The 53308-nt window shown below is 37.2% G+C and overlaps 3 protein-coding genes across 3 annotated transcripts; 1 reads left to right on the forward strand and 2 right to left on the reverse strand.

Annotated features, from left to right (window-relative positions):
* Nucleotides 1-2749: 2749 nt before the first annotated feature.
* On the reverse strand, nucleotides 2750-19069 carry LOC129371891 (versican core protein-like). Its single transcript, XM_055048739.1, has 8 exons — nucleotides 18871-19069; nucleotides 17681-17744; nucleotides 14712-15095; nucleotides 13496-13670; nucleotides 13253-13380; nucleotides 11936-12229; nucleotides 7650-8741; nucleotides 2750-3543 (listed from the first exon to the last, which is right to left on the reverse strand). The coding sequence occupies exons 2-8, from the start codon at nucleotides 17742-17744 to the stop codon at nucleotides 2750-2752; spliced, it is 2931 nt and encodes a 976-aa protein (XP_054904714.1). The 5' UTR covers nucleotides 18871-19069.
* A 7239-nt stretch (nucleotides 19070-26308) lies between these two features.
* On the reverse strand, nucleotides 26309-48284 carry LOC129371912 (DNA repair protein XRCC4-like). The gene is made up of 8 exons (XM_055048771.1): nucleotides 48236-48284; nucleotides 42328-42480; nucleotides 41381-41577; nucleotides 33731-33897; nucleotides 32668-32832; nucleotides 32376-32443; nucleotides 29413-29533; nucleotides 26309-28460 (listed from the first exon to the last, which is right to left on the reverse strand). The coding sequence occupies exons 2-7, from the start codon at nucleotides 42458-42460 to the stop codon at nucleotides 29445-29447; spliced, it is 819 nt and encodes a 272-aa protein (XP_054904746.1). The 5' UTR covers nucleotides 42461-42480; nucleotides 48236-48284; the 3' UTR covers nucleotides 26309-28460; nucleotides 29413-29444.
* A 42-nt stretch (nucleotides 48285-48326) lies between these two features.
* tmem167a (transmembrane protein 167A) lies at nucleotides 48327-52478 on the forward strand. Its single transcript, XM_055049042.1, has 4 exons — nucleotides 48327-48413; nucleotides 49509-49618; nucleotides 50889-50923; nucleotides 51669-52478. The coding sequence occupies exons 1-4, from the start codon at nucleotides 48411-48413 to the stop codon at nucleotides 51737-51739; spliced, it is 219 nt and encodes a 72-aa protein (XP_054905017.1). The 5' UTR covers nucleotides 48327-48410; the 3' UTR covers nucleotides 51740-52478.
* Nucleotides 52479-53308: the final 830 nt, after the last annotated feature.

Below are 53308 nucleotides of genomic sequence, written 5' to 3' on the forward strand. Positions count from 1 at the left end.
CTGCAAATTCACTGTAGCTAAAGTCTGATATGTTTCAGATGACATTAACGATGGTTCCTGTGTTGCCGCTGAAGAAACATCTGTTTTTGAAATATCACTTGTTTCCGCTTTTCTTGTTGACGAGACGGACAGAATACTGAAAGCAGAAGAGCCAGCCGTAGTTTTAGTGATGGGTGTGTCAGTAGACTTTGTGATGTTTTCACCAGAAGTACCTTGTTCTGGTCTCACTGAGGAAGCCTCTGATTCAGGAGATATTGTTGCTGTGTCAATAGTGTATAAACTTGAAGATGTATCAATAACTGTTATAGACGATGTCAACAAATCTGTACTCATAGTTCCTGAACCGTCAATATCTTCTGGAGTAACACCAAGGCTTATCTCTGGATTTTCAGAAAGGGATGAAACTGAGGGGAGAGTTCTTTGTTCTGTTGAAAAGCTACCAACTTGTTCTGCTGTTGTGGTCTCTGGACTGATTAACGAGGAACCTTTTGGAGTGTGTTTGCTGACATTTCTCCAGGGTATCCACTAGTATATGGATTTGTGCTCCCTCTATCTGTAATGGCGGAACTTGACATTTCAAATGCAGTTGCAGGTTTTGTTTGAGAATGGGATGTGGTAAAAGTTTGTTCTGTTTCAGGAGATGCCAATGTTGGTTTTGCTGTGCTAAGGAGTGAGACGGCTGGCGTAACTGCAGTTTTGGACACATCACTTGTTTCAGATGTGTATGTCTCTGAGACTGAGGTGACTTTGTGCCAATGTTGGATAATTTCCTGTTGTCTCATTGACAATATCAGATGAAGATAATTCGATAACAGCGGAGGCTGCTGTGGATATGTCAATGGTTTGACCTCTATCTACTGGAGAAGCAATAGAAGGACTTTCTGTACTGCCTGTTACAGTGGAAAGTGAAGGTCTCGTTGTCTGACCTGTTTGAACACTGTCGTCATGCTTAGTAGAAGATCTGTTGTCTTCTCAGTGCTGAACAATGAGGAGCCAGTAGAAGATGCACTTTGTGTGTGAGACATTTCACTTGTTGGTTCACTTGTCCCATCTCCTCTTGTAACTGGAGATTTTGAACTTTCCTCTGGACCTGATGACGTTTCCTGCAAATTCACTGTAGCTAAAGTCTGGTATGTTTCAGATGACATTAACGATGGTTCCTGTGTGCTCTGGAGTGTTGAAGCTGAAGAAACATCTGTTTTGAATATCACTTGTTTCCGCTTTTCTTGTTTGACGAGACGGACAGAATACTGAAAGCAGAAGAGCCAGCCGTAGTTTTAGTGATGGGTGTGTCAGTAGACTTTGTGATGTTTTCACCAGAAGTACCTTGTTCTGGTCTCACTGAGGAAGCCTCTGATTCAGGAGATATTGTTGCTGTGTCAATACTGTAGAAACTTGAAGATGTATCAAAACTGTTATAGATGATGTCAAAAATCTGTACTCATAGTTCGTGAACCGTCAATATCTTCTGGAGTAGCACCAAGGCTTATCTCTGGATTTTCAGAAAGGGATGAAACTGAGGGGAGAGTTCTTTGTTCTGTTGAAAAGCTACCAACTTGTTCTGCTGTTGTGGTCTCTGGACTGATTAATGAGGAACCTTTTGGAGTGTGTTTGCTGGACATTTCTCCAGGGTATCCACTAGTATATGGATTTGTGCTCACTCTATCTGTAATGGCGGAACTTGACATTTCAAATGCAGTTGCAGGTTTTGTTTGAGAATGGGATGTGGTAAAAGTTTGTTCTGTTCAGGAGACGCCAATGTTGGTTTTGCTGTGCTAAGGAGTGAGACGTCTGGCGTAACTGCAGTTTTGGACAATCACTTGTTTCAGATGTGTATGTCTCTGAGACTGAAGGTGACTTTGTGCCAATTGTTGGATAATTTCCTGTTGTCTCATTGACAATATCAGATGAAGATAATTCGATAACAGTGGCAATGCTGTGGACATGTCAATGGTTTGGCCTCTATCTACTGGAGAAGCAACAGAAGAACTTTCTGTACTGCCTGTACAGTGGAAAGTGAAGGTCTCGTTGTCTGACCTGTTTGAACACTGTCGTCATGCTTAGGTAGAAGATCTGTTGTCTTCTCAGTGCTGAACAATGAGGAGCCAGTAGAAGATGCAATTTCTTTGTGAGACATTTCACTTGTTGGTTCACTTGTCCCATCTCCTCTTGTAACTGGAGATTTTGAACTTTCTCTGGACCTGATGACGTTTCCTGCAAATTCACTGTAGCTAAAGTCTGATATGTTTCAGATGACATTAACGATGGTTCCTGTGTGCTCTGGAGTGTTGAAGCTGAAGAAACATCTGTTTTGAAATATCACTTGTTTCCGCTTTTCTTGTTGACGAGACGGACAGAATACTGAAAGCAGAAGAGCCAGCCGTAGTTTTAGTGATGGGTGTGTCAGTAGACTTTGTGATGTTTCACCAGAAGTACCTTGTTCTGGTCTCACTGAGGAAGCCTCTGATTCAGGAGATATGTTGCTGTGTCAATACTGTAGAAACTTGAAGATGTATCAATAACTGTTATAGATGATGTCAACAAATCTGTACTCATAGTTCGTGAACCGTCAATATCTTCTGGAGTAGCACCAAGGCTTATCTCTGGATTTTCAGAAAGGGATGAAACTGAGGGGAGAGTTCTTTGTTCTGTTGAAAAGCTACCAACTTGTTCTGCTGTTGTGGTCTCTGGACTGATTAACGAGGAACCTTTTGGAGTGTGTTTGCTGGACATTTCTCCAGGGTTTCCACTAGTATGGATTTGTGCTCCCTCTATCTGTAATGGCGGAACTTGACATTTCAAATGTAGTTGCAGGTTTTGTTTGAGAATGGGATGTGGTAAAAGTTTGTTCTGTTTCAGGAGACGCCAATGTTGGTTTTGCTGTGCTAAGGAGTGAGACGGCTGGCGTAACTGCAGTTTTGGACACATCACTTGTTTCAGATGTGTATGTTTCTGAGACTGAAGGTGACTTTGTGCCAATTGTTGGATAATTTTCTGTTGTCGTCATTGACTCAGCAGTGACATTAGAATGTGTTTGTGCAGCAGGTTCTGTATCTGTGACAATGAGCTTCGAAGCTGTGTCCGGATGAATACTTGATCCACTCACTTCAGGAAGGGACTCCAATGTTGAAAACTTTGTATTCATTTCTTCATACTGATCATACGTACTTATGGATGATGAGATAGATGGAGTAATCGGAGAAAGCGTTGATGGGCTCATGGGGTTTGGGTCAGAGACAGCAGATGTTGGGAATGCAGTTGCAATGGTCGCAAGTGACTTGACAGGAAAAGCATCAGAGCCTTCTCCAGAAGTTTCAGGATCTGTGCTTATTTGAGTTGTCATAGTTTCAGGAGATTGTGTTGTCTCATTGACCATATTAGATGAAGTTAATTCAATAACAGCGGAGACTGCTGTGGACACAGTTCGTTCCTGAGAATGGTCCGGATCTCCTGTCAAAATGACCGGCTCACCATCTGCTATGGACGGGATAGGATTGTTCAATACACGTGTCACAGTTGCAGATGGGGCAGTTTCTGTCTTTTCTGGAAAGGAAATGGACAATAAGGAAAGCTTTTCACTCAAACAATTATAACATTCAGTTCACCACAAAGCAGAGATTCATTCAATGATATGAAGAGACAAACACAGTGATTGTATTTCTTCCCATTATTTCTGCGTTGACTTTGAAATAAAATGTTACATTGATTAAAAAAAAAATCAATTTTAAAAAGCAAGTAGTTCTGAATCCAAAAGGAAATTAAATGATTTTAGGAAGACCGTCTTTTATATCCAACATTTTTGGGGGGTAAATTGTGGATGACATTTTGTTTACATTTAAATTGATGATATAGTTTATTTATTTATGTTGTGGGTTTATTTGCAAGGCTGTAAATAAATACATTCTCAAAAATGAAAAGTCTACTTTCTAAAAATGCAAAAGAGGCAGATTAAGATGCATCTGCCATAATAACCTCATACAATTGTTTATAGTTTATAATTTAATGCTTAAATATAATTTTATGCTTAAACTTCTTAAAGTAAGCATCATTTGCAGTAGCATATCTAAAACTAGAACAGTTTGGGTACATTTATTTGGTGGGAAATACATATCTAAGAAGTGACATATTTACCCACATTCCTGCTGTCAAAGTTGCAATAGATAATTTTTTCAAAAATATGTTTATTATATATTTGCTAAAACTGTTGCTCTGACAGCATATCAGACAGATATGTGAAGAACTCGCTCTCCTCTTCCTCATCCTCAGCAGATGTGGTATTACTGCCTTCTGCAGAAATACATCACTCCCAGTCAGAAACAACAAATAACACCTGATGAATGCCTTTAAAGTTTCAGTTAGACTCATGTATGTGTTGCTTACACCCATCCCCTTAATCTCTTTGGTGTGACAGCGTCCCTCAGCCCGTTGTGAATGTGCATGCTCGAAAGTAAGGCCATAGTCTGATGATATCTGTGCTGGAGAAACAACCTGTAACGTTAGGTTCTTTCTCCGTCATTAGCCCAGTTGTAGCAAGCCATCAATCTCGAGCTTGATGCGTTGTGCTCTGGGGGGATGTGAGCAGTATCTGTACGAGTAATGATTGACACTGCTGAGACATTCCTCCTGCCTCTGATTTGTTGTTTCTGACCAACATATTTGTATTTCTGCAAAGACTAGTACCATAGGGAGGAAGCAGAAGAGTTCTATTTTCTCACTGGTTACCTTTCCATATTATACTGTCAGGACATAAATAAATATTTATGACTCAGTATAATATTAAGAGGAAGGGGAGTGGGTTGACCACTTGTCAGTTTAGACAAAGAATGAACAACTATCCATCAGAAGTTTTCAGCTGGATGTCTTCTTTCGGATTGTTCTTGAAAAACATGTGGCCACTAGACAACATGAGGTTTCCCAGCCCAAAATAAAAGGACTCAGTTCCCTTTGTACAACAGGGATCTCAAAGTGTGGTCGTGAAGGGCCAGTGACCTGCAACTTTTAGATCTCTGTATGCGCCAGCACACCCTACTCCATCATTAGCTTAATATCAGAGCTTTGTAGAGCATAACATCTAAGAGTTTCAGGACTCTCATTCTTGAGGGCTGCAGTTTGAGACCACGTCTTTACAGCAATAGTATCCTTCACCAACAGCACAGTACCTAACAAAGGTTTAATATGTCTTCAATACTAAATGACATCTTCTGGATGGGAAGACTACACATCCTCCAAAACACAAAGGACATAAACTAAAACATAAGTCATCAACACTATACAAGAAAATAAAAACTTTAATTTAAAGTTTTTAAATTAACTTTAAATTAAATTTCTTAAACAAAATCTATTGAATGAGCAACTTAAAGTGAACTGGAGCTGAGAATAAGCCTAGTAGTACAGTCCAACTTTCCATGAATTGCCTATCAGTTGCTATCAGATTTACAAACGCACAAATCCATTAATATACATGACTTTTACAACTTTTTCCTGCTTCACTCTCTTCACTTTCTTGTTGTCTATGCCTTCAGTCCCACTGACTCATCTCTGGTTTCCTCAAATGATAGTGTAGTTAGATTATCAGTCGTAAATGAGAACACCTGTATCCTTTCAGCCATGTTCAAAGACACCTGTTACAAATGCAGGTCATGCCTGGGAACATAGGCAATTTCCTGGCCTTACTGACCCACTCAAACACATACTTGTTCTTCACTTAAACAAGCAGATGCATGCATGCCACCAACTTACAAAAAAACAGTGTATTTAGTTGTCCTAAATCTCTGCGTCTCGCTTGTGTTTTTTCACTCAAAAACACAAGCGTAAAGTTCACCATAACACAATAATCTGGAACAATACAACAAATTTGCTAAGTGATGGTTTTACACCCATAAAAAAATTTGTGAACTGATTTTCTTTAAACCCAAATTAGATTTTATTTTGTTACAATACATTGAAACGTTTCAATGCCACCACAAATTATTCAGAAAGTTTTTCATACACACTGGGAGGGCAGAAAGAGACCCAGAAAGTCTCAGTCAATCACATGAGCAGTAAAAGTAGCTATAATCACTTCCTTTGGTCAGGCAGCCACCAGCTGTTCTGACAAAAAGGGCAGGGACTGTGAGTTAGTGATGACATCACCTTATGAGGTGGTGTCCAGTCTGAGATGAAGACAGGCGTCTGTGTTTACTGCGCTTACGGCAGTAGACTGCCAACACGCTTTAGTTATTGCCAGGTTGGCTGTCAGTCAGATGGTCACACTCAGTTAGGGGAATAATGTAAATGCATAGAAGTAGTTAAACAACACAAAATAACCAGCATGCTTTCACATGCATGAACCATGAGTCATAATGTGACTTTCACATTATGACTATACATAAAATGTATAGTAAGTTACATTATGATTTCCATGATGTAAAAGTCATACATAATAATTGTTACTATTATTATGATTTTTATAATGTTGAGGTCATACATGTTTTAGTTTGACTTTTGTCAGTGGCTTTTTGTTTCTTTTCTGCCTGTATGGTACCAATGAATGCCACAAGAGAAGATGTAGAAACCCATAGTGATAGGGAAAAAAAAAAACTACTGTATTTTCCGGACTATAAGTAGCAGTTTTTTTCATAGTTTGGCTGGGGGTGCAACTTATACTCCGGAGTGACTGTGTGGAAATTAACACATCATTATATTATATCACATATTACTTTCACACTAAACCGCAAGAGGGCGCTCTAGGCCTGTGTTATTCTACTTTCGGAGTTGTTTGTTTGCGACATGACTCGGATGGTTTTGTAAATTTTTTGGCATGTTATTTATGCTAGAGTTATCTGAATAACTCTTAATATGTTATGCTAACACACCAGCCACATTCTCAGTTTGTAATGGTAGCATACGGTACAATTATTCAGCCTGTTGTTGCTGAATAATTGAACTTAATGTGCAATAAAGGCCTTAAAGCCTTTATTGTCTTTCAAGATGACATGTTTGTTTTTGGTGTTGGATTTTATCAAATAAATTTCACTCAAAAATGTGACTTATACTCCAGAGAGACTTATAGTCCGGAAAATATGGTACAAAGTACTGAAAACTACTTTTTAGGGACCAGGTGCAGTGCATAGCAAGACAACCCTCAAAAGAACATGGCAGGGGGACTCTGCAGATAACTTCGAAGTCAGAAGATTTTATCAAATGACATCCGTGGGAAACAATTCCATCCACAAAGACTCCACACAACAATTCACAAGGTCCAAAAAATATATTGCTATAAAGCCAGTACCAGAACCCACAAGGAACCTTAGATACTATATGCTATTTGCTCGACTGGTCAGAACTAGTTCAGCAGCAAAAGAGGGTCATTGTCATTATGAATACTATCATGTGCCAAAACAACATAGGAAGCAAATCACTCATAGAAAATGCATTTCCATGAATACAAACTGCATTTGTACAAGCAAGTAACTGCAAATATTTATGTTATTTCTGTGGTGCTTATCTCAAATGATACAGTAAATTCCACTGGAGGAAATAAATAATTTATGCACGAGACCATATTCATACCAAAGACAACCTTGGCACACATTGTATTGCATCCCTTTGGTTACATCTCCCTTCTTATTTGTCCTATGTTTAAAAATGTAAGAAAATGCAAATCTTACCTGCAATATTCTGAAAGTGTGCCTCTGTGACCACTGAAGGTGTGACTTTGAGCGTGCTGGTTACAGCCGGTGTCGTAGAAGAGAATGTAAATCTCTCTGCCAAAGTTTCTGGAGTATGTTCTGTTCTCTGACTGCTGGACTCACCGAGGGTGTGTTCAGTTGTTGACAATGCCACTTCTTCAGTAAACACTTGATTCTTAACCAGGAACCTGGAAGCTACATTTGGAGCACCAGGTGTAGCAAGAGAATCTGCTTTCTGTGTTATTATTTGCGTTTCAGTGTCAGGGATGTCTGTTATTTCTGTGGTGCTTATCTCATCTTCTGGCACAACGGAGGTAGTGCCACTTGGAGTTGGGGTTGATGTTTCCACGGCAGTTTTATCTATGACTTGTGGTGAAGGCTGGAATGGTGGAGGAGCCTGGAGAAAATGATCAGTTGTAATCCCATCATCATAATCGAATGGTATGAATGATGTTGATTCAGAGGAAATAAATGCTCCTTTCCTGGTCATTTCAGTAGATTCTGTAGGAGCATCTGTGATTTCAGAGAAAATATCTGGGATCATTTTATGAGTCACAATAGTTTTCTCTGTCTTCCCCTCTGCAAACCTGCCTGCTGTACTTAAAGAGACATCTGGTAGAAGTACATCAGGCCTGATTGTGCTGATCTCAATCACAGAGTGGGAATCTGGATCTTCAAAGGATGCTGTAGAACCAATGGTCTCTTTCATCGTGTGAATTTCAGTGATCTTGTCACCATGGGAAGGAACAGGTTCAACAGTACCAAAGCTGTTAGAGTAATTTATGTCTGTGTCGCTTATACCATCTTCATCATCAGGATCCTCTGTAATTGTTGGTCCAACTGTTGTGATTAATTGAGCATCTTGGTCTGGGGGAGTGGGCTGAGGAGGAGACATACTGACAGAGAACATTGATGTAGCATATGTGGGAACATCATAGTTTGAAGACTTCTCTGCCTCTGCTGTTGTGTCAAATGATGTGGTGGAAACAGTGGTGGACCTGGTGGTGGTGGTAATAACTTCTTGTACAGACACATCCACAAGGAAAGTCTGGTTGATTGTGTCTCTCCCTCCTGTAGAGTAGACAAAAAAACAAAAAATTTAAAGAAATATTAATTACTTTTGGAAAACCAGTAAAAAAAAAAAAAGTGAAAAAACGTATTGAGAATTTGCATTGATGACTAGCAATTGTAAAAAAAAATTCAGACTTTGATGTCCTGCAAATGCAGCATTGATGTGATTTGAGTTTCTATTACTGAAATGTGCACAAAACAAGGCTATTTTCATTCAAAAAGTAAATACTTCACATTGAAAATGTATGAAACTGTATTTATTTTTTAGAGTGGTGTAGCAGGACTAAGTTCACAGTGTCGCTGCAATGCCATTTCAGTTGTTGGGAAACAAAAAGTAAATAGCAGCAACAGCTTTTAATGTTTTCTAGAAATTTCAGTGCAGACGACTTCCTCTGTTAACTCTTATTGCAGTTTCCTACCAGTCATAAGAAACCTTTTTTTTTCTAAGGCTACAGAGATAATAGCTTAAGAAATAAAGTTTTAACCTTTAATCAGCTTCCATGGTCTTAATTGACATGACAACAGGATATTCGTGCAAAGTTAGGTAATTCTTCAAATAGTCTTTTTCATATGTGCACTTTGAAAGTTTCTCCAAACATTTCCAGATTTGCCTAAAAGGGCCACAATGTGCCTAACAGAGGAATCACGCTGTGGACATAGTTGAAGGGATCACGGCTTGTGGTTTTGCTACCGTTTCTTCAAATTGCCATCCTCTGTTGGTTCTGTTACTATAATCTAGCTGTCTTATATGACTGCTTTCTTTTTCTTTGGCTGAGTGTCGAGCAGCAAATATCATTTCAGATAAGTTAATCATAAGCATTTTAACAAGTCATTTAGTTCATAAATTATTTTCAAAAAGGGTCCTCTTCCTTCCTGCTCCTCTGTACTTCCAGACTCTTGCATTTACTCATACTAATAAAAAACAATCTAAAGCCACCCTTAGTTGCACTGACTGACTGCATAAAAGGCAGCTGTTGACCATTACGCATTAGCCCTTTGCTCATGAAACTACAGCATATGTGACATAAGGAGTGAGACACATTTTCCGTTACAGGAAAATGAGGGTCTGCTCTCAGAAATATTGCATTATATCACAAATGCATTTCAACTGTTGCTGTTATAAAGACCCTTGTTTCTTTCAGGGGAATCCAAAGTCTACTTAGCAAACAATCATTACATTTTCTCACTGCATCCAGCTCCCCCTCCTATGTGTTTTTTTTGTAGTTTAAGTGACATTGGCTTCTACAGAGACTGTATTGCAGGCTGTAAAGACCGAGAGGACAGACAGAGATCCACCAAAAAGTGGCACTTAAAGCTCACTTGCACTAAAGTGAAAATACAACTTGGGTGAGAGAGCTGACGTGACACACAGAGCAGGAGGTGAGTGTGGCATGTTTGTGTGCCCTCTGAACTCCATGAAGACTTATCACTGCGAGAGTCAGCATGGCCCGAGAGTCAGCATGGCCCAAGAGGCAGTAAATGTCCAGGCAGTGGTCAGCTTATCTGTCCGGCCTTTCATTTGTGAAGATGGAAAGGCCATGTCAAAGGTCACCAAGGATGACTGAATTTAGAAGTCCAGCAGTAGTTTTTGTCCATTATCCAAATGTCAGCTCAGATAACTACAAGTGAGAATGACAGAACCAAAACTGACAATGGAAATCAGAGATGAAAGCTGCAAGGGGGGGTCGGTTAGTGTGTCTAAAAAGGCTGCAGCATTGGGCATGTTTACTGCCCTTTCTAAGCCACTTCTATCATCTATCATTGGGTGTTGTCCTAGAAATTTTGAAACTATCACAATTTTAGGGTTTTTATCATTCTGATATAATTTAACTTACCATAATTGGACAATATTAATGTGATTTTTAGTATAGATCCAATTCTGCATTTGCTTTTATTCTCAAGATCATCTCTGTGTAAACCAGTTTAACCTGAACATTTTCAAATTAAACAGTTGGGTTTCATTTGTTATGACTAAAATTACAGTTAAATTAATATTTCTTTAATTAAGATGTCATTTGCACAGGTGGACTTTTCAAAGGAAAAATAAACCTTAATTAGGAAAACTGGAAGTAATGGAGCATGACAAAATTAAACGACAGTTTGTTGACCTCAAAAATTCTTACAATTACAAAATTCTTTATGTAATTGTCCATAGACCCCACTAGCATCGACAACAAACAGCACAATGCTTATTAGAAATTAATCAATCTAGCTTTATGATGAAGCTCCTGAAACACTTCAATGCCAGGCAAGGATGGCAAAAGGTATAACAAATAAATAATAAGACAATAATAGTGATAATAAATCGATAAACATTTTACCCGGCTAGTATTTCAAAATGTGTATAATGGTTGTATGCATTGTGAAAAACAAAGTGTAGAAAATTGGAAATGAATATTTGAAAATATTTCAAAAAGGTGAAATATTTTAAAATATATTTTCAAAATATATTTCAACACTGGAGTGCACTTTACTCCAGGGTACCAGTAAACTCCAGTTTACTCTAAAACTGGTACACTACATCAGTTTTAGAGTAAAAATATTCAGGTCCCCAAAATACATTTTTATCAATGACCTTCATCTTAATTGGTTTGTATTAATTGTACACTAAAAAAAACATGTCTGCTTGTTTTTTTTTTTTTTTTTTGCTTTGCTATGTAGAAAAAGTTTTTCAATTGTCCTCAAGCTGCAGAATATAACTTTAATTATTTATGTTTTTTACATATTGGTTGAAACGTTCACTATGTCATGACAGAAAAGTATGGGACAAATAATTGGTATAAAATTGCATCCTCTGCCATCTCCGGGTGCTCCCATTGCTAACTAGAACCAACCAATCAGAGCCTGGAGGCAGGTCTTAGCATAACTCAGGGAGAAAGTGAAAAGATTTGATCTTTTCAACAGATTATCTGTCTCATGTTACATTGTCACAACATAGGGACAGTTTTAACAAATATTACATACACACTGCAACTTTAAACTGCTCTCTTAACTTTGAAAAGAAATCAATCATTCATCTGTTTCTATTACTTGGTGTTTTATAACAAAGAGGATAAACCCAGCAAAAGAAGCAAAATTTCCTGAGAAATTTTTCATGCTGTATGAACGTTTCCTTTCATTGTTAAAATCTGATCAATAAACATGCGCTGCACATTCAGTTTACATGTCAAGAATACAAGCAAAATAGTTTTTACCTCTAAAGCAGTAAGCTCCATACTTCATCAAAGGATCTGGAAAGTAGGTCTGATTTCTGTAGCGATACAATGTCCTGACACCCATTAGGCCTCCGCCACATGGAATTCTAGGATGCACAACAGGATGTCGTACACTCCCGTCAGAAAGCCAGCCATAGTCACATCTGTCCAGGCCCATTCTCCAAGCGGCGTGGAGTTGTCCAGTGGACGCCAAGACAGCTTTGTGTTTTTTGCACTCCTCAGTGGCCTCTAAAAAAGTTAGCTTAGCCGCCGCAGGAGCATAAAAGACTTCACCTGAAAGAAAGAAAAATGAATGAAGATTTTATAAAAGCAAAGGATGGACTCTATTATCTAGTCCAGACGTTCGATCAAATGAGGCCAGCAGTGAGACGATTCAGGCAAAATAAGGCAGAATTTCACATACAAGAAAATGTTAAAAAAAAACATGCACAGAAACAGAGACTGGAATCCTAAACAACCTACTTAGACAGTTCATCAGTAAAAAAAAAAAAAAAATGTTGATTTGGGGCTTAGTTTCACAATAAGGAGTAATTGCATTGCTTCACTTATAACCGAACTGGTGATTCACATAAGTCTGGTTAAATGTGGAACAGAAACTACAATCTCTGGGTAATACAGTATACATTTTTGGCAGTATTCCAAAGACATTATCAATAATGATCACACGCTAATAAAGAAGGGTTGTGGTTTATTAATGACTGTGTAACACATGCCTTCAGTAGCTCAAACTGCAGACCTAGTGTGTTACCTCTATTCGTTTAATATCTATTATCAACTCTTCATTAAATAATATGAAATACCATGCGCTCTAAATATTGCCCTGACCAAATCCCAGCTAGAAGAGCAAATGCTGAGAGGTGATTGGAATTTATATTTGACAACACAGACATTAATCACAGTAAAATACTGTAGCGCAATTTAATCCAAGAACAGTAACAGAATAAACTAGCTGATGAAGAGAGAGAGAAAATTGTTGAGCAGTGCCAAAGACAGTTAAAAATCTAATTATCATATTTTTGTTGGGGACGTTTTTAAAAACCACAAAAACCCATTCTTTCATGTGAAGTTATTAGAAGCTTCTCTGCAATCTTTCTTTTACAAAATGTGAAGCTGATTTGTGCAGAAAACTGTGTACCATAAATTTAAAAAAATAATTCCTATAAAAAAAATGCCATAGGTACAACGGTACAATAATATGGTAATCATTATTGTACCACGATTACCACTGTGGTACGATAAGATTTTTAGCTGAAGCCTTTTTAAATTCACACTCTCAAAACTGTTCCAATAGCTTACCGTCAAGTTTATCGACGTAGCAGTACACATCATAGGTCTCTGAAGGGTTTCTAACTCCATATGTCCTAACACCAGGTATCATCTTAAGGTTTCCAAGGCAGCCGTTTCTTGGTCTGGTAATTGGGTATCTATAGAAAATAAAGTATAGTATTAAAAATCATGACGTCGTAAAGTGTATTGTACATTTGCTGTTTATGCATCTGTTCATTATGTATATCAGTTGTGTTGAGTGATAAATCTAACCTCACTGTCTGGTCAGCAATCCAGCCAGCATCACACTGGTCAAATCCATCTTCATAAGCTGCTTTCAGTTGGGAATAGGTAGCTATGCTTGCTCCAATATCTTCGCAAGTTTGGACAGCTTTCTCATAACTTAAGGTGTACCTGCTGGTGCTTGCTCGATAGTGAAAAACAACACCTGGCAACAAATAAGTTACAAAAAGTAAGCACTATTTAAAGATGAGAGACAATCAAATATTGTATACACAGTTGAAGACAGTCATCTGCAATTCGTTAGCATAAATCCAGGGTGGTAAATTTTGGAAAGTGTCTTGTAAAACACTCTCTGAGGGTAAAAAAAAATAGTCTCTTAGCGTCTTTGGAAACAAGGAGGTTTGCAATAAGCCAAGAGGATATGTGAAATACTCACACTGTTCACCACAAATGAACAAGATAACTGTATGTGATGCCATGGCCCTGAAATCCCCATATTTGTGGACGGTAAACAGATGCTTCAGATTTGATTGATGGTGTCAATTAACATTGCAAATTGTTGGAAAAGAGGTCAGGGAGATTGTAAACCAAAACTATCCCAGTTTCTCCCCACCCATGCTTCCACAAAAGTTCTACAGTATCACCCAGATTAATTTTCAAAAAGCCTACAAAATTAAAACAATTGAACAAGGTGAAGATGTGTTATCATGTAACCCGCATTAACGCATGTATTTCACAATAGTGAAATACCCTTTTTGGTAATACTGTCAGTGTTGGGGGAAAAAAATTACAGAAGATAAATGAAATTATGTGCACCAAAGTTTGTATACAACATATGGAAGATTGCCCATATTAAATCTTTGTTGACTGGGTTTAAACAGAGAATGCTATAAAGTAAAACACTGAATATTCCACTTTTTTTTTCTTCACAACCACAAACCTTAACATATTTTATAGGGAATTCATCACAAACCATCTAATAAAAGTCTCTTAAATCTTTTTTTAAGGATGACATTCTCTCTGAAGCAAGGCAACTTAAAGTTGTAGTTACCTCTGTAACTACTAAGTAGCTGCACCTATCAAAACATTGATCTCACATCCTGTTTACATTTCTATCACCACTTGTATTCCATTTCTCTCTTATTAACCTTTTTTTTTTTTTTTTTATTCACTTCTGCAAATTTTGGTTTTCATCTAAATCATCTAATTCCATAACACAAAAACAAGGAAACCATAAATGGCTTACCGTTGACATCAAGGTTAACAATATCATGCGTATCTTCAATGCCGTATGTGGCTTCACAACTGTAAGTCCCAGCATCACTAGCTCGCAGCTTGACCATAGTCAAGGAGGCGTCACCGACATCCTCAGGGTGACTGGGCACTGACACACGGTTCCTGTAGTTGGGGTTCATCTTGATGACCCCATTTTGCATCACCAGCACTGTAGACTTTTCCTGTCCTTTTATTTTGGTCCATTTGATTCGTAAGTAATCTTTACCATAACTGGCTGTTCTATTTGTACCTATGACTGGCGCTGATGTTGGGATTGTGGAGAAGAAGCAGGGAAGATTTACTTTCCCTGAGAGAGATCCAGAGATTGGTTGGATTATTGATAAAGTGTTGGATGCTGAAAGGTAAAAACAAAAAAAAAAATGAAAAGAGTTAATGTGGTTATTAAGTACCTTTTACTTCCCATCCTACTCTTTCCTCGGAACATAGAAGAAGACAACACACACTGGCTCAGTTGCAATGAAAGGGTGTGACAACTACACCCATCTTAATAAAAAAAAAGAAAAGAAAACAAGCATCATGTTTTGAAAGTGACTCTTGGAAAGTTGAACCTCATCTTTAAAATGATGGGTGTGGGAACAAATTCCCCACTAAGTTCAGTGCATGTACAATGTTTTAATGGAGTTTAAACATGTTACTAAAACAAGGACACATGACTAAATCATTTCATGTCTGACCTCTGGTAAGTTCTTGACATCGAGTACCCACTCTTGGACAAACCAAGATTAGTCTAAACTAGAATGATGTCAATATGATAAACAATACAACATCAGACAATGTTAAAAGGATATCTAAAGAAATTATGAAAAGTTGAATAGTTTGAATGGGTGACATGTTACCCATTTACAAGTAATCTCTCTTAATTCCTTTATTAAGGACTGATCCAGATCATTTCAGGCTCATGCTAATGGTGACAATACTGGTACTGGGTGACTTTATTTACATAGACTATGCTAATTATTTGCACAAGAAATACTCACCAATCATCTTTCTGTGTGAAATAAGGATTGATGACTGAACATGCAAAACTATTTCAGTCACAGTAACTTTGATGTAAAAGTATCATAAAGTAGAAATCAACAAAAATAATGTGACTTCTACAATATGTTTGCCTTTTTCACATTTTACTTTCATATGCAGACTTTGCAAAGGAAGATCACTGATGATACACCACCGCCTGGTTTAATTTCTTGTGTAGATAATCATAACCACTCACTTCAAACTTAGTGACAGGTTAAATGCTCAAGAAATAAAATGAACATAAACTTTGACTCTGAAAATATTTGAAAATGTTAATCTCCAATTTTGTATGAGGGTTCAGTTTAACTACTAACCATTTAATATTTTCCTTTTACACAATATTCCTTTTTTTATTGGGCACATACTTCATCTGCCATGTAAAGATTCATTGGCTTACTTGTTAATACCTACTGAATGCAAACTTGATAATGTTCTAAATAGATATGTTCATGAAATAGTATTCACATGAACCACTAATGTTTTAGATTCTGAAATTGTTGTACTACAGTAGAAGTCCTCTTTGCCTTTGACCTAAGTTGGACTAGCTAAAACAAAGATGCCCTGAGACTTATCAGCTGCAGGCCAATCCAGACTTTATCAGTGACTTAACAGGGCAGTAGTCAGGGCTCCTGGAGTTTTGGTGGCCCTACCTCCATGACAATGTTTTTCAACCAGTGTCCTCAAGACACGCTGCCCTGCATCCTTCAGAGATGTTTCCATGATTTCATAAATCTCATCTGGATAATTGTAGTTCACCAGTTCACCAAAAGCCTGTTAAGGAGTCACCAATTGAAGTCATGTTTGCTGAAGCAGGGAAAGATCTAAAACCTGCAGGATAGTGTGTCTTGAAGACCAGGGTTGAAAAACACAACACTGCTCTAAATCCTAACCCTGGACTTAAAGAAAGGTAAGTAAAAGGATAGTCGACTTTATACAAATCTTTAATTACATCCTTTGTTGTATTACTTTTTTTCTTTGTTCATGTTATTTGGCCATATACAATCTGTTTGAGGGCTTTAACAATGTATTTGTGCTGATGAGGGTATTTCTTGAAAACTTAAACTTTTTAGTAACAATACAGGATGTTGCATCATGCTAAATCTGGGTCTGGCTACAAGTATATATGCTAACTCTTTGTAGTTTTTTTAACAGACATTATGAATTGAATTGTTAGGTAAGTAATCCCTCAACTACCATGACATAACCACTCATAGTGCAGCAGATCAAAGTAAGAGTTAATTCAATACTATGTCTTACATTAAAATTTTTGTGAACATTGCAAAATTGCACGACTGCGATCACATCTATTCCATTGTTAACATGCATGGGCTCATGTTTAAGTCTTGTGTTTTAAGAAGTGGGAATAGATGCCAGACACAAATCAATAGCAGTAGGCTGTATCACACAAAGCTCCACAGAGAGGAACCAAATTACCATTTTTTCTCTTTTTGGAAGGTTTTTGAGGGGGAGGAAAAGAAAGAGTTGGCATTCACAAGGAACAATGTAGAGAATGCTTAGAAAACACTGGTGAAGCAGCCCTAGAGGCATGAATTTGTGTGCTTTAATAGACGGCCATATTAGCATGTGTGATGTTAGCAGCTCTTCTGCCTTCAAACTAATGGCTCCTTCTGATATGGTCTGGGTGTTGAATTGACCAGGTGTATAAATCAGAGCACTCATGTAACTATCAACCTTTTCACAAAAATTGTCCTACAGTTTATTGTTGTCGCTTCATGTCTGTAGATACACACAGATAAATGAGTCCACTTTAAAACCACAAGATGAAGAATATTGTGATCTTATGCGAATGCATGACGAAAATACATAAAGAAAACAGACAGAGAAAAACAAGAAGAGAAAGGTCAACAGAAGAGTGCCCAAAAGTAAGAGAAGATGACTTACTTGTTGCAAATGCAGCATCACACAGGTAATATAACCACAGGATATGCTTAATATTTAGAATCATCTGAAAAAAGAAAAACAAAAAGAAGAAAAATGTTACATTAGAAAAACATTTGAGTTGTTGAGTTTTTTGTCATCATAAGTATTTTCAGTAAAAGTAATTGAACATATTAGATTAAAGAAATAAGTTAATACTGAAAAATATGTGTACATAAAAAATAGTATTACATAATTGTTTTTGCTATTATACAATAATAAATGATGTGGAAAGCATCAAACCTTTCGTTAGGCTTTAATCAGACAGAATGTCATGTTTTCACTGAACATGTGGGTGGTGAAGCTGAGAGGTAAAACTTCCTGTGAGGTCAAACCAGGAGTTTTGGAGACAGGAGGGAAGGAGCAGCAGGCCCCCCACCCTCATTAGCACCCCACAGTATAAACACAAGGGGTCGGGTATCAGTAAGAGTTGAAAACTGTGGGAACCCTCTACCGAAAGGCAATTAGCACTACTAAATCATCATCACTAAATACAACATGATAGAAGACTGACAGTCACTTTAAACTGAGAAAAAACAAAACATGGTGGCTGTTTTTTTAAAGCCACTGGTTCTGACAAATACCAATATTTGCCATCCTACTTATTGAAACAATAGGTTTCATCCAGCTGAGCTTGGTTTTCTAGGAAATCCTAATAAGAATAATTCAAAGGAGATCCCCTACTGCAGACCACTGCAGCATCACAGAGGGGTTTAATTGCTTACAGATTTGTAAAGCCTGCGGCCCCTCATGCAGGGATGCTCCTTACTGTGAAAGACAGGCGCCTGACTGCCAACGTCATTTATTTAGGAACTGATTGTGAGACTGCCAGTGCGCCATTTCCAATTACAAGACTTCATTTAATGTGGAACAAAAAAAGAAAAATACGATATGATTTGTTTTAAGCCTTGAAAGAGGGCGATTTGATACTTTAAATTAAATCCTTAATCAGCGGGACAGAGAAGTTATCCGAGGACAGTACGCATGTACATTTGTGACATGATAAGTTGTCTTATGCTTACTGATTCGCTTTTATCAGAACTATATCATCACAACGAAGTAACATGTTCAGAAAAGCATCTACAGAGATAAGAGGAGCCCAGTTTCTTATACTACGTTTTCAGGGTAGTCTAAATAATGCGAGAAATACTTACGTTTAAATTAATTTTTATTCCATTGAGCAAAGAAAATTGTTTATAGATATTAAATCCTTAGATCGAACTCGTCCCGGTGCACCACATGCGTGCGTAAAACGGTGCCTGGATGGGTCTTCTCCAAGATGAGGCAGCGGAACTTCGTTTTCCTCTCCCCAGTGAGCCTGACTCCTCTCTCGAGATGATGCGCGGTCCTACTCCAGCGTGATCCTGAATCTGAGCGCACCGGCGGTATCCCGTGAATGTTGGCAAGAAACAAGTTCAATTTTGCCTAAGCCACGCTGCTATTTCGTCAAAAGAGGAGGAGCTCGTTTAAAAAGTGAATGAGACACCTTGTGGAGGAGGGAACAGTCTCCAGTTGACCATGTGCAGGAGAGGAAGTGGCTCCTCACTCAGTCAGACTAATGTGGCACAAATGGTCTCCTCTGTAGGTTGTCCTCGTTTTATTAGGTGCTCGCACTTCACTTCCGAGCACTCAAGCAGCACAGAATACACCCAATGAAACATTGTTGTTCTTGTATGCTTGTTTGAATTAACTATAAGGACCCGCAATGCATCATAATCAGTATTAAGATGAAAACCTCGCGCTATTTGGAAAGTCCAGCAGTTCTAATCAAAGGTTGCGCACTGGAAACGGGGCAGTGCAGACATTTCTCTGCAATTTCGAGTCATAACATTCTGGTTGTTCCAATGCCACAACCCTTCAGATCAGCCCCGGCACCGCTGTCGATGGTAGACCAAGGCATGTGAACAATACAGATCAGTGCAAGTGAACGAGCGGGAAAACGTGCTCATCTGATCGGCTCGGATGGGTAACCTTCTGCTTCACAGCGATTCACTGGAAACTGCGCTGTGCTTCTCCAAAAGGGGAGGAGGGGAGGCTGGGTCATCCTATCATGTTCCCCATCATTGGCTATTAAACGCCAAGGAGGGCTCATTCCAGGAATATATGGGTGCCTGATAGAGGGATCATGACATACTGAACAGTTGGAAAGACTAGTCTGCGTCCACATCCTGTTCAACACTGCCTGGACTAAAATAGAATTTTGTTCAGGATCTAATCATTTAGCAACGAGCAGAATAAACATCCAACGAGATTGCAGTGACAACTAAAATCAGAGTGAGACCTGTAATGCATTCTTAAAAACTGGAAGAACAATAAGGAACCATCCTCTTTAAGAAATAATTGTGGTGGGGAAAAAAAAGTTTAATTACAGTGATTTGTGATCCCTTATAAATGTTTGGTGACATCAGTTGGATTAAAAGAAAAAGCAGAACTCATCAAGGGAAAGTAAGAGCATTTCCACATGGATAATGTGACGGGAACTTAAGGAATTGGCACTAAACAGCTGTGTAGCCTCAAGAAAACCAATAATCAGTGAGGCTAACTGGAGGGAAAGGCTTTAAACTACAAGGGAGCATAAAGATTAGACTCTGCAGCAACTTAAGAAAGCCCAGAGTGCAGCAACTTAAGAAAGCCCAGATTCACCCTCTCCTAGAATAATGGGTGTGTCAGGGTAAGAAGAGAGGCAAATGAAGTGATGCAACCTTCATGCCTAGTGTCTACTGTGCAAGCTTGTGTGTGTTGTACTATAATCTGAGGTTGTTGCAGTTGAAGGTTCAGTAACATGATATCGGTTATTCAATTAATTGAATTGTTTATTCCCTGATGACGATGACAAAGTCCATCAGGCTGAAATTGTGAAACTGCATTAATTTCAGACATGGATCAGCCATCGCAGAGTTCAGACCTTGACCCCAGTGAGAATCTTTGTGATGTTCTGGGGAAGTCTGCATTAAGTTTTCACCAAGATGTCTTGGTGAAAACTTAATGCAACCTGGGATGTAAATAAACTTTTTAACACTGCAGAATCTTATCGAAAATGATGCCACAGCGAAGGTGTGCGATAATCTAAGTTAGAGACAGTCCAACAAAATATTGGACTATGTGACTTTTGGTTTTTGGAAATATTTTACAACTAAAGATGAGAAATATAATTTTTTTCAAAAGACAGGATAAGAGTTATGTATTTAAGAGTAATTAACAGAATTAAAGGCATGACCACACCATATCTGTCATATTAATCTATGCAATGTTTTTCTTTGAGAATTGACATGCACCTGTTTGAGTGGGGAACTGAAGCGTACAAGTATTACTGTTTGATTGTAGCTACACATTTAAATAAATCTGGATTTCTTTAAAAGCAAGACAATAATAAAACCATTAAATGGTAAACATTCAAAATATACTGCAATCATTTCTTATACTGCTGATATCCTTAGGGTTTGATTTTCATTCAGCCACGTCTTACAGTTCTTCATCAGAATTCAGAAATAAGAAAAACCATATTGCTCTGAAAAAAAAAAAAATCCAGTTAGAGTTGTTTGGGCAAGCAAAAGTGGTATGTGCTCAGACTGGATCCAGTGCCACTGTACTGGTAAATCACCTGATGCAGCATTTATCTAATGTCTGAGTGCAATGAAAACCAATCATAGTAAAAATAATCATAGGAAAGTATAAGCAGATTAGTATCAAAGCTCTGAAAACTATAATTTCCATCGTCACTGTTTGCTTCCTGTTCTTCGACCACAGCATTATCTATCAGGTTTTGACTCCCATCAAAACTTTAGAGTGTATACTGAAATTTGTCTGCCATACTCTTTAATAATACCACTTGATTAGCTTGATTCTTGTGAACATTACAACAAAATGTTGTAATGTTAAAGGAAAGTTTTGGGGAGAAAAAAAATATTTACCCTCTGATAAGATCTTTTTTGAAAAAGTCACAACCCAATGTATGAAATATTTCTGCTGTATGTCTAACCGTGGAAGTCTTGTGCCAGTTAAGTAGCTATAAATCACTGGGTCAAAGACCCAGTGAAAGAGTGTTTGATCCTGGTGATCTGCTGTGAGAACCCCAAGATGACCCATGAATCACATGACCTATTAAGGTGGTCTGCCTCTGGCAACCACTGACAGGATAAAAGGGACATTTAACTTTGTAAACCTAATTCCTTAGGTCGTCCTGTAGAAAGTAAAAAGTTTAAAAGCAATAGCTGTCCTGTTCTTTTTTTATTTTTTTTTCTCCCTGATGAAATTCAGGTGGGACCTCCCAGATCAGAACAACCAGAAAAAACCTGCAGTCACGCCATTTGTTTGTTCTAGTGTAAATACACAGAGAACAAGCAACTGGCACATATCAAGATTACTAAATCACTCTTCAGAGCATTGCCAGAAGAAAGGTAAATTATTAAATAATGACAGGGAAAAAGTTGTATAATTAAAGTGTCAAACAAAACCCAAGGTGGTGACACAGAAAGAGAAAAAACAGCTTGCTGTGATTTCCTGGGGTCCAGGGAAACGAGTTTGTGGGGGTGTGTTTTCGTGAGTTAGCTCCCTGTTTAGAGTAGAACATGTGGGAAAACGAAGCCGCCTCTGGACGGACGTGAACCTTGATCCTCTGAAGTCAAGTGAGGAGGTCCAGACCACAGCAGATGATCCCTGTATTTTAGGTAAAGATTAAAGGAGGACAGCAGTGATAAAAGAACCGAATTCATTCACAATTTGTCAGATCTTCAAACGCATCTTATTTTACTTATTGCAAAACGAGTTCTTTAAAAGTCCCAACTACAATCACACTTGCACAGGAAGATATATACATCCATCCATTATTTCTTCTCTTCTACCATTCATAAATTTTACTCCAACACACACACATGTACATATATAGATATCCATGTATACGTAAAAAGAGAAAGTTGTATCTGATTATAAACATTGATTAGGCTTTTAAAGGATGACAAACATGCCATTTATATTCACTTTGTGTTTGTTTTCAATGTGAAATTGATAGTGGCATTTAAGTATTTCCAACAGCATTTCAAAGAGACAACAAAAATAGACAATAGCATATTCAATATGCCAGTTGCCATTCTTCATATTTTGTGGCAGCTTAACACAATAGTTTAAATGAAAAAAGGGAAATTCAAGCACTGAGAAGATTTGAAGTCAAGATGTATTTATTTTTTTTATTTTCATTCATGTATGAATCAATAAAATCTGTTTTCTGTAAAGAAAAACTAAAGTTTTAAAGCATAAATACATAAGACAAATATAGACAATAATCAGTAAAAGAAAGGGAGCCAAAGAGATCAACATCACAATAACAACAGTCCCATAAACTACAATGATCCTGTAGAGCCAAGATTTCAGTTAAAAATGTAGATATTAATTTATGTTTACCGAGTATTGATTCTGTATCAATCTAATAGAAAACCCCAACTAGACTATTATATACTGCATAAAACATGCACAGCACTTTTCAGGACCCTTAAAGACGTTTTACAATCAGTCGTTTCCATTTACGCACACCTTGACACATTGATGACGGCAAGCTGCTGCATTGTAGCCACAGAAGCCCTGGAGCAGTCTGACAGAAGTCAGGATGTCAGTCTGATTCTGGCCGGCTGGTGTTGGTGCTTGCTGGTGTTGCAGGTGAAATGTCTTGCCCAAGGACACAAGGACAGAGGAGGACAGAATGGAAATCAACCGGTGGCTCACTGATTGCCTTCACCACCATCGCCCCTAAACCAAATGTCTTAGGCAGTTGTTTGGTTTAGGGGACAATTACGTAATAACAAAGGGTCTGGATTAGCCTGGAGACCATCTTCCTGTGCAATTCTCCTCAATTCCCATCTTTCATCACTGCTCCATCTGGGATGTTTTCTGGGGATTGTCGTTTACAGCGCATGCAATTTAAGCTTCATAGAATCAAACTGGTGCACCACATACATCATAGCCGAATGTTACCGATTAAGTGAAAATGTTAAACAACATCAGTGTTCTCACCTCCAGCAAGCAATTGTTTCACAATAATTGGGTTAGGATTCTCGGTATGAAGCAAAGCGAAGAACCAGGGGATGATTTTTTACCGGGTTATGCATGGATTAGTCTGGTTAAAAACCAGCTCCTTGTCTGCTGCTATTTGCTTCTTACAGAGGGTGTGGATTAAGTAACGATTGCTTTACTGGAGGCGTGAATTTTGTTGAAGTTTTAAATCTGATTGTGTCCACTAAATTCACAAAATTGTTCTTCGGAAACTGTTTTTGTACGTACTTTGTTTTTTAAAATTTGTTTGATGGGCTGAAACATTAAATAAACTGCAGCAAAACAAAAACAGAAAAAAATCTCTAAGAAATAAGAAAATCTCAGAAATAAGAATGTGAATGTGACTGTTATACAATTTTGTCCAACAGCTTCTCGTCACATAAGAAGTAATTTGAATGGGACGAATAGGACGTGACTGAAAACCCCAACACATCATTGCTACCAAATTAAGCTTTGCATAGAGCTTTGATACGGCACAACTAATGCAATGTAATCCTCCAACCAGCCACACTTAGGCCAATCCTATTATTGGCCAATCCTATTATTGATCTATATGTGAATTGAAGACTGCAAGTAATTTCAGAAAATGAAGTTGAAAGCCAAGTGTCAAAATATTTGGAATTGTGCGAAAGCTATTGACATTAAGTTTCCTTTCCACATAATACTCTAAAGCTGTATTTGCCTTCAATATGAATGTATATGGAGAAGAACCTTACTGCAGAGTCAGAAGCCTAAAGTCTTGGAAAACAAACTTTATCACAGTCACAGTGCAATGATTGATGTCAAGACTGTTACAAAATATCCTTCAACAGAGCAAATGAGAGCAACAACAGAGGGTGAATAAAACAAACAAAAAAAATTTGTAAGGCACAACACAATACAATAATTACTGTATTTGGCAATTATCAAAATGAGAAAATATGTAAAACTTATGGCAGCAAAACAACAAGGATAACATAAAGCAAAGAACTCTCAACAATAAAACCTGGCAAAAACTTAAACATGACAATAAGTCAAAAGATTAAATACGTATGGCAGAACTTTCTGGAGTAATGTTTCTCTCACTGTAGATTAAACACTGCAGACAAGGGTGACAGTATGAGTTATTAAAGCCAAGCTGCCAATGAGTCAAAACGAAGGAACACATTGTGGAGAGCTTGATGACGCTCTGGTCTTTGACCAAGAGGAAGTCAAGATCATAACGTAAACCAATCTCAGCCATGAGAGAAAATTAAGTCAGCTGTGGTTAATTGTCTTGGATTTCACAGCTCCAATTTTCTGAAAACCAGTTTGAATAGCTGCATAAAGTTTATGCTTGGGATGCATACAAAAGCTTAGTTGTTACTGTACATCACTGGCCATTCATAAGTAAAATTCCATCATACATTTGACATTTTCATGTCATAAATGTTGCAATTCTTTAAAAACCTTAATTAACTACTTGTGAAGGTGGATTATCAGGAAAACCTTAATTTTCTCAGTCAGGCATTAGATGCTCCTGATCACAACGTTCATTTAGATGTGTGCCACTCTGAATATTTATATATATATATACACACACATACATTTAGATGTGTGTATTCATCGAATGTTCCCTAAACATACTTAATGTTCGATGACTATGCTCTTCAAATCTGCTTAGTCTTTGGTTTAATTCAAATAATTAGACAATCAGTTAACACCAACAGCTATAAGAAAATCCACTAGGTATTTGTGCTGATCAAAAGGATGTCTTAACGAGCGCGTCTGAACAGAGGGGGTTACTCTTTGCCACTAGCTATTGAAAACCATTGAAGCAAGAAGGAAATGATTGGGGATTTGTATGTTTTTCAAACAACAAAAGAAGCTTTGAATGGTGCTGTCTCTAGTATTAGTATGAGTGACAACTTGTGTGAGGGCACCCAAGACACTACTCTACTCACAGATGCATCACAATGAATATCATTGAACAGTTAATTTATCAGAATTAAACTATATGTATTAATTACAAAGTAATTAATACATATTGTATACATATACATATGTATTAATACAATACATACATACACAAAGTAATTAATACATATTAAGGTACAGCTTTGACAGTTGTGACTTAGAAACCCAGGATTCAGTTTCTGTGGAAATTAAATGAATAAGATTGATGTAGAAAAGTGTTATGACTAGGAAAATATCCAGTTGTCCAGCAGACAGTCACCATGGCCCTTCACATGGAGACCAAGGCTCATAAGCTTTCTACTGCAGAAGAAAAATGTTGCAAGAATCATTATTCAAGTATTGTTAAAGAAAGTTAAGCAAAAGAAAAAAATGACGGTAGATAACAAGATTGTGAAGCAAAGCACACTTAAGAGTTTTGGGGATATTCATAAGACAATACAGTGTTATTCACATTATCTTAGAAAGTTTACATTTAAAAGGTGTAAATAAGGCCACTTTCAGATTCATTCAGTCATTTTTGAGCTACACGCATTTATTGCATCTCGCAATCAACTGACAGCATCTAGAAAAAAACAGGAGATGCTGTCCCCTGTAGCCACCATCAACTCAAGGTAGCATAGGGTTGAGTAGTACTCATATGCTACATCATGGCATAGCGTAAAGCAAAAGACAGCAGCCGCAGCAATATGAGCATTTTGGTGCACACAAAATGGTCATATTTCATATGCACCAGTGTCTGTCTTATGCGCTAAGAAATATGTTAATACACAGAATCTGATTCAGACAATAAGGTTCGAAGGATAGACCACTGTATAGGAAACCAACTGGAGATTACAGAGGTAGACGCATCCAGTCCAACAAAAATTAAAGGGGGAAATGTTTAACTCTGATATAAACCAATAACTGTGATAAATGGCCTATTATGAACTCTGTAAAGGAACGACTTGTATTTCTTGCATTTTGTGATCCTGTTGATAGACCTTAGTGAGTGAGCTGTCATTTTCAGTTTTCAAGAACTGTTTTTATGAGGCCAAGTTGTTTCAGACATTACACTTCAAGGTGGAGAGCGGCGAGTCCTGAGCAGCCCAGCATGAGACAAAGACGGGCCTGTCTCATTGCAACTCTGTGGCAGGAAAAACAGGAAGGCTCCTGTCATTTCTCTGGATGATGGGAATTCTACAGGTGCACTCGATAAGTGAATGACGATGATAAGTAAGAGACTGGATGCTTAATTTAAGGCTGCCTCAGCCACCGTTGCTTTTTCTCGAACATCATTAACCCCTCCAGCTGCATGAGCACGTGTTCAGTTGAAGGATATAAATTGCCCTTGGAAAGGCGCCATCGGGGTTTAAAAGTTGTTTTTAAATGCCAAACTTACTGAGGAGATATCTGTACATAACCACTGAATACCACAATCCTAAGGTATTTTACATGACTTGCAATATAGAACATTGTAACAACAATCTTGTTCAAAAGATAAACATTTTTCTAACTTTTGCACTCAGCTGTATGCTGCTGACTATACAAACTTCTGTTTTCAGAGGTGCCCACACTTGTTGATGATTAATAAATCAAATACATTTGATAAGAGGCTCCTTGTGGCTCCTTTACCTTTCAAATCATATGAAAGCTCTAAGACTGTACTCAGTTTTTGCCAAACAGCCTGTCGATCTTTTTGAAACAGTTTAGAGACTTTTGTGTTTTTCTACCTCTGAGGTAATAATTAAACAATTGCAGAACTTGGCAAAGACCTCATAGGTTTTTTGTTCTAAGACATTAGAAGAATTGTATAAGGGATGTCTCCTTTTTTACTACACCTACATGTCCAGATAGTACAGCGACCTGCCACACCAGCTCCTCCAACAATTCAAGCATGTTTCTTCTCGTCGATTTCACAATGGCGCACAAGCTGACACAAACAAAAGTTATGTGAAATCAAACTATAAAGTAAAATTTAGAATAAAACCACCGAAATATTCAGAGTGGCCTCCACGTTGTCCCCACTTTGTATCGTCATCTTGTACTGCACTCATCTGTAAATTAACCTCTGACACAGCTCTCTACTTTCCTTTGTAAAATACCTAATTCATGCGGAGTGCAGAGGAGAAAGTGGAACATTTTTGTGGGGATTACAGCACCCGCAAGAACGTGTTGCAGGAGGATTAACCAGGCGGCCACCCGTGGATTTACGCAGACAAAAAGGTATCATCAAAATGACAAAAGACTGCAAGAGGATCTAAAAGCCAAAGGCAGAATGGTGAGATAAAGAACCTGAAGGCTGGTGCATTGGCCCCGAAGTAAAGATGCAAGGTGTTTTAAGACAATAGGAAACAACATCAATCACTCCATGGAGACAACCAGGTTGCTTTGGTCATAAATTTCCAGAAAATAAAAGGGCATGTCTCAACAAGAAAAAAAGATTAAGTTTAAATTACCTTCAACAAAGTGTTAGTTTACAGTGTTTAAATGCAACACACAGCATTTATTCTTATTTGAATACATAAAGAAAATCAGGACAAAAAATAAAAAACACAACCAAAGAAGCCTTTGTTTGTTAGTTTTCTGAACTTGATTCTTCATTCCTAAACAGCACAGAGCCTGAGTGGCAGCAATATTTTAGTGCCAGGCAGGAAGTAAATCCAAATCATGAAAAACCACATGCATCATTTGTTTCTGGATTACCTGCCATTCCCATTTTATTTGCAGTAATGCAAACAGTTCCCAAAGACACTGCAGATTATGTGAAGAATCTGTGTTCCCATTGATTCTGGAGGGTTAGAGAGAAGATGGTAACATTAAATATTTAATTTGATTTATTGATCACAAAAGGCAACCAGAGTTTTAAGAATGCAGGAAATTGCCAGTTTAAAGAAACTAGATATGTTCTAGCTAAGCTACTTTGACATTTGTGAGTAAAAAGTCTGACACAGAAGAAGGGAGGAACTCTGGGAATCTCTAGCCTTGGCTCACACTGTTTTAGGTTGTGTACTGTGCTGTAAATTTGATGTGTAATTAAGATAAATTATAGTGGTCTATCATACATTTTGTCATGAAAACCCTTGTTATCCATTTAAATAGGAAGAAAAATGCCATAAATAAAATTTGGTGGAGCAAAAAGCTGAAAGCCTTTGCATGGTGTGCAAAACTTATTGCTTTCACACTGCTCAGCTGAACGGGGCCACACCACACACACTGCTGCTAATGTCTGACTCATTTAATGGCCAGCCACAGGCAGATGCAGTGAAGGATAAAAGTTACGAGCTTGCTAGAGTTGGAGAAAGTGTATCTAGAAATATTGAGATGTATGGAGACTATTTTGCCAACAAAACATTATCGATTAATTTAACAGTTACAGTTTACAAACTAATTATAGATTAGTTTTAGTTAGTGTTAAAAGAAAAAAATTGGCTTTCTTTTATTTCAGCTCAATAAACAAGATTAATGTAAAAACTATACTTTAATAAAGGACTGCATATCTTCCACTGAAATTTTTGTTATTACCTATGACTACACGTAAAAGGTCTGTGTTACTTTTTCAATGAAACTGAGTGTTTTTACTTTCAAATGATCAGAAATTAAAAGATTCCTTGAGTTGTAGACAATTTCAGCTGGAGCATCTGCAATAAAACATCTCTACATTTTCATGCCATCATTGTATGTTGATCGCCAAGAAAAGTAACTGAGCCAATTAAATTGTAAGCACTGCAAATAAAACTCACCATGAATGTTATCACTCTTCAGAGGAGCCTGTTTATGAAGCAACTGTCTCTTCTGTCTCACTCTCTTCATCATCAGAAAAATGTTGATGGATAGGGATGCCTTGTGACACTAAACTGCAACCTGGATACAGAAAGAGCTCATATGTACTCACAGATAACATTGAATTCCCAACTACAGTAGTAAAGAACTTAACATTTTAAAAATCCAGGGCCTTCGAAAAGTTTAAGATGCATTTGTTACTAAAATATTTTATGTCTTTTATGAAGATTTTATGTAATAGACATTTTCAGTGGGATTCAGAAACCATCTTAAAAATATAAATAAGTGATGTGTAAAGCAAAAGTATTACCTGAGGTTTAAAATTATTTCTAATTGGGGATTCTTATGGCACATTTGTAGCTGGTTCAGGACAGTTATCTTGTTAACCCTTGTCAACCTGAGACAACTTCACAACCTTTATCATTAATAGAAATCTAATATTCCTCAACAGTCCGGTTGCAATAGATTACATATGAAGAGGCAAACACACCTGTTTGCCCTGTAACACTGCCACTAGCCTGTTCACATTCAGAGATTGCCAGATTGAGAACCTGTTTTAGAGGGGGGGAAAAAAACACTTGTTCTGTCCTGATTTAGAGATAAGAAAAACCTACCATAGCTGCCATCATTACACTTAAATCAATAAAAAATAGTTTTTCTTTATGATTCTCCTCCTAAGAAGCTCGGCCCGTCAGTCAGACTGCATCTCACCTTCCTCTCCATTCTCTCTCTATCTCTGTTATCGCTGAGTCCCCTCATATGAGTGATGCTTCCTGTGTTGTCAGTATCAGAAGCTAAACCTGGAGGGAGTGAGTCAAAGAAAGCCACCCCCAGCTCTGCACAGCATGAAAACACAGCCTGGGGCCTAGAGGTCAACAGGGGCCAACATGTCAGAAGGGGAGGGGGGAGAATCAGAGGCCACTAAAACATCAGGCTGCCCTGCTGTTGTGTGTCTGATCCAAGTGAAGCTTGGTGACAGCTAAATGGACGGGGATTCACATGGTCCAAATAAATTCAATTAAATAACTTTGTGGTGATTATTTTACTTTTCACATGTTTGTGATTTTTGCTATGAATCAATGGGAAGATTTTAAAATTCGTTTGATAATTTTTTCTTTTGGAAGTTAGATAAATTTTGTACTTTTCACATCTTTGTGTAGATTATGAATCAATGGCTTGGTGGGGAAGATTTTAAAATCCCTTTGATCTTTTCTTTATTTGTAAGTCGGACAATATTGTGAGAAATAAAGAAAGACAAGTGTTCAGAGGTCTTGCTGACAAGCTGCAAATCTAGCAAATTGTGACTTTATACTCCTCCAGGGCTCTGAACAACCAAGTGTGTGAATAAATGCCTGAGAGGAGGACGTGAGTGTGTATGCGTGTGTGTGTTTCTGTGACAGAGAAAGTGGAGAACCAAAGAACACAGTTTGTTGAAGTCACAACATGTGTTAATTTCTCTTTGAGTAGTCAGAGTTTGGCTCATATTACGAACGCACCCATAGAGAAAGTGGAATCACAGTACAGCAGGCCGTAGAACCGCAGCAGGAAGGCGGGTGGTGGGGTTATGATGTCACATGGCTACCCTGCATGATGCAGAAAGTGGCAGACCACCTCACGGCTGGCCGTGTTGAAGCAATCAGGGCAGATTTACTCACAAGTATTTCCCAGAACTAAGCTACCTGGGGGTATGTTCTCTGCTTTCAAGTTTCTGCTCAAAGTCTCTGCTGCTTGAATATTAAATTACCTTTAACTGCGCAGTTTATTGGATAGTAAAATCTGTAGAAGGAGAGCTAAATTTTAAGAGTTTCACTAAGAGCTGTCGTCATTACTATATCACATGAGAGAGGATATTGGTAATAGGAGTAAGCTTGACAAGTTCAGAATCGTTGTTCGCTCCGTCCTTTCCTGGTACCTTGCATAAGTATTTGCTCTCTATTTTGTCACATTGCAACAAACATAAGTGTATTGTGAAGTGATTTGGTTTATTAGAAAAACACAAAGCAGCTCTAAATTATGAGGTGTAATGAAAAGACATGTTTTCAGTATTTATAGACATCTCAGAAAAGTGAGTTATTCAGTTAATGAGTAAAAGCCTAGCAGAACTAGGTTTTGCTGCCACCATAGTCAAAAATATTTTGGTGTATGTGTCTTTGAGCTTTACTCAGTCAGATGGAGATGTTTGCTTGCTTTTTTGGAAAGCAGCACAAGGTTAGTCAGATTGGATGGAGAATCTTCAGAAAGATACATTTTAGGCCTAAGGACAGATTAATAGTTACACTGAGATCTCAGCTCTAATCACACACTTAATTATGTTTTGATCGTGACAAGTTTGGCTGTACATTTACCATCATTAATCTGACTGAAGGTGAGCCACAATTACAATCTTGAATGTTTTGCAGCTTTTAAGAATACCATAAAAATTCTGCCACTCATTTTTCTAGAATTGCACCTCTTTCTTTCATAAAGAAATTATTTTTAGAGTATATGACTAAGATGTTTTGTCTTCAGCTCCTTCTGAGTTATCTAGAGCCAGTTGAATCATACAATTTCTATTTTCAGTGGACTGACTGAACAAATGTTCAAAACCTTGAAATTATGTTTTATAGCCTGAACCTTCTTTAAACTTTTAATCTTTATTCATGACCTATCTTCTGTGCTCCTTGATCTTTGTAGTAGATTTTTTCTTTCACTAATGCTCTTCAAGAAACATCCAAAGCTTTCAATGAATAGTTGGACACATGCTTAAATTATACTGTGTTCACTATGTAACTCCTGAAGATATTTGGCTGCACTATAGTTTATTCAAAGGTAAAACAGTAATGTGGGCTCACTAAAAATTAACCCCAATATTGTCAGTCTGTCATTTATATTTATTTTAAAAAATTGATAACTTTAATGCATTGTTTTTCAAAAACCTACAGACCTTTTATGAGGATAGTTGACTCCTGAGAGGGATGTCCACCGTCTTCACTCTGAGAGGCCTCACCTTCACTGAGTGCAATTTAGAAAAGAGATTAGTTTAATGTACAAGGTTAAAAAGAAAAAGAATGAGTGGATACATCTTAATTAAAATAAGCCTCGCCTGTTAGTATGCCCAAATACTACAATAGAAACATACAGCAAAATAAGACATTGGGAAAATGTAGAAGGATGTCAAATTTATGGGTTCACTGTTATCAGAAAAATATCAACTTTTTCAAAGTAGTCACATAAACCTGTGTCTTCTTTCATCCTCTTTTTGCTGGTCATCAGTGTGGCTGAGCTGTTGGACGGTCGCTTGCAATCCTCTGATCTTCGCTTTCTTCTCATTTAACACCATGACAAAACGCGAGTACATTTCCTTTTCTAACGTCTCCTTATGCTTAACCTGCTGCTCCAGCCTGTTGGGACAAACATACAGTATCTCCATGTGAAAGTGAACACACAAACCACTAAAATGTGTTTTAACGTGCCTTCTTATTTGACGGTTGGGATGGTGCTGGCAGGGACCCCAAGTTTACAGAATACCGTAACTGATCTGAAATCGGTCACTACGTTTGTGCCGTGCACAAACAGAAAAAAATATATATAAATTCTGTATTTTTCACAATGTGTGGAAACAAGGTGTGAAGCTTCTCTGTTACGCGTTACAGAGCTCAAAGCATTAACCAAATGTTAGAAAAACCAACACATGGTGCGAAGCACTTTTCAAACTTTAGGATTGTGCATAGAAAAAAAAAAAAAAAAAAAAAAAACGAGTCTTCAGAGGATTCTGTTACAATATGAATGTAACCACAAATATACAAAATTCCACAACAATTTTCATACAGTATTGGTGGAAAAAGCATGAATTCAAGGAAATACAGAAACTTTTACATGTCTAACAGTTGCCAATCTTCCAGGACTGAATATTCCAGCAAAATTCTTCCAATCTATGGGCTTAAAAGTTTACTGCCATACTTTGTGACATTTTATATTAAAAGTAATGATAAAAAATAATGAATAATATTTACATACTTTTTTGTTTTTAGAGTATTGCTCACAGGGAGAATTTGGTTTTTCAAGCTTGGATTTTCAATTTTGACTTTATCTTTGTTTAATCAATAACCGTGTAAAATCAGACGTGTGATATTAAAGATGTGTGAAAAGATTTGTTTTCTTTTTGTTAATCATACACTATAAATTCCAATGGATATGAATAAATGCTAACATAGTTTTTAAAAAAGTCAGCAGAAAATATACTTAACAACAGACCAATTTTTCATTGTTTTTCGAGACTTTTTTCTTTGAACTTCTTACTCTTTCAGTATACGCTGGTGATCCTGTCTCAGTGTACAGTTCTCCTCTAACAACTTTGAATTTTCTGTCTCCAGATCTGCTCTGTGCTGCAGAGACTTCCCGATCATCTCCCGGATGAGCTCCACAGAGTCTGGTGCTGGCTGAAGCTCTACAGAGCCCAAGTGTATCTAAACACCCCAAAAAAACAAAGAAAGAAGAGCATTAAAAGGCGGCAAAAATGAAGAACAATTGCATCAGGCTCTTTTTGTATTTTAGTACTACAATAGCAGAAAATGAAGATTTTTCTGCATGTTCTCTGGCTTTATTATTTATGGGTGGCCAAATGGCCCAGCAGTAAAGCATGACCTTAATTACCAAGCCCTCTTCCTTTGCATTGACAGACTTACTGCCTAACACGTCCATCCTTTTGAGCAAGGCCAACTGACAACTCAAGATGGATGTAGGTCTAAATAACCGCATTGACACTGAAACACAAGTGGATTCTTGTAGTGAAGCTGCAAAAAATCCTGAAGAAAGTCCACTTGGCACTGCAGTCTTGACAGTGACGCATAAAATTGCTAACTGGCCTCATCTAGCTTCCAAAAATCTACCAGCTACCAGTGAAAAATGAGTAAGCATTTGCACCTTTCTGTCATCATGAGAAGTTCTGGTGGTGCAACAAACATTGCATAAAATTTTCTCTGAAGTGGGAGACTGTTTGAGAATGAGGTGTTTTGTTATGTCTGGGGAAAAAAGCCGGATGACTTATTTATTCGCCGATAAAACTATGCAAGTGAGACATTGCACCGTTCTTTTTTTTTTTTCGGTAGCTCTTTAGAATTAAACACATCCTTCTGATGCAAAAAAATAATCCACATTTGGTTTTCGTTTTGGCATGAACTCACCGAGAAAGAACTTAGAAGCAAATGCTGCACACAAAAAGATTTCGAGTTTTCCACCAATTTGATGTAGAATGCCAATTTTATCATTGAAAGCAGCTTTTCATATTTGGTTGGCTCCCTGGTCATAGCAGCATTTTCACTCACTCACATAGACGCACGCATATACGCATATATGTACACACACACGCATGCTTACACATAACATGGTACAGTGAAAAACCAGAAGGCAATAAAGTGCTAAATCTTTAACTGTACAGAAGTTGAAGAAACACTGTAATAAAGCCGCCATCTTCAAAATAGCTGTCATTTTTCACCTGGATTGATGCATTTCTTGCAAATCACACGGCTGTTTTACCCTCTTTTGATTAACTTGAATGTGTCATTTAACAACTGAGTTCACCCTGTCCTGAGATTTTCTTATTTTTGTGCATATTATCTTGCATTCTAGTACATTTCAGCTTAAAAGTTTGCTTCAAGTAATCTTTTTTTCTGACTCTGAACAAGTAGTCCAAATAATCAATTATCCATTCATTCCCTATAGCCACTTGAACAATCCCAGTATGCTGGGGACCTTCTTCAGTGATCATTAGACAATGATAGACTTAGTCTATCACAGAGACTTCATGCATATGGACGGACACTCATCTAAGAGCAGCTTAGAGGAGCAGATAATAGCTATGTTTTAAACTGTGGGAAAATGCTGGAGTACACAGAGAATAGTCTGTTGTTTTCCAATGCCTATTGCTGATTTCTCAAATGTGCAACAGTCTGGAAGAAAAGTTAAAATCAAAAGTTTTCTAAAAACTAATAGGAGTTTCTGTTGTTTTTTTTATATATATATATTCCAGTTCTTATTCTTTGCTTACCTGCAAAAATTGCCATTTTTGAGAAAGAAGATTTAACTTGGGCCACTATGATTATGCATTGACCACTCCCTGCAACTTGTGACTTGACGAACTTGATAGGATGAGCACAAGAAGAAGACCACCCAGAATTTATGGAGGATGATCCTAAGACCTAAGGCATGTTCAGTAACATTATGCTGTCTCAGATGGCCAGAGCAGTGTTTTCTCATGGAAGGACTTAGTGTGACTTGAAGCTTAATGAGTCATCAGCATGTTGATGTAGCTGTGATCCGGTAGATGGGTGGCAAGATTGTTTAGTTTGGCAAGTCTGGCAGAGACACCCACTAAGAACGAACAAAGGTTGTTATATCAAGTTTCAGTACTGGTCACCTGATTATGTTTAATTCCAATTCCAAGGCTGGGAGAGGATACATTTTACCATCTGTTTGCAAAAGCTAGGAGGCTACCAATTTGAGAAGGTTAGTGGAAGCTTTGATCTTCCTCTAACCTCCAATCCATCTTCTCTCCAACCCCATCTTATACTTCTTGCTATCTACATCTAAATCTCTCCAATGCTCTCCACCTAAGAAAGGTCATATGACAATAAATCAACCACACATTAATGTTAGAAAAGAAGTGAACTCTGACATGCCGAGTACACAAATATTTCAAGAACAGAGTCAATGCTACCCATCATTTGCAGTGCAACTTTTAATCCAAACTAACACCTGGAACTTTGTCAATCTTTCCTCTGCATACTGACAGAGTTTAGGCACATAAATCTTCAATCAACCAGTTGAAGGCACCAGAAACAGACATCTAAACCTCCGCTAGGTCAGACTCTATTTACTGAATGAGCATTAGACTAACTTCAGCTGTTGTTTATTTATTCTGCTCCTGCTGACTTTTAAATGCCAATGGTTGCATGCTTCTCCGTCCTGGGTTTTCTAAGAAGATCTACAGCTGTAAACACAAGCATTTAACATCACCAAGGGTTTTCCTTTATAGCACGGAAAATGCAAGACATATTCTAAACAATCTATAAATACTCAAATCTATTCCAACAGCTTGCTTGCCATTTACTGAAACATTGTAATTAATGCAGTTTAAAGAAGCCAAGGTAAATGTATATTTTACTTTGGCTCCTTCAAAAGTAAGGAGTGGAGTGAAATATTCTATCAACTTTTCCTGTCTCAATTTGTTTCTCCTGACACACAAAGTTAAAGGTCATCTTGTTGCCAACTTCTGCCAAGATGTGGGAGGTCAGACTCTTTGTCTGTGATGGAAAACCTACTGCCACATTCTTTTTCTCAACTGAAACAACAACAAAGCAAAGATTTTGTCCACAGTAAGTATTTCTACCTCCAAAAAGTTTATAAAAATCTCACAAAAAGCACAGTGTTCTAAGCTTTCACACGAAGATATAAGAAATTAATAGTAGCATTATCACTAAGTGAAAAACTTAAATTCTTTTCACACCTTGTTTCTGAGATCCCTCTATTTTCTTTTAAGTAGACACAATATATCTTTCTTTAAGAAAAAAACTATAATAACATAATTTAGGACAATGTGTTAAAATCAAAACTTCTGGTTTCTCAAATCTACAGTGTGGTTCAGAGTGTGTGGTCTGGAAATTTGTTTGTGTATGTCTGTCTCAGTCAGACCATAGGGTCAGATGCTGACATGGGTGTGCAGCACAACTGTTCTGGTGAAAATGACACCGCAACATGCCGTGATAACAAACAAGGGGTTTGTTATCATACCCATCAATACTGCTTAAAACTTAAACCAGCATCTAGTGTTACCGTTTTGGGATTATGTCTTCCTTTAATCAAGAGGATTTTTGTGGTATCACTCCATAATCTCCCTTTAAACAGTTTGGCTTTCAAATAACAGCATAGACCACTGATTATATTGAATATTTTTAATGCGTTAACCAAAAAAAGTTGGCCTAAATGTTTACATAGAGACTGCTTGAAACTTCTACAATATCTGAGCTACAGTCATTTACAGAACTTGAAACTAACACTGCACATTGCCCTAGACATATCTTACAGTGAAATATGTTGGTGGCTGCAGCATGTTGTGGGTTGGATGTCTAGCAAGGACACAAAAACTGTTCAAGGTTAATGTTAGATGTTCAGAGCCAAATGTAGAGCAATACAGAAAGAGAACTGGTACACACAAAAAGGCTACAGGGGAGATTCATCTTTCAGCAGCACAGTAACCCTAAACATAAAACAAAAATTATAATTTTATGCTTGAAATTAAAGCTTTTTTGTGTGTTATAATTGCACAAATACAGACATAAATCCAACTGAGATTAAAAATATGTGGTTAAAACTATTATTACATGTTTTCCAATAAATCTGTGTGAGCTTGAGCTTTTTTTCCAAAGAAGAGGCAATAAATTCAGAGGCTATATTTGCAAAGCGAGGAGAGACATACCCCCCAAAAATTTGCAAAAATGGATGAATCTATCAGATCATCAGGGCTGAACCTAAATGCATTTTATGATTTTTTTGTTTTTAAAACTATGCTGAGCTATTTCAGAGCATAAACATTGGCAGAGTTTGAGAAAGTACATTGTCAAACATATCACTTATATATAATTTCAGTATTTAAATAGCTATTGTGTCTACCAAACAGGGAAATGAGTGGGTGACCAGGAGCTTCTCATGACGATAAGACAGTTTTCAAGGTTTGGCACGGCTACTTGATATGGAAAATGTGGCCAAAGAAGTTGAAATCAGCTTGTCTTCTCTGTCCCGATCTGTGAGTGGGCATGACTCCAGATAAAGTGAAGGAAGTGAGGGGCGACAATCAGTCCAGTCCTGATAATACAAACTTTCACAGAAACAGCAAAACAAGCTACCACAGGTCTTTCTCAAGAGCAGGTAGTAGGGCAAAAAATACTTCCTTTAATGAGGTGTCTGAATTCAAAGATGTTTTTTTGTTTTGTTTTTGCTTCTGCTTAGATGAGAGTTCATTAAAATAAAAAAATTATTCCCAATAAAATTGGTTTTGGCTGAAAGTATTAAAGGAATCCAAGGTTAAGTTGATTCACTAACACAAGACCCTATCCACTCTGGTGACGTTCCATTGGAAAAAGAGACCCAGGTGCCACAATGACTAACTGCAGCTAACTATAATACCTAAAAAAATAAATAATCATTTCTGCTGGGCTTTCTTCAGGCTGAAAGTAAGCTGCTAATTTGTATTTAATATTTTATTTATCTGTTATATTTAATCAGTGGGTAACTGATTAAATATTGGATTTATATTTTCTAAAAATACATGAGTTCCTCTAGAGGAATCCCAAGGCCTTCCAGCAGCCAGGCAAGAAATAAAGTTATCTCTTTATGCTCATGACTTATTTCCATTTGTGTCCAGAGGCTGTAACAGTAATGGTAACAGCTGAAAAATAAACATCTTATTTCATCTAGTTTAGTTGACATACACTAAGTACTTAGTCCATTATGAATAGCAGGTTAGTTGCACTTTTAGCTTCATCAATAGGCCCATTCAGAGATGCACAAAAAAGATCTGCAGATTCCCCAGAGGTTCAGGGGGATGGGGCGTTAGCAACAGATTGTTTGAGCCCTGTGGATTGGAGGGTGGGGTCTTTTGGATTGGGGTTTGCTTACCACAGATGTTATCAGACCACATTAGATTTGTATCTGATGAGTTTGGAGACCAGCTGCAGATTTAAACCTTTGTTGTATTATCTGAACTATTCCAAACTATTCCAAGCAGTTTCACATATCATTGTTCTGCCTGAGGATGGCCTGCAAGCGAAGGGGCAAGCTGATGACATGTTTTGCTGTATCACAAGTCTGACACATCAAGTTGAATACCTGAGTAAAGGTATTTGCTAATAAAACACTGAAATTCAAGAAAGAGAGCAATGTCACCGACTGTACCAATTAATGTTGTGGTTGAGATGTGTATTTGACTTAGTCACACTTTTGATTCCTTGATTTTCTTTTCTGTCACTGCACTAAAACAGCTGAGCAATTGTCTAGGTTAAGGCCTTAGATCATGACTAATTTTAATTTCGTTATTATTCCCTGTCATAAAAATAAAAAAATACTAGACCCCAGGAAGGCTGAGTATATTTCAGTCTCATTTATTTGATTAATCAGGTCAAGTCAGCTTTAATTTAATATGAACCATCAAATTCTATATACAACTTTGGAATGAATACAATCTTCAAGTATAGAAGATTTTGTAATGTGGAATTGTGTCTGAGATGGTTTAAAAATCTTTATTTGAAGCAGACATCAACATGTTTCTGTTACAGTGCTGCCCGCACAGCTAAAGTCTGTGGGTCCAAGACATGCAATTGCTGCAGCGTCACCTTATTTAATATTAAGATTTCAGTCATCGTATCATCCAGAATAATTCAGATCATTTAGATTTTCTTCACTATTGCTCATCATGAGGACATGGTCATATGAGAAAAATCTGCTCACAGGCCGCTCAGTCACATTAACCAAGGAAGAAAAGGTCACTAATCAACCAATGTGTAAGACAGGACAGCTCTGTTCATAAATCAAGGTTTTATGGTCTGTACTGTGTTCCTAACCTTCTGGCCCTCTTTCTGTGATCATTTTCTTTTGAGCAGTGCCCATAGACCATTACTGACCTGCTCCCTAAGGGCAAAAGCAGCCCTAGGTTAGAAGAATGACATGAAAATCAACAGGGAGAATCCAGAGCTGTTCTTTATCAAACGTGTCACTTGCAGTGAGTAATTCTCCAGAGCCTTAGAAAAGGGATTAGCTTATGCTTTTGAACATTTTCTGGATTTAACAATGACTGTTGGAAATATTTTACGTGACAACTTTTTCTTAATGGTAGCTATGTCATTATGTTTCTATTGATGGCAAGACAGATGTTATTTGTAAAGTACAGTTTGTGACTTTTTTTTCAGTTTCCTGTGGGCAGCAAAACCTTTTTAACTCCACTATAATGTTGGGAGGCAATAAACCTTATCTTTAAAACAGTCCCCACCGTAAAAGAATAAAAAGCTTCCTTTCTATTTTTGTTGTTTGAGGCATTTATCCTCAGGGAACGGTGACAACAGGACATAATGTCATTGCATTCAAAAGCACTGACACATCTTCACCAGTAATTGAAAGCACTCAAAACCAGTACCAGCAAATCAGGCAGCAGTGGAGCTTTTCAGCATATAAACCAGATGAGTGACCTGTCAGTTAATGCATGTTGTTTTTTAATAATAAATAAATGTTCTGAAATTAAAAATTAGATGTTATTCTTTATATATAAACTAAGCTTATAGTCTGTCAACATAAAACAAGTTGAAGTATTTATTTTGATTTTAACCAAGGGAGTCATTAAGTGCGGAGGGAAGTGAAATTTTTCAGTTAACATAATGAGTAAGACTATGTTTGCACTGCAAGTCGTCATGCTTATTTTGCAAAGAGCTGATCCATGGCAGGGGAAGTAATGGACCATGTTGTCCTTATGGAGGTAAGTGTTTATGCAGTATGTTTCTCTGTGAGCACAGACTCTGAAGCTGTTCAAAGTGAGCAAAGAAGGACACTTTGCTCACACTAACAGTGTCTCCTCCAACACAAATGTGCAAGTATGTCACCTTTTAATGATTTGTCTGATCTATATTGTTAGGTCGGTCAAAACAAACAAAAAAAAAAATTCTGCAAACATTTGTTTGCAGAATGTACATAGTCTATGCTGCATTAATAAAGGTTGAGCTGAATTCAACTATTGTTTCAGGTAAAATGTCTTGTAAAGAGTCTAAAAGTATATAAAGATATTTTATTTCTTGCCATTTTTTTGTCACAGTTAATTATGTTAATTAATCATCATTGCAAATAAAGACAATGCTAATGAATTCTGGTAGAATGTTTTGGAAACAAACATACACTGAAAGACATTCTCACCAAAATGCCGTTGCAGATCTTCTGATATGAAAGAAGTTTGTGATCTGAAGAGAGGCAAAAAGAATACTCCTCTTTGCCATTTCGTTTTCCTCCCACTCTTTCTTCACCTTTTGTTAGAGCTTGAAGAAGATCTTCAACATATTTCTCCCTGATGACTCCCATCTCATTTGCTTCTCTTGTCACCTCATCCTCTGAAACTGACAAAACAATCACCAGTCAAACAATTACACTCTTGGAAGGCTTTTTTTTTTACTTTTATTATGACATTATTTCATAAATGCATGGAACTGGGAGTTCACAGAAGATTGAAAGAAAAACTATAAACATTAATTAAGCAGTAACAAGAGTGCTTGTGAAAGCAGGTTTTAAAGGAAGCTTGCAGAGAAACCAGGGGGAATGTCATCAGTTGTTGCACAGCTGCTAATGCTGGCTCGAAGGTTCCAATTAACACATCAAACAGAAACACTGACAACCCAGGATCCCACACATAGCTGTCGCAATTCCATCTCTACCTGTCAGCTCTGCAGATGGACAGAAAAAAATAACTATGGAGTAGTTATGTTCCAGGTGTGCTTTAAGAGAACACCTAGTCTCATACACACGTAACCAGACCCACACATACACACAGATACGTCGTCGCATATGTACACACAGTCACATTAGCATTGGCTTGTATTGACAAAGACAACCCTTGTAGAGTTTAATATACTTTCTACACCTGTAAGCTGCACAGTATAGCAGTAAAGAAGAATAATGAAACAAGGTCGCCACTGTCCCTCAGGTTAAGCAATCAGAACAGTCATGACATTATGAAATGGGGTCAACCAGGTGCTCTGGAGAGCCTGGTGAATGGTACACCTGCTGACAAAGACATTTTTTACCACTAACTCGTTGGAGTATCTTTTTGTTAATAATCTGGATACAGTTTTCAAATATAAAGGCCTTACCTTCTCCGATCCACGCTGAGCTTCCGTCAGTAAGAGCTAATGTGAATCCAGCACCCAGGTCCACAGCCCAGTCAACTCTTAGGAAGTAGGGGACGCCTGGATTCAGAGTAATCTGCTGAACCGTGCCACTCATGTCTCATATAACCTTAATACCTGCAGAATATCAAAAACAAGTATTCACAAATTCTAAACAAAACTCCATATATTCATCTTTTGTCTTTTACTTATTAGAGATCAGAAAATTCTGGTATTCCACCCCAGAAACGCTCCAGCTCCTTCTGGGGAATACAAAGGTGTTCCCAGGCTACAACAAAATTCAAATTGCCTCCAGGAGGTACTTGGTCTTCCTCAGGGCTTCCGTTCAGTGAATGTCCCCAAAGGGCATCAGATGCCAGAACTACTTAGACCAGCTCCTTCTGATGATGTAGAGAAGAGGCTATACTTGAGGTTCTTCCCAGATGGTTGAGTTCTTCATCCTCATTTCTCTACTTGTGTCTGGAGTCTTGCTCCTTCAGTGATGATTTAGAATTTAAAGTTTTGCTTTCTGTCTTAGTTCCTTTTTCACTACAACAGACCAGAGCTGCATCCATGTTCTGGAATTCAAAGTCATCATCCATTCAGCGGCACTTCATTCTACCATCACCAGTGAAAAAGACACCAGCATATTTTATATCTTCCACCTAAGGCAGAGGCTGACCACAATCTAAAGAGAGCAATCAACCTTTTTTTTTTTCCGGTTGAGAACTATGCCCTCAGACTTCAGTGGTTCAATGACCTTGATGAATTGCAGATCACAATAACAGACGAAACCTTTCCCAGACTAAGCAGGCCAGGGGATCCCCCAAGAGCCTGGACTGTCGGGGGTGGGAGGAAACATTGTGGGGGAGAGCCTGGTGGTCGAGCGTTTGTTCCAGGCTTGACCAGAAATATCAGAAATGCCTAACCAAACGGAAATAGAAATTTCAGTCTGAGAAATGCAAGCGGGGAGGCAGAGAATGTTAATTTCAGCATAAACTTAGTTTTGGTGGAAGCATGAAGGCATGTTTCTAAGTAAAATTGTATTATTCTAAATGTATAAAACAACAGCTCCCTTTTATGTGGTCAGCTTACTTTATTGGCTTTTTAAATGAGGTCAGAGAACCTAATTTGAAAAAAAAAAACACAAAAAAAAAACTAAGAACATTGTAGAGTTATCAATCTGCCAGATGCATCAATGTACTTCATTGTTTTACTTCTTGGCTTTGGTGAGAAAGGCTCCTTGTGCGTGTCTTCGGTGGGGGTATTTCTGAGTCGGTGGGGGTATTCCTGAGTCAGTAGGCCCACATGGATATTAACAGGTTTTGGCAGATTTTTTCTTTCTTTCTTTTTTGTGGGAACGTGTTGCTTATTAACAGCAAGATAATCACATGCTGTTAAAAGGAAAATACAAGACTATTAAATCTCAAGTAGCTACTTGAGTGCATTCAGAGTATTAATTTATCATATATGCAAACACTTCTAACATTTCATCGCCAGTCATCTAAGCGGCATCTTATGGACTCCTAAAAACATGTGGACATGTCAACTTAAAGAGTATGATCAGCTATTGTAAGCTTCCTGATCTAAAAATTCTCATTAAAAACATTAAATTTAAAGATCATAAAAAGTTATTATATTTTGGTTTTGGAAAGTTTATTTATAATTTTGTTTGTTTTGTAATTTTGTAAAAAACAAAAAACAAAAAAAAAAACTTTTTGTTCTTTATTCATCCAAAGTTATGTCAAACTATTACAAGGAAATTCAAACCGGTGAGACCCACTCATGTTAAAGAGTTTCCTGCTGTGAAACTGAATTGTTATTTGCCTGTGCCACAGTGATAAACAGTCTGAGCCACATAACCCTCTGGCTAATGTCTTTTCTGCCTGACTCACGGCTGCAGTTAAAATGAGGGCTCCAGCTAGAAACAGCTGTCTTTCTACAGCTAAGACCTAAACTGTTCATAGGGTTACAATATAATCTGAGTCTGTGCCTAAAAAGCCTATCTAGTTGCCAAGATGTACATGTTGTGCTCTATTCAAGCCTTTTGAGAAACGTTTACTTCTTCGTGAATAGTCAATCCTAAACATGTATTTATAAATTTCACAAGTAGTGATTTAGAGAACTTCCCTTCTTAAACACAGGGCAAAGAGTGTGGAGAAGGAAGGAAAAAGCCGTCTAAATTAGCAGTTAAGAACGCTTAACAATTTGGGGGCTAAAAGGCAATGACTGGCCATGTTGAACTATGCAATGACATGATGAACTTTTCACTGTTAAGTAGTTACTGCAAGCTATTGTTAGTCATGCTTCATACACACAATTTAATCAAAGATGTGTCCACAAAGTCAATACAGAGAAATGATATAGATTATAATGTAAAAACACAAAGTATTACGTTGCAAACATCCACCTATTTCCACACAGTTGTGCTGTGATATCACCAAAAAGGTGGCAGTAAGAATTTAAGCCTTTATTGATTTGATTGAAATCAGAGGATATCAGAGGCAAAGTTAACACCTCAGCTGAGTGACTTTGTTTCTCAAATCATCCCTAAGTCAATACATGCTGACCGAAAAAAAAAAAAAAACAAGCCCAGAAAAAAACAAGCAAAAGCTCCAGTTTCAACATCAATGTCATTCAAAGTGATGCAATCTGAAAAGATAACAATGTGAAAGTACCTATCTTTCTTCTACACACACACACACACACACACACACACACACACACACACACACACACACACACACACACACACACACACACACACACACACACACACACACACACACACACGCCAAAACACCAAAACCTGAGTACATGTAAAAATGTAACATGGAACAGATTAAGGATGACCCTTTGTGCTTCAAGAAGGGGCAACGAATGCCGTTGCTAAAGGCATCAACTTTAACCTCATAAAGCAAGCCCAGCTACTCATTAGTTACTGTAACATCTGTTGTGAGGGAGCGATGACCGTGTGCTAATGACAGAAGGACAGTTCCATTAAAATAATCAGCACTGTCTGTCAGTCTGTCTGTCAGCGATGGATAGTTGTGCAAAACCATCAAAGCCAATTCTTCAGTCTTACTGTCGGCATCTCTTCAGATACCAGACCTTCTGATAAAAACCTTGCATTAAATAAATCATCAACAAAAGAAGAAGAACACGACACGTAGCTTTTATCTTAGTCTTTCCTATACCTTTGCTTACACTGTTGAAATTCTTGAAAACTTTATGAATTTTTTAATATCTGTAATTTGATGGTGATCTACAGTCAATAGGTTGCATAAGCACTAATCAATTACATGATTTGAGCTTATATATGATATATATGAAATCATTTGATTTTAATATGCAACTAAATCAAGAAATCTGAAGCATAACTGTTTTTTGCCCTTTTTTTTAAACCAGACAAAAAAGAACTGCTCTCTCCATATCTGGGATCAGTCTCTGCCTAAAGCGAAAGAGTTCAGGTATTTTGGTGTCTTGCTCATGTGAGACAGCAGATGTAGCAGCAGACATGTAGACAAATTAGAGTTTTGTCTGCATTAACAAGAGTGATACTTAATGAATCTTGATATTCTGACTGGTGTTTTTGATCAAGGCTTTTTAAAAATTGATTGTTGGTCCAAAAACTGCAATCGGTGTAACCCTAGTAGCAGGTCATTTTGATCAACAACAAAACTAGTAACTTATCAAAAAAAATAAAAAAAATAACAGAATTTACTTCACAATTAAATAAACTACCAGCTTTCTTTGGCATCAAGCTATCAAAACTCAGCCATTTAGACCGATTTTCCTCTCAACCATTACTTTGAACTCAGAAATGTTTCCTGCTTTTGCCATCCCGATAGAAGCAATCTCAGCCTGGACTGTTTAGACACATGGTTCCAAGTTAGCTTCACACTGCAAATTACCATCAGGCCCAGGGTGTTCGCTATGTGTTATCAAACCTAGCATGCTCTGCACAAACTGATACTACGTTGGACCTTGATTTGACAACAGCGCGAGGACCTAAAGCAGTCAGCATACTGTAAATTATAAAACCGAATCGCATCATGAAGAATGTGGGCCTGTTTAGGCTTGAATCCCACCAGTGAAATATCTAAAACATTATTTATGTGTGGTTTACAGGGTGACAGATTTCCTTGCGCGCGAAGCGCACTCGAGGAGTGTCTGGGAAGGAAATGTCAATTGGGATTTACAAAACATGGTCTAAATGCAATCAAGATGGCATGTGGTTTGTTCGAGGGAGGAGACTTCATTGCGAAAATGTTAAATGAAAAGTGAACCACAAAAACCTATCTTTACGTCATCATGAGACAATAGCATAGAAAATTTTTAAAGTGCAAAATATTATGGTTAATTTAAGTTTTATTTGGATATTAAACTGCAAAAAATTAATCTGAATCTGGTAGATATTGGACTGTATTGGAAATAACAGGATTAAATGAATAAGAATTGTAACTGTTAAGTATTCAAAATGTTTAACAAAAAGATTGAACAAAATTTTATTCCAGCGAACTCACAAATACGCTTTTAAAAATCTACTTTTCTCTGAGCTAAGCAGGATTAAATAAGCTACCAAAATGGTTCACAAAATGTTAAATGGAAACATAGATGACCTAACAAACTCAATACAGTTGTATTTACATCCCTAGAACTATTTCCCAATTTGTCATATTAAACTACAAACTACAATATATTTTGCTGTGTAATGTATTTCAATATGAATGTATAATTAATTTTGATTGTGTAAAGGTGGATTTTTTTTTGTTATATAAAGAACATGCAGGTAACCCTGCATTCTCTAATGCAATAATAGGATGTCTTCAACCTGAGCATTATTTAGAACCCCTACTGCTACAGAACATCCTTCCTGCCCACAAACATCAAATTGTTATATATCTGATGTCCTTATTATAAACTAAGTCATTATGACATTTAATATTCCTTTAGGATTAAAAAAATATTGTTGAACTCAATTGAATTGCACTGAATTTGTTGTTCTATAGCAATAGGGAAGATACTCAAAGATGATCGGACTATGGATAGGGTAAACTTAGAATAAAATCAAGACAGAAAAAATGTCCAAAACTACAATACTATTTGAATTGAAACATATTTGAATGATAGAATGGCACAGCCAAAATCCAATTTATATTTTGTGGAAATATTTTCTAAAAATTACAGCACGGATGCTTTACATCCAATTTTACAGGGTAATAGAAAAATGTAAGCATTTACAATTGTGACACTTTTGATGGGTCAGATAGACTCAAGAAATTGTAACAGCAGCTGCGTGGGGGAGTAGGGGCAAATTTCATTTTATGTCATTGGGCCCAATATTCCTGGAGGCGCCCCTGGGCACACATTTTTTAGCATGGTACTATACTTCTGTCATATTCTTGTAAAGAAAAAAATAAAAAAGAAAATTTGGATTTCTGATTTCTTTGACAGACACTTTTGAAATTAAAACAGAAACGAAAAAGTTTTAGCAAAAGTAAAACACTGCAGCTTCTTTGGCTTTTCATAACACAATATGATTTTAAGATCATATTTTTCTTTACAAGAATAACAAAAACTCATATAATGTAGTAACACCTTCCTGGTTCTACTGTTGCTGTAGTAAAGGATAAGGATTTATCAGTTCACCACAAGACTTTTGTAGCATTTTATAGTGCAGGAAAAGCAATAACAGCGTGCATAGTTGACTGCTGCACAATGCATACTATGCTTGTTTATATGCTTTCAAGATAATGTTCTCTTCTAAATCAAAACCCGTAAGTTTTAATACCTACTGTTTTAAAACCTACGGGTACAGGTTGATTACTGCGACGTCCTAATGCTGAAGTTTGGGGAAAGAAAAAAGACTGGCTAATCATTGCACACTTACATTGACAGCTCGGCTTCTCCCTTCAAGTCGTTCAGCCGTTTGCTCTTAGCCAATCAGCAAACAGCGTAAGGCGTTACGCAGTTGGATACGTGTTGACGTAAGAGACGTCCTCACTAGTGATACTACGTAAATTCCAAAAGGCAGGAAGTTTGATGTGGCTTTGATTGCTATCAAAATGGTAAGATTGTTTTCACTTCATTAGCCACATCTTATTTTATAGCGCAAATGTACATTTTGAAATTCAAATCTGCTTTCAGTGTCCGTCAGTTGGAAGCTGCGTGGCTCGCTGGTGGCAGGCATGCACTTTATGCTAACCCAACAAACTGAGTTGCTAAAATCGGCTAAAAAATGTAGCAAACTCCGCTGTGGTGTTTTCGAAAATGGATACATTGCGAATGTAGCCGTGTTATCATATGAGATAGCTTTTGTGTCACAGTTTAAAGACCCGAACGCTGCTGCAAACGATGCAAACCGTAATGTTTTTTAAGGTGTGCCACGTAGCTGGAGCACTTATAGCGGAGCTTCTCTGACTGCAGCTGGGTCTGCAGCGTGGCACTTTATTATGAGCATGAATAAAGACCGAACACACTTATGTAACTACAGGTTAACTAGAGACATTTGTTATGACTGGGTAAGCAGTGAGGCATGTTAATCTTTCTAACAGCCTTCTTTTACAAACTTCCATTTGATTTTTATATTAAAAGTTAGCTTATTTAAAAGTATATAAAGTAGGGTTGTAATAAGGCTGTAGCTGTCATAAACTAAGCATCCACTCATAAAAATGGTTGAATTGTTGTTTTTTGCTCGTGTTTTTTTTTTTTGGTTTTTTTTTGTTTGTATGAATACATATGAATATGAGCATATGAATACATAAAATCATTAACTAATAGACTTTTTTTTTTTTTTTTTTTTTTGTGAGAGAGGTCAGTATTTAGCATAGATGATTTCCCAAACAGGAATAAAAATAATAATGGTTTTCTCAGCGTCTTTCCTAAAACTCCAACCCATAGCAGCACATTAAAAAACTACTTGTGATGAGGCCAGGAACAAAATCATGAGTTGGAGTACAAGCAACAGATCTCCTGTTAGTGACACATGTATTAAAGGTGATTAGATTTGTAAAACATAATTTCTGTTGCAGCATTTTGAGCTTGTGATATCAGCATACATTCATAAATAACGAACAAGGAATATCTTGCATACAGTAACCGCAGCTGTCCTGAGCAGAACTTTGTGTCAAATATGTATTTGTTGTTGTTTTTTTATTTTACAGTCAGCCATTTTCAACTTCCAGTCACTGCTAACCGTGATTCTCCTGCTCATCTGTACCTGTGCCTACATCAGAGCGCTCGCTCCCAGCCTGTTGGACAAGAATAAAACTGGGTATGATCCGATAGATTTTTAAAAATAATAATAATCATCTGACGTGTTTCAGATTCTCTGGTTGTAAAAGAAAAGAGACAAAAAATACAGTTTCTGTTTTTCAGCTGGGTATCAATACACTAATATCAAGTTGCATAATCAACAAACTAACAGGAAAAGTTGCCATTAGCTTGGGTCTATCCTGCTTTGTTTTTATATCTTTATATGATCGAGATCAATTATTGCTCATCTAACCACGTGCTTATTCACTATAATGTGATTGGTTTTAAACTTCTAATTAATTCTTACTCACGTGATCATTTTTTTTGTCATGCACTGTGGCCACTGAAAGTTGTTTACATTTACTAGAAAGCCTCTCTGTCTCTGAGGTCTGGAAGCATAAGAACACATTTTAATAATTAGAAGCTCATTTTTGTTTTATGTGCAAACTCTATGATTCACTTGTCTAATAAACCCGGCACAGTCCATATGTGACCAAAGCTGGACTCATTCACTGACTCACACAGCACTGATTAAGGGAGAGGCATTTCTCTGGACAAATGCATAACAGGAAGGGTGGCAGATGGAGGGATTTGTAATTTCTTGTGTCAAAGGAATGATGGAATAATGTTTTTTTTGTGCTTCTCTTGATTAATGGAGATGCTATAAACCTTTGAATATGATCATATGGCAATAGTCTTTGTGTTAATAGTAAAATATTTGTTTTAGAAGGTAAGTAAATGTGCTGTTCTGAGTATGCACTAGATATTTATTTATTAGTCAATAAATTTTGGAAGACACCAATATCCACCACACTTTGCTACGAAGGCTATAATTTTTGGATCGGGACAGCTTTCCTGTTTTTGTTTGTTCTTTTGTTTGTTTTATTTTATTTTATGGAGTGCAGTCCTGTTAAAATGTGGAATCAAATTATCAGATGCTACAGCAAATCTACAACCTTTATGAATTAAAGTAGTTTAATTTAAAAATGAGCCGGTCTTAGGCAGGTTCTAAGATGATTTCTATTTAATTGCGTGGATGACAAAGATTATAACAACTTCTGCTCTCAATATTTATTAAAGAAAGATGAAGCCAAAATGAAAAAAGTTAAGATGACTACATATTTCACATTTACACATCACTGACACCATTACAGTTGGTTTTATCATACTAAGTATTACAACTGCTTTTTTGGGGGTTTTTTATTAGAAAACTGGACTTTATAAAATACTACATTTCGAAAAAAGTTAATGACTATTTTTAAAATGTTGTCTTTTATTTTGTGTTATAGACTCCTAGGAATTTTCTGGAAATGTGCCAGAATAGGTAAGCATGTTAAAGTCTGGTACACATGCCTCTCATTAAGTTAGAATATTATCATAGTTGATTTATTTTGGTCATCAGGTTGCTTCAAATCCTGCAGTATAGTGAAATCAGCATTTGTACAAAGCTTATCAGTAAAGAAAAACAAGAAGTCTTCTAGTCTTCAGACTCCGGTAGCTTGCTTTCATCTGACTATGGCCTGGACCACCAGGCCATAGTCTTCTTTTCTTTACTCCTGATGTGTCTGAATCAGGGATGTCCTAACATAAGAAATATAAAAGCTGTGGCTATGTTCTGGATATTTTTGTATCCAGAACATAGATACATAAGAATAAAGATGGCATATTAAAATAAAAAAGAAAACTTCAGGACAGACTGGAACACAAAGAACATGGAAGCACTTTTCTTTCATATGCCTGTATACAGCATTCTATGAACAACCAGAATCATGTGGATGGAGTCAGCTGCTGTCTGTTGGATAAATGTCAAATAAGCAGTCTTCACTGCAATAGTGTAGGTCATTACATAAAATTTCTATATTAAATCTTTCTTGTTTTTTATTGGGTTTATGATTGAAGTTGGGGAGGGGGAGGGAAATCAAGCTCTATAACAGTCAACTTACTTAAATAAATCCCTTTCAATGTTCTAATTTGTTGGAATGCATTGTTACAGTTCCACAATTGATATTTCTTGAAATTAGGATTGTGAAATAATTCTCTTAAATGTTGACATTGTTCCCTTTCTTCAGGTGAGCGGAAGAGCCCGTGGGTGGCCTGCTGCTGTGTCATCATGGCGTTCAGTATACTGTTTCTACAATAGCACAGTGGCCGGTACAATTACAAATGGAACAATGAAGACATGGACAAGAAAGGAGGCCTGGACTGTATGTTCCTAGAAAGGACTTCCATTGGCTGTCACTTAGATAATGTGTTAAAATTACAAAAAGATAAAGCCTAATTTTAACATGCCGTAACCACAGAGACACAGAATGTGTGCGTGATAGCACAGGGGTGCGCTGATAGTCCCGGTCTGTCTAATCCTCTCTGCAGAGCTCCAGATTTGGGTCTGTGTTCAGCTGAAATGTTTGCGACTCTGATGCAGGTGCATTTGCGAGGGGTGGGAATCAGGAGTGGCTTTGCTTCTCTTAACAACTGTTTGTGGGATAAATTGATACATAGTTCGCCAAAGAAAATTGGGGGATTTGTGTTTGTTTATAATTGCAACAAGCTTAAATTTTACACAAAAAAGAAATCACATAAATTCCCATACTTCCAAAAGCTTTTCATGGTTTGTCTGGCTTTTTGTATCTAAAGAAGTTGAACACATTCAACACCAGTTTGCAAGTTTCTTCTTGTCCCGTATTTAAAAAAAAAAAAAGTAATCACTCAGACTGCAGCTATTTATTTTATAAAAAACGTTTTCTTTAATTTCTTATTTTTGATTAGTACTGTCTTTTATCTTGGTTATATTCACTGTAATGTCACACACTAAGGAGTGTTGTCAATTCTCTTTATAGACAAGCGAAAATGCGTTTTCAATAAATTTTCTTTCAATGTTGTTTCTTTATGAAATGAATAGTACATCATATGCCATCTTACATAGATATTTGTGTTCTTGTTTAGATATAGTCCTTCAAAATGTAGACTATGGAATAACATTCCCTGTAATCGTGGTGTCAGAATTCATATTCCCAAGGATTACTGCAAGAGGCACATGACTCTACATTTCATGGCATCAGCAAACAGATGTAAGGTTTTCATTTAAATCAGAAAAAACCTTGAAGTTACTACAATTATGTGGACAAAATGTAGGTTACTGTGGAGCTTATGCAGAATGTTTTGGAAATAGCGATCACATGTTGCTGCTGATTTGAATAATCTGTTTGACAGGATAAGAGCAGAATTCCCAGACAATCTGACCACTGCATTTTAAATGCCGCTTTCAGGAAGCGATTGCTTTAACAAAGTGGTGAAAAGCAATCTTATCAGATCATGCTGCCTGAATTATTTTCAACCACAAGTTTAATTATTCTGGCAAATGATGGTGTGAATGTCACACTTCTTTATCTAATCCAATGGATCTCAAACTGGATTGAAAACTGATTGGAAAGCTACAAAGCAACAGTATACGTTGATTAAACAAAGTGACAGTCAGAAACTACTGAAGAGAGGAGTACAAACCGATCTTTGCATCCCTTATGGTTGCCATACAGCTGTTAGAAAAACAATTTTTTTTTTTACACTTCTGTTGATTTGATTCTCATCAGGTGTTTCTTACGATACTTTAGTGAACATTATCCCACAGTGATTGAAAGTACAAAATGCATAGAAATACATAATTGGTTTGTTTTGCTAACAGTATTTAGCTGTTAGACCACACAACCATTGG

This window comes from Poeciliopsis prolifica, unplaced genomic scaffold (assembly GCF_027474105.1).
Source record: "Poeciliopsis prolifica strain line A6 unplaced genomic scaffold, Auburn_PproV2 SCAFFOLD028, whole genome shotgun sequence".
NCBI classification, from domain to species: Eukaryota; Metazoa; Chordata; class Actinopteri; order Cyprinodontiformes; family Poeciliidae; genus Poeciliopsis; species Poeciliopsis prolifica.

Coding starts and splice junctions, on each gene's coding strand:
- LOC129371891 (XM_055048739.1), bottom strand. CDS start 17,744: ATGATTCTAAATATTAAGCATATCCTGTGGTTATATTACCTGTGTGAT. Junction 15,096..17,680: donor TGATGCTGCATTTGCAACAA/GTAAGTCATCTT, acceptor TTTACCTTTCAG/CATCCAACACTTTATCAATA. Junction 12,230..13,252: donor CTACGTCGATAAACTTGACG/GTAAGCTATTGG, acceptor TCTTTCTTTCAG/GTGAAGTCTTTTATGCTCCT.
- tmem167a (XM_055049042.1), top strand. Junction 49,619..50,888: donor TTGGACAAGAATAAAACTGG/GTATGATCCGAT, acceptor TTTGTGTTATAG/ACTCCTAGGAATTTTCTGGA. Junction 50,924..51,668: donor CTGGAAATGTGCCAGAATAG/GTAAGCATGTTA, acceptor CCCTTTCTTCAG/GTGAGCGGAAGAGCCCGTGG.
- LOC129371912 (XM_055048771.1), bottom strand. CDS start 42,460: ATGAGTGGCACGGTTCAGCAGATTACTCTGAATCCAGGCGTCCCCTAC. Junction 33,898..41,380: donor AGATCTGCAACGGCATTTTG/GTGAGAATGTCT, acceptor TGGGGTGTTTAG/ATACACTTGGGCTCTGTAGA. Junction 29,534..32,375: donor GTCAACTATCCTCATAAAAG/GTCTGTAGGTTT, acceptor TTCTGTATCCAG/GTTGCAGTTTAGTGTCACAA.